The sequence below is a fragment of the Sinohyriopsis cumingii genome, chromosome 5 (assembly GCF_028554795.1).
Source record: "Sinohyriopsis cumingii isolate HCF-2022 chromosome 5, ASM2855479v2, whole genome shotgun sequence".
Lineage (NCBI taxonomy): Eukaryota > Metazoa > Mollusca > Bivalvia > Unionida > Unionidae > Sinohyriopsis > Sinohyriopsis cumingii.
Genome location: NC_142965.1, coordinates 80,646,279 through 80,718,367, shown reverse-complemented (window position 1 = coordinate 80,718,367; position 72,089 = coordinate 80,646,279). Strand labels below are relative to the sequence as shown.

Sequence of the window (72,089 nt, the reverse complement as noted above, 5' to 3'; positions counted from 1 at the left end):
GACCAATCCTTAATTGCCTTGGTTATTTCATTTCTTTGCTGCTCAATAGATTCTAAATTAAGCGACCTATTTTCGCGAAATGTGATAAACAGCTTTTTAAGTCCATCTAAATTGTCTGATAATTTTTTAATGTCTTGGCTCTCTTTGGTATTTGTAGATGACTCTTTTATAGTTAGCAATTCATCGCATTTTCTGTGATCTTTAATAGCACAGTCACTGCAGCAAAGTTCTTTGTGATCTGAACACAAATATTTGTATTGTTCACAATGTATAGAACAACGATACATGTCTTCCTGAATTGAATTTAGATCCTGCTGTAAAGGCATTGACTGAACGGTGATTGTATGATCCTTGCTGACCTTGAAAATCTTGTGATAACTGTAACAATTGTTACAGAGATACTCCGAACACGTGACACAATATGCCACAGAGCTATGCTGCTTGGTCAGCGTCAAACATGGTTGGCAATAAACTGGATCGTCTTTGCTGGACGGAGATGTCGCCAAAAATGAAACAATGATGGCGTTGGTAGGAAGTTTCGCGGCCCAGTCATCTGGTGTCTGCTCCTTAGTAGGTGCTGGGATGTGACTTCTACACACGGGACACAAAATCGTATCTTGCCGTGCCCCCTCCGTTCGCCGACTGCTTACATGTCTACAAATACACTTCTCACAAAATGTGTGGAAACACGTCAGTACTTTTGGTGACTCGAACGTTTCCAAACAAATCGGACAATTCGGCTGTTTATAACTAGACTCCTTTGTCTCTGCCATTGTACAGTATACATGTAGGTTTATTACCTCATACAGAACTTGTCTGACGGTACAAACTCCACTAATCAGTTATAGGTATGTAGAGATAGAAGTTGAAGTGTCGACAACTTCCTTGTTGCGGCGTTGAATATCTGCTTAGCATTTACCTTATAATGTAGATCATTAGCAGTCCCTTGACGTATATTCACAACTTCTCCTCTACCTACTTTTAGGTTTTGTCATATACACCATACTCAGTATATATTGACTAAAGTATGAATCTTTCGTCCGCACATAAATTGTTTATAAGTCTTCTATCTTGATAGGCTACGGTAGTAGTTAAAATGAATCACACATTGCTTGTACAAAGTATAATCACGTGGTGCAAAGTCGATATCGTATAGCATGTATGTGACGCAATCGGAATAATGTTTTATACAGCATATTGAACACAAGCAACATTTTAAATTCGAACGTAACAGTAACAATATTTTAGAGAATACATTTTATATATGTCTTTACGCGGAGGGCGACAAATAGCAAAATAAAAAAAGAAACTTCTCTTAATGGCATTGATTGGCTGGACGTTCGATTCAGTCATCAAGTTGTTGACATATGTTGAAATACTAAGAGATTATTTTGTACCAATAAAGACACAAAAAGTCAGTGTGTAGAAAGAAATTTGCAAATTTGAATTGTTCCTAAATGTTCAATTTCCTAATACAATATGTTAGGTTTCTTTTGAAAGTACTAGGTCCTTTTGTCCAGTTTTCTGACATTAGGTATGATGTTTCTACTCATGTTCGGGAAGAGTAAGTCCCTTGACCTCCAACCGCTAATGTGATGATTTATTAATTACTAATTGGGCACGGTCAGGACATTCGATGCTAAACTTGAAGGGGAAACGCCCATGAATATGTGTGACCGCGGTAGCTCAGTGGCCAGCGGGCAGAACATGACTGGCGACCGAAAGAGTGTGAGTTCCAATCCTACCGTCATTTGTCCCTGCGCAAGCTACCTTACTTTATAATCTCCCCGTGTATGCGGTGCGGTACAACACCAAACCAAGGCAAACATCGTACGTGAGTGCATCTTGCCCAGGTTGTACTCTGGCATGTTTATCCGATAGTGTGATATGCAGTATTGGAATTACTGAATGCAATCTACAAACTACAAAAAAAAAATTCTTATACAGCAGATGGACAAACATCTTTTATTTGTATTCAAATTATATACTTAAATTCTTCCATAAATAAAAAGAAAACAGATAAACGTTAGTATTGAGAAGTCTATTTAAAATAATGTTTATATTTGATGATAAATGTATAGCATCAAAATACCAGACTGTCTAGGTTAGACTAGGTTATACTCACCTTCCATATGGTTAACAACAAAGTGTCACATGCTACAGTCTAGCTAGGTCAACATGGGGTACATGTATCAGGGATGCTCTCACCATGCTCATTAATTAATGACCAAGCTCTGTCGGATATGCCACTTGTCATCGCTTTTAGAGTCTAGATGTAATATTCCTACATACAATGTGAAAGAAATTTACTGTAATTGAAAATAAAAGCCAATACCGACAGAAAACTCATTAGAAGACTAAAAACGTTTCGAAACAAGCCTTAGAGTTCGTATCAGCATGCTGAAAATGTGTGCATAAAAAAAATACTACAAACAGTGCTATCACCATTCATATTATTACCTTTATTTCTAATACTATAATAATAATAATAATAATAATAATAATAATAATCATTGTATGAATTTGACAAAAAGGACGACAAAAACAGGTCATGTTACTGATGCTACTATTATTACTACTTCTATTAGAAGTCGATGAGAATTGAATATATATATATATATATATATATATATATATATATATATATATATATATATATATATATATATATATATATATCAAAGCATCATTGTATATGTGTGTTTGAAATCACATATACAAGGTGCTTTGATATATATATATATATATATATATATATATATATATATATATATATATATATATACAAGGTGCTGTATGGAGTCATCGACATGGCAGTTAATTAAAATATATTTATCCCACTTGTATATTAGCAGTCTACATTTTTGTAAATAATGTGCTCGAAAAGGTAGAATTGTAGGCTAATATTAAAAGTGTTGATCTCTAATATTAATCCACAACCCAAACGTAAATGGAACACCATAAAGGCACTGGCGATTTTCCATCAAACAATGAAGCTTTTATCTTGTTAGTATTGGGGGGGGGGCAGTTGGGGGGGATGTTGTTGTTTGCTTTTTCAGTAGGAAGAAATATTTTATATACTAGAGTCTTGAACTGAGATTTTGCGGAAATTGGCTGCTAGACAGATATATTCCTAAATACAAACTTTGCTACGATTTATTCACCGACACATGGTCTAAGGATGGCGGAGTTGTCTCCCTAAATATGCATTTTCACTCCCGGTGGTCTCCGCGACTGTTTGAGAGCCAGCCTAGCATAGCTGCTCTGACGCGATACGAAGCAGCAATTATATTTATATAATCAAAAATACTCTATTGAAAACAGTAAAAAGGAATGATTTTGTTACCTTTTTCTCTCTATGGGGAACCGGGTGGCCGAATGGCGAATGGTCTAAAGCGATCGCCTGTCCCGATCATTTCCATTTCACCCCTCTGTCCGCAAGGGTCTGAGTCTCGGGCTCGTCCAATGTTGGTATGCGAGACAGCTTGCCAATAGCTTCCCGTGGGTCGGTGGGTCTCTCTCAGACAGATAGTAGATAATGAACAACGAACAGATAGAATAATACAAGATAGACATTTCGATAAATAAAAAAATAAGCTAATAGTTATGATGAAGATACTGCATTCATTATATTTACTGTTAGATAGACAGACATATGGATCGGTACTATGAGCAGGCGACATTTTAATTTGTATGTGTACATAGTCGACATATGGTGAAATGTATTATTATGTAGGCCTATTGGTGGCATTTGTATAGTGCAAGCCTTTAAAGAGTTTATCATTGATATCTCTGATCTGTGAGGTACAAAATATAGCATAAATGGCGATTATATATTATACTGTCTGTATTAGGCTATGCTGTTTGTGAGGGGACAATAAACAAATAAATCGTAACCTCCCTCGTTCTCATCATCGTCTCGTCATCATCATCATCATCATCATCGAATTTACCTAAACCTTGTACATGAAGTTATGACCTTTAAAATAAAATTTTATTTCAAAATGATCATAAAATCCAAAAACATTCATTATATATTCAAATCGCCCAAAAACAGATAGATATATAAATAGATAGACCCCATTTATTTTGGGTTGGAAATTACAGTGAGCTTTTGTAAGACACATTTCTGTCAAAATAATAAAGTTCTCTTCATTTATAAAAAATAATTCCATGCAATTATGTCAGGAAACGACTAAAGACCTTTTAGACTCATCAGTAGAGTCGGTACGTTGTGCAGTTCAGAGATCATTTTATAGGTTTAACAAAGTGAATTTCATGACTTTATAATGGTTCAGTTGCACCTGCTACTCCACTCCTGGTTATCAATATTTTACTCATTCAAGCTTGAGCAGTTCGTGAGCAGGAGCTCACAAGGCTCCACGACTTCTATCGTATGAGTCAGTATCTTTTTGATGGTGACCAATTAACCAATGGATCTCGGTCACAGCAACCTATATTTTGTGTGTAACATATATATAATTTCAGTATGCATGCTCGTTTAGTGGTAGTTGGTTAAAATGTTTTATAATTTGAGCAATATAGTGTTTGAAATTCTCGAAAACATGTGAAAGGAAATCTATGAAATGTCTTCATTCTGAGATGCACCATTACTGCAATTTGTGAAGCAATAGATGAAATGGAGTTTGAATTAGAGCCAAAAAATAGTAACAACTTTTTATCAAGTACTTAAAAGTAGGTCACAATGACCTTACTTTTGTGTGCAACAAATGATTATCTCAAAATTCACACACATGTTAAGCTTAATGTCAATATATGCAGTGGTCTAAAGATGCAGCAAGGGTAGGGATGATCTCAGATTATTTTGAGCAATAACAGTGGCCAATTTTGATTTGCATCACAAGGTCATCTTATGTTGCGTTGGCGGCATTATAACCTGGGCACATTTTAAGCAAAATACGTCAGTTCTGGAAAGTATGTAACAGTGACCAAATTTTCATGCTTGCAGCATACGTTTACTCCAATATGCAAACACAGTGTAAGTGTCATGCTAATAGGATTTAAACTATAAAAGTTAAGCTCAGAGAGAAAGGAGGGCCACAAGTCTTACAACAATTGTGAGTAAACCCAGGAAATTTCTTAAGGGCAATCCAAGCAACATAGATCTATGATAGGATGCAACTTTAATGTAATTGTGATAGCAATATGTGTCAAAATAATGGAATTTAAATTGACAATATTTTAATCATTTATTGTCAATAAATCATAGAAAGTGTGGCACGGAATGCTAATTTGGTTCACACATGTTGATCCCAAAATTTATGTTTATAAGCGAAGAATTTTATGAATTATGGAATGAACAAAGAAGACAAAGAGGTGAACAAAGTAAATCATATATATCGCTTGCTTATTGATGTGATGGGTTAAAAAATATTTTGAAACGATGGGTCAGTTGTTTGTTTAAAGGAACTTTTACATTTATGGCAAATCATGCCGAAGAAAGGGTTCAAGTGCTTTTCCCAATGACACGCAAACGCAGCCACACCTGCTTTAGCTAATAAAGTCATGATATATAATTTAAACAAAGTTTGATTCGAAAAATATCTTTTCTACTTGGTTGCTATGGAAGCTTAGTGGTTTCCATGGAAGACACCAAAGACATAACGTGTACTCTGGTGTCACGTTGAATTATGATATGGGTCTTTATTCATTTTAAGACCAAGCTTTAAGCTTGTATGATGTCTCACTTTATGCGGTACAAACATGGACGCCCGCACATAGGAGCAAGGATGAGTCGGGGCCAATTTCTCCCCTCCCAAGATTTCACTTCTAAATATATTTTGGTCTACATCCGTGACCACTACATGTTTGCCCCCACCTCCTTCCCTGGAAAAATTTCATTTCGGCAGGCACCCTTGGGTACCAACTTTAAAATCAAAATTGCATACTTTTTCAAGTGGCCTTAACTTACTGGCACATACATGTATTATTTTGGGTGCTTTGATTATGTACGCTTTGTTCTTGGAATTTTCATAAACCCCCTCTGTGAAACTTTAACGGTATGGTATTGTAGATGCACATACGAAAAGGAAATGCAGACATACTGCTGTTCTGAAGATTTCTGTTTCATAACTTCAGTATGATACTAATTTGGTACTTAAAAACTTTTCATATGAAAAATGTTATTGAAATGGGCTACGAATGTTCATAGAAAGTGAAAAAGGCACATACAACAACATACGTTATTCATTTATAATATGCCTTTCATGAACTAATGATTCAAAGAAGACATCTCTGTCAAATAGCTGAAAACCACACGAAGAACGAAGAGATGTGACAATATCTTAATCTGCAACGCAGCCAGATCAAATATGTGAGAAAAATCAGTCATATTGGTCCACGTTTGTAAAAATAATTATCAACATTTTATAACGAATAGTTCTTTTTTGGCTTCCATAACACTCTTTAGCTTCTATAATAATCACGCAGAAAATATATTTTTTTTGTTTCCACAATAACATTTCAAAATTCCTGTCCAATTTTAATCAGACTTCAAATGAAATATTCATCATGAGATATATCTTTTAAAATTATTGTCTAAAATAACTTAATTTCTTGGTATAGAAATCTGAGCAAATCTCCATTATATGCTGTGGTTCGTTTTAATAGCAACTAGAGTAACTATTTTGTATTATACAACAACCCGATGGATATATTTTGACATTTGTTAACACCAGTATGGAATGGTAATTACACTTTAAATCCACTTTTTCCCTCTTTATTAGATTACCTACAATAGTTGTATCTTTGCAGGCATATCAACTGTTCTATAAGTTTAATGAAACAGGATGAAAATACAACCAGAATGAAAATGACTTGCAATCTAATTTAACCCAGCCGATTTCAAATATATTTCCAATATTTTGTCTCTGTTAAACGTAGTAAGCAATATTACTGCCTAGGTTGTTTGTTGTGATATTGTTTGGGTGTATGTTTCCATAACTCTTAATATAATTCAGATCATATTTTGAAAAGCAGGTAACCCATATATAATGGTCATTTACAAAAGACACCATTCTTTTTTAAATGGCAGCCGCAGTAGGTAATTTGGTATAGTTTCTGATACGTAATCCAGGGATGGTGGGTTCAAAATATAATAAAGCTGGATTACTTTGACATACTTTTTAGTACTTAATTATTATTATTATTATCGCGTGCAGTGGATGCTCAGCCATTTAACCGCGTCATCATCAGCAACCTGCAGAGTAAGCAGTCCACCGGGGAACTTTGTCAGTTGACAGTTGTTCACAATGTGCGACATAGTCTGAAGAGCTCCACAGCAACAGGAAGAGTTAGTGGCCTGGCCCCATCGGACAAGGTTGACGGTACAACGCCCCTGTCCTGTCCGAAAGCGGTTAAGTGTGGTCCACAGATGACGTGGAAGGTTGAAGCTCGGAGGGAAGACAGATGGTTCAGCTACGAGGGAGTACTTAATAAACAGGCTCTACAAGTATTTCTTCGTTCTAATTCCAATATTGTTTCCACCTTCAGGTAATTTTTATACGTTTGTAAGCTTACTTTACTGTTGGCGTGCAATGCTAAATTTGTATGATACAGATAGGTGCAGATTTTTCCAGTTTTTCAATGACTTATACTCATTTGGCAGCATATGTCCCCCACTCTCCAACCGACTTTACTTCCGCATAATTGGTCACAGAGATTTCATTTCCATCTGAGATTCTATTCTAGAGTTATTTTCTGCAGACGAAAAAAAAATATTACTACTGAGTCTATTTTCCCCGCAGAAGCGTCGCCCTAGAATAATGGTCTCCCTTAGAGCATAACTTCTCCTCCTGGATAAATTTTACTGATGGGACAATTGACCTCTAGATATTCACTCAAGAGCATATCATCCCTTGAAAGGATCGCTGGGGATTTTTTGAGTATTTTTCCTTAGTGAAAATTCGCTCTAAACTTATTTCCCCAATCTCAGCCCCACGCCCTTTACAATATTTCTCGCGGAGAAGTTCTACTTTGTGTCATTTAACCCCACTCCAGCAACCATCCTAATTTTATCTTGAAACTTATCGATGGAATGTCATGCATCTTCTCTAGTCAAGGTTCTCATACCCTATCTACACCTTGGCTGATCGAGCAGATATTTTAGTGTTTTGTCCTTGCGACATCTACTGGATTTCATGCGTTGCTTCCCTTAGTATGTAATGCCAACCAACCAATAGCGTGTAACAGCGGTTCATTGTACATCGGCCGAAAAACAATTGGCGGCAATTGACTTCAAAAGGATATTTTGTAAGTTTAATATAGAAAGTATGACTACGTACCAGAGAGAAGCCATTACAGATGTATTTGAGTGAAAGGTATTTGTGCAACACAGAACGACAGTGGAAAATTGCTTCTTTATGAGTCCATTCGGGTTGTGTATCCACTTGTCTCAATCATTTAGGAATAGTGTTGAATTTTGAACAAGTTAAGTAAGTTTGATTTGATGTGGTGGCTTGCCGCCTCATCCAATAAAATTCACAGACCCGAACCACATAACTATTTTCTCGATCCGTCAAGGTGTAGATAGGGTTAACATATCGGAACCTTGGCTAGCGAAAATAAATGTCATCAAACTATGACCAAAGTTAATGCTTGTGGATTTGCGTGTATACATTGATTATTATAGTGTTGGACAATATCTCTCGGAAGCTGCACAGCACATATTTCTCTACCTTGGCTTGAGAATATCTCAATAACATGTCTCTGGTTTTACGTCATAACATTATGTTACGATTCACAATAGTACATGCCTATATTGTAACGTACAGAAGAAAACTGGCTCTCGACACCTTTTCCCCTGGAGAAAAAGGTTCGAGGTTTGTTTTGCTTTGCTTTTTTTTCTTTTCCCCGTAACAACTCTCTGAGAAGGCGGCAATGTTTATCTAGGAGAATTTTTCCCGCGAGTAAAATTAAAATGGTTCCAGAGCCATTTTCAGTGGGATTAGGGTGAGAAAATGATAGTGCCTGACCATAATTAAGTGTATGTGCACCTTCATGTCGAAGACATCGTCCGTAGATCTATCGCGGAAAAGAAAAAAGAAAAGAAAAAAAGATCTCAAAGTTATGTGTACGACCGCAAACGATCTTTTGTTGAGGAAGGGGATACACATTAATGTTGTTCTCGGTAGTTTGATCGAGACATAAAAATGGGAGTAGTAAATGGGGATACCCTAGCCTCAATGGGAATTAGCATTACAGCACCCCCCTGGGACAATCTAGCCTCAATGGAAATTTAACATGGAGAAAAATCGTGGGACAATCTAGCCTCAAGGGGAATTTAACATGGGAAAAAGTCTTGGGTCACTCTAGCCTCAAGGGGAATTGAACATGGGAAAAAGTCTTGGGTCACTCTAGCCTCAAGGGGAATTGAACATGGGATTTTTTTTAAAAATGTTTTATTAAATTTAAATTTAAATTTAAAAAAGGGGTAGCCAATTGAAAAGTCATTCTCTTTTCGGGAAATATGGCTGGCCCTGAAAAGGGCCTTTTGGTTTATGTTAATGTATCCATTAACATAAAGGGCACCGCATTGGTCTTCTTCTTGTCCTTAGGCTGCGTCTCACTGTTGGTCCTTAAATCAGCACTCTTTTCAGGCATCCTTGTCTTTCAACGTAGATCCTACGTATCCACAGACTGGTGTTTGTCCTGTGGACAACGGTCCACTTGGATCGGACATACATGAGCATGTCCGTCCTAAACATCATGGAAGACACAAGCGTAGAAGATTGCACATCGGTCCACATCTTGAAGCGACGAGAACAGGTGAATCAATGCAGTGAACTGCGCTTATTTATAGGTAGAGGTAGGATTGAAACGGATTGAGTTCATTCACCAATCCGAACACGCGTTACAAAATTCAGTCAGCCCGCATCCAATTCGAAGAGAGCAGTCTGTGACGTCACGTAGTCTATATAGATTCGCTAGCGCTTGTGTGCAGTCAATCTATGCGACAGTGTTTCAACATGACGGAAACTCAGAAAACGATCCATTGGGGTGCACCAACAGGGGAGACTGCCCAAGGGAACCCGGACTTACTTTCAGAAGACGTAAATTGGGATTTTGTGGATTTTCTCTCCTCGCAAGAATTTGTTCCGGAACCTTCGTTACCTTCTTCATTACCGCAAGTGGAGAATTTTAGACAGAGACAGAAAGAAGAATTGGAGAAATTTATACAACGACAAAAGGAAGCGGAACAAGCTTTTCTCCTACAGCAACAGCAGCAAGAAGAAGAGGTAAGAAAAAAACAACAGCATGAAGAAGTAGCGGCAAAGAAACAAGAGGGTGAAAATCAAACGGTCACGGTACTGTTGGACATTTTAGCGGAGTTAAGAAGTCTGAAACAAATGTATCAGACTTCTTTATTACGACCGAAGAGAATACGACCTTCCCGAGCTAAACACATCAACCCTGTGACTAAGCCTACCGTACCACCCTTAGTGATTTCAACCCAATCATCATCAACATTACGCAGTCCAGAAGTAGGCCTTGGCCGTGGCAAAGGCTTAAGGCAGTTAAAGTTGATTGCTTAAACTCACCCCTACACCGAAATGAAAAGGCCCTTTTCAGGGCCACCCACATTTCTCGAAAAGAGATAGCCCTTCAATTTTGCCAATAACTCAAAAAAATAACCCACCCATTTTACACTTATAGTACGTGTCTTTTTGCATGAGTGCGTGACTGTACGTTCTTATTTTAAAATCAAAACTCAAAGACACTTACCTTATATCATTAATTTATTCTTTTCTCCATTGTTACAATCCAATTCACAATTCACAACAGAACACTTTAATAAAATATTCATTGACTTCTTCTTTCTCCTTGTTTAGTCTCTCTGTTTTTTAAATTTCTTCACCGTCTTTTCCTCATTTTCTTCCCTTCTTCTTTTCTTCTCCTGTTTCTTTGCCTCTTGTAAATAGAATTGTCTTCTTTCTTCCTCTTCTTCCTCTGAAGAATCCCTCTCTTCTTCCTCTGAAGAATCCCTCTCTTCTTCTGAAGAATCCTTCTTTTCTTCTGACTCCTCTTGTTTCTTTTTTGGGCAATCTGGAGACCAATGTCCTTTTTCTTTACAATAATAACAGGTATCTTGACTTTTGTCTTTTTTAGCCCCTGTTTTTTTTTCTTTTTTGACGGTCTGGACACTCTGAAGACCAATGCCCTTTCTTCTGACAGATATAGCAAGTATCCTGACTTTTATCTCGAAAGGAAGGAGAGTAGTCCGTAGGCTGGTCTGAAGAGAATTTTCTAATGACCCCTCGCAAAGCTCTGACGAAACGTTCGATTTGGTTAGCCTCTTCCATCGTTGTGCTCGGCTTGAGAGTGAAATGAATAGTGAAAGGACAAGACACACACTCTTTTATATACGCTGGTCTGCCATGACTATAAATTAGTCTATGGTGTTTAAACTTGAGTCATTTGACGTTTTCACTCAAGATGAAACGATCCTATTCATTCGAGAAGAAAGAAGAAGAAGAAGAAAGTAAGAGGCAGAAACGTGATCTATCGCCTCGAACCAGGGCTGAAATCTTGGCACAAATTCATGCCAGTGATTTTGAAGAGGACATGAGTGAACCAGAATTTGAAACCTCTAAACCAAGTTCACCACCCTTAGTCAACCCTGAAAAGTACTATTCCATTCGAGAGACGGAAAAGCGCTCCTCTAGAAAATTTAGAACCACGGCTTACACCTACACGGTGAAGTTTAAAGATTTCAAGACCGACGTACCATTGGAGAAAGCAGAAGGGTTTATCACCGAGATGTGGGATTCTTTGCTCACCGCACTCAAGCGACAATGTCAACCCAAAGAAGACGATCGCTTGACACTATCCATAGATCACGACGGTTTGAAATCCCCTGTTTGGATCGAGTTTAGCAGACCCGCAGAACTAACCCCTTCCAAAGTCATGGACAAGATTCAACACGTACAACAATCTAATGACCAGTTTGACATCACCGATGGTAAAGCCACACTGAAAATGGCCCACGTCTCTCCTCCTCAAGGGACTGGACGCAAAAAGATGTTATTGGTGGACGACCTTCGCAACACCAAAACAAGTCTCGTCCGAATTAACAACCCTCAAGACCAGATGTGTTTAGCTCGAGCCATCGTGGTGGGACGAACCTATGCCAACAAGAACGACACGACAGAATGGAAAAGAGCCTGGAAAACTATTCGACAATCGGACCGAGCCAAACAACGAAACGAAGCAGAACTCCTGTTGCAACAAGCTGGTCTGTCCAAAGACACACCCTGTGGCATTCCTGAGATGCAAAAATTGCAAGATGCCCTAGCTCCACGCTACACCTTGAAAGTGCACCCTCAAGAAATGCGTGGGTCTCTGTTGTTTCGAGGCCAAGATTTTAAGGACGGAAAATACATTCATGTCTATTATCACGATGAACATTTCGATACCATTACCAGTATCACTGGATTCCTGGGATACGGTTATTATTGTGAGAAATGTGATTATGGTTATAACAATCGAGAGCAACACAAGTCTTGTGGATCGAAATGCCCAGGATGTTTGGCCTCTCCACCCTGTCTGAGCGAAGAACCAGTGCCTTGTTCAACTTGTCTGCGCACGTTTGTCAGCCCTACCTGTTACCAGCAACATTTGAAAACACAAGGTTCACATAAGAAATGTGCTTGTCAACTCCTGAGATTGTGCTCTACGTGTGGACAAGGCATACGTACCAATAGTACCAAGGCACACGTATGTCGAGGAAAGAAAAAATGTCACATTTGTCACCACATCGTGGACTTGGAACACGAATGTTACGTGCAAAAATACCAACCCCCACCAGAGGAAGAGGACGGTCACAAGAAGAAAGGCAATTTCATCTTTTTCGATTTCGAATGCATGCAAGAGACCGGCATTCACATTCCTAATTTCTGCGTGGCTCATCGAGCGTGCGACAAGTGCATTCAAGAACCTATCTCCAGTCATTGCCCTCACTGCAGCAAGATTCCCGGAGGGCGTGAAAAAATCTTTCGGGGACCAAACACGTTAGCCGATTTTGCCCAATGGGTCTTAGATCCCATCGACAAGACGTGGAGCCAAGAGGACATCGAACGTTACGGAGATTGTCATCGTCATGCCACGGTGATGGCTCACAATTTTTCCGGATACGATGGACAGTTTCTTCTCAGATACTATACGGAACAAGGTACCGAGCGTCCTAAAGTCACTTTGAACGGAGCCAAAATCATTTTCATGCAAGTGGGACAAGTGCAGTTTAAAGATTCGATGAGTTACTTGGCCATGCCTTTGAGTCGAATGCCTAAAACGTTTGGAATGACAGAAATGGCTAAAGGGTACTTTCCACACTTTTTCAATACGGAAGCCAATCAACATGCCGTTCTACCCCATTTGCCTGAGGCTCACTATTACGACCCCGACAATATGCATACCGAACAACGAGAAGATTTCTACGCTTGGTACCTGGCTCACGCCTCTGACCCCTTCGACTTTCAGGAAGAAATACTAAAGTATTGTCGTTCCGACGTGGACATTTTACGGCGTTGCTGTGGAAAATTTCGAGAACTGTTCATGGAACATGGAGGGGTCGATCCTTTGAAAGAAGCTTGCACCATTGCCAAAGCGTGTTCCTTAGTGTATCGACAACGATTCATGCCTGAAAACACCGTGGCTGTCATCAGTCCTCAAACGACCAACTATGTCAAGCGTCAATACTCGGTCAAAGCCCTACGTTGGTTACATTACTTGTGCGACAAGGAAGACAAGTGGATTCAGCATGCCCGCAACGGAGGAGGCGAAAAGACCATCGGAACGTATTCGGTCGATGGCTGGGACTTAGAAAACCCCAAGATCGTGTACGAGTTTAACGGTTGCTTATTTCACGGATGTCCCGTCTGTTACCCTGACCGTGGCACTAAAAATCAGTTTTTACAACGAACCATGGAAGACTTGTACCAGGACACTTGTCAGCGACGCCTAAAGTTGGAACAGCAAGGATACCAAGTGGTGGAAATGTGGGAACACGAGTACGATCACCGTATGAAAACCGATCCCGAGTTTAAACGCCTCGTGGAAAGTTACCAGTTCATGGACCCGCTGAACCCGAGGGATAGTTTGTACGGAGGAAGGACCAATGCCACCTGTTTGCTGTACCAAGCCGACGAAGAGAAAGGAGAAGAAATCAAATACTTGGACGTGTGTTCGCTGTATCCCTACGTGTGCAAATATTGTCGCTTTCTTGTAGGGCACCCACAATTGCTGACGAAACACATCGACCTGAAAAACATTCGACAATACGAAGGCTTGATCAAGTGTAAAGTTTTGCCTCCCACGAACCTATACCATCACGTCTTACCTCACCATTGTCAAGGCAAACTGATGTTTCCCTTGTGTCGTACTTGTGCCGAAACGTGCAACCAAGAGCAACCTTGTCAGCACAGCCAGGAAGAACGGGCCTTGACGGGAACCTGGGTCAGCGTAGAATTGTTCAAAGCTCTGGACATGGGATACGAACTGTTAGAAGTGTACGAAATTTGCCACTTTCCCAAGACACAACAGTACCACAAGGGTGACCCTACTCAGAAAGGCATTTTCGCCGACTACGTGGATGCCTTTTTGAAACTGAAACAAGAAGCCAGCGGCTATCCGTCCTGGTGTCATACTCCCGAAGACCAAATACAATTCAAAGAGAAATACTATGAACAAGAAGGCATCTCTTTAGACCACATCGAGAAAAACGAAGGCAGGCGATCGTTTGCCAAAGTGATGTTAAATTGTCTGTGGGGAAAAATGGCACAACGCCCGTGTTTACCCAAGACGGAATATTTGACAGAACCTTCCCGCTACTTCCAGATGATTCACGACAAAACCAAATACATGAAACACGTGGACGTCGTTCGAGAGGATTTGATCTTGGTCAATTACGAAGAAGATCTGGACTTTGTACAAGACGACCCTTTTGGAAATGTCATCATTGCGGCTTACGTGACAGCCCATGCTCGCTTAAAATTGTACGAAGCTTTAGAACTGTTAGGGGAACGCGTCCTGTACTTTGACAAGGACAGTTGCATTTACATCCATCACCCGATTCAACATCACCCTGACATCGTAGGAGACCGTTTAGGAGCCTGGACAGACGAGCATCCCGACGACAAGATTCTAAGTTTCGTCAGTGGTGGTCCCAAAAATTACGGCTACGAATACCGTGACAAACAAGGAGAAGTGCACACGACGTGCAAAGTGAAAGGACTGACTCTGAATCATCGTACCAGTCGAGTGGTCAACTTTGGGGTATTGTAAGAAGCCTTGCAATCGGGAGAGGATGGAAACTTTAAAGTGACCACCTATCAACCGAACAAGATTGTACGTTTACCCACTCACCACATCGTCAGTCGACCCTTGGAAAAAGTCTATCAAATCGTGTACCAGAAGCGAGTGAGACTTCCCAATCACTTTACGTTGCCGTACGGTCACGTCGGTATTGGTCTGTATATAAAAAGGAACCCTAGGCAAGATCGATAGTTCATTGTGACTACCAAGACCGAGCGAACAAGATGAATACTTTCAGAGAAACACAGAACAAGTTGTTTAGAAAGGCACAATTCAAGTGTGAGGCTTCGGAAGTGGAATGCGATTGTGAGCCTTGCGATGGGTACGATGCTGTACGCTGTGACCTTAGCGATGCCGTAAAGCATCATGGGAACTTTAGTGTCCCTACCCCTATCATGGAAAGGGATGCTGTGCAGGTCAAACATGAGGGATGCGAAAGTGATGCCGCTGGTCCTCTTGGACATTTTACTGGGTTTCGTTTTAAAGGGGAATGTTCACCTTCACGTCTACCCCCCTACGGATGTCATCCAGCCCTGAGCAAACTCCTACCCATGTCACTCAACCCTCATCGAAACGAACCTGTGAAAGACGAATATTCGTTCCCTGTGCGTTTGTCGGAATACTGCGACTTTGAAAATCGTCTTCAATCGTTCAAAGGAAAATGGCCTAAGTATCTGGGAGGACCGACCCCCGAAGAATTAGCCAGAGCCGGATTTTTCTACTTGGGCGAAGGAGATAAAGTCAAGTGCTTCAGTTGCGGTGTGTCACTTCACCACTGGGAACCGCAAGATTCGGCCTACGTAGAACATGCTCGATGGTCACCGAATTGTCATTACTTACCCTTAGTAGGACCGAGACATTGAAGTAACTTACTATGTCGTTGACGAAGAAGAAACCAGATTGGTTAGGAGTCAAATGTTGGACATCACCGAGACCAGTATTTAAACTTCATTTCAAAAACGATATTGAATCATTACCTAAAGAACTGCAAGAGAAGATTTACAAAGAAGTTTGGCAGGGGTTTGCCAGAGTGAAATCTCAATGGGTCACTGTGGAACTTTTGTGTCGAGAAATTCATAAGAGGAAAGTGAAAAAAGTCAACCAGTGTGTTAGATTTCTTTGGGTCAAGGGTGCATTCATCCTATTATATCGCTTTAGACCGTTTACATCAAAAGAGTTCAGTGACATTCTTGGACGTTACCCTGAATGGCAGTGGTCAGAAGTTACTCACTATGTGGATTACTTTTGCTCTCTATGAGAAGATTGTGAATTGTACGGACTGACCTATTCATGGATACTTTGCTAGAGAACATTCGTGCTTTGCCTGTGGAGTCGAGAGAACGCATTTACCGAGAACTGATCAATATACAAGTGAAACGCAAACTCAAAGTGATTCATCGGTTTTTAAATTATGCTCTGTTCCAAAGTACAAGAAGACTGATTATGAGTGGATATTACATTAGGCACAAAGTTAAACGAGGCTATTGGACACCACCCAACGATTCCAAAAACAGTGTATATACTTATGGATACTTTACAAGAGAACATTTTGGGCTTGCCTGAGGAGTTGAGAGAAAGGATTTACCGAGAGCTGGTGAAAATACAAGTGAAACGTAAAGAACAATTGCATCCGTTACGTCACCAGATCTTTAACCACTGGTACCTGAATGGTATAAGAGGACTGATTCGTCAGAAATTTTTTCAGTGGTCAGACCTTGTTGAACATTTTCAGTTTGGGGATGATGATGGACCAGACGTTCGTAATTTTGGTTACTTCGAGATTCACTTACTGCAACGTATTGAGGAAGACGAGTTAAAGGATTACCAACATTTGTTACATGGAATCTGCTTAGAAAAAGACGAAACATCTAGACAAACTCTGACGTTTCAGTTACAGTATGTAACATTTAAATTCCCTACTGGAGAACGAACATGTTTGGTTAGAAATTACCTTTATTGCTTCCGAAACAAAGACACTATAAAATCAAGTTGCCATGCCACGGATTATGTCACATATCATTGAACAGATTCCGTGGAAGGAACTCAATGACCATATTCAAACCGTGGATCATTACCATCGATTATTACAAGAACTGTATCCATTCAATTTGGGACGACAAGTGGTGTGTGTCTTAGTGACTTGTTTTCTGGGATTTCGTTTACCAGCCGATTCTTTGTGGACTCTTTACGATCAGTACTTACCACCTCAATGGCCTTAAATGGTCACGAGAAGCTCCTTTTGCTCAAAGCCTTGCGTTTTCATCTGGATACTTCTCGACCTCAACAGGAAAAAAAGATTCGTCAACTTTTAGCTACCCAAGACGTGTATGACGATGTGTGTGTAGCTTGTGACTTACATCCCCATTGGACAGATGTCCGTGCCTGGAAAGAATGGGGTTTTGAGGCTTGGACACAAGAAGTGGCCCAGTATGCACGAGAGTTGTTCAAGGAAAAAAGTTACTTTTCAACACGTGGTAGTGACGGTGCCAGAAGAACCCGTCACCCAGGACAGGACTGTCGTGGACAGACCTGAAAGACCCTTTCGGGAGGACACTTGTGTGACCTTACCCCCTACTATAGAACTGGTTATAACATTACCCAAAACATGTTGTACAGACACTTGTTTTTACTCCACGTTAATGGTTATCATGTGCCTTTTATCCTTGTACTTAAGCCTTTGGCTTTTATGTATTTTTGTCTTTCGTATTCATGTTTGAAAAAAAACAAACATTCAATAAACGTGTTCTGAAAAAGTATATAAACTCTTGTCTTGTTTGTTTTCGTGTCACAAATGACATTTCTCACACAATGGCTACCTCTGCTGTCTCTGCTCCCTCTTCCTTTACTGTCAAAGTCATCGACGAACACTTAGATCGTGCCAGTTGGGAGGCTTTGTATCTTCGCCATCCCTTTAACATGCTCATTGCTGGACCTAGCGGTTCAGGCAAAACCGAATTCGTCAAACGTTTGATCGAACATAAACATCATTTGATCGATCGGCCACCTCAACGGATCGTGTGGTGTTACAAAGAGTGGCAATCGACGTACAACCTCTTGCGAGAAAGTCAAGGCGATTCCATCGTGTTTGTGGAAGGCATTCCTAAAGAAGAAGACGGCATCGTCTCTGACTCCCGTCAAACCCATTTGGTCATTTTCGACGACATGTTAGGAGAAGACGAAGAAGAAATTAAATTGTGGTTCACACGCAAAGGGCATCACCGTAATGCCAGTGTCGTTTACATCACCCAAAATTTGTTTCAACAAAGTAAAGCCCATCGCACCATCAGTCTCAATGCACATTACGTGGTCTTGTTTAAAAGCCCTCGAGATAAATCGCAAGTGCAAGTCTTAGCCAAACAGTTAGGAACGCCTTGGCTGACTCAGGCGTACGACGATGCCACTCAAACACCACACGCCTATTTACTCGTCGATTTGAAACCTACGAATCCCGAGGATTTGCGATTTCGTACCCACTTGTTTCACCACTGGTGCCAAGACGGAGGGCCTGTCCTGTACACGTCTCCGTCCTCGACTTCATTTCACTCCCCATAAAAAAAATCTATAAAAACCTCAGACCCTTTTTCGTCTGTCTCACACAGTGTGAACATGACGTCCCTTCAGTCGCATCTTCCCGTCAAATTGATTCGTGCCTTGTATGGCATCAGTCCAGAAAAAAATCCACAAACACGAGCTCGTGTCTTAGAAGCTAGTATCAAAGAAGTCTTACGATGGTTCACGGTGACGGCACGTCAAATACTCCAAGGAATCATTCAGATTCCTCATCAAACCAAACGCTTTTTCGATCGAAACAAAGTCGCTTTGGTCCAACTGGCCGATCCCCGCATCGACACTCAAACCAAAAAACAAATCATTTTGAAACCTGGAGGGAGCGGTACGCTAGGAGGGGTCATCATTCGCTCTCTCTTAAGATGGGATCCTAATGCCCTCAAAGTTATACCCAAGAAAAAAGTCCAACGAAGCCCCAAGAAGAAGAAAAAGACCAGGTCCCCAAGGAGAACTTCTCCAGTGGCAGGACCCTCCTCTTACCAGACACCACCCCGGAAAAAGAAAAGAAGCCCTCAGAAAAAGAAACAGAAAAAAGTCCCCAGAAAAAGAAAAGTCCACAGAAGAAAACTAGTCGCAAGAGAGGCACTTCGGCCAGGACGCAACCTTACACTCGCAAACCACGACCTGCCACAGCGGTGACTGCGTCTCCGGCAGCCTCACGTTTATCCACTTCTCTGTTGATGACACCAAGAACTGAAGAGTACTTGGAGACGTTGATCACACCAAGAACTTCTCCGTTGATGACCCCAAAAAGAACTTCCCCAGTGGCAGGACCCTCCAATTTAGCGGCAGTGGCTGCTGCTCACAAAGTACCTTCTCCCAAAATCAAAGTCCATGAAAGATCGGGCATGTTACAAAGTTTACTGGATTTGTCCAAGCAAGAACTGGCTCGATTTAGTCCGTTAAGTACCCCTGCACGACGTGCCATGCCTGTCCTCAAACTAATACGACGTAAAGACAATCAGTGGCGACGCGTTCCAGTATAAAAAAGGTGTGTGACCAAGTAGGGTATCAGTGTTTTTTTGGTGTTCCTGAAGACTCAAAGATGTCACCCTCCAGAAAACGCCAAGGAAAGAAAAGGAAAGGACTACCACCACGTTTAGTCAAACATGGGGACATGTTATCTGTCCTGTCCAAAGCTTCTCCACCTCTACGAAAAAAACTCATTCAATCGGCCTCCAAAGAGGTCATCGATACCGTGTGCGAATGTTGTTTGAACGTCTTGAAAGGCACGATCCCTTTGTCCAAACACCAGAAACAATGCTTAGGCAAACATCGTCACGTTCTTCGCCAAATGGTTCAAAAGAAAATTCCCATTCGTGAAAAAAAGAAGATGTTGGTCCAACGTTTAGGCATTTTACCCCTCTTGTTAGGTCCCATACTGAAAGGAGTCTTGGGAACCATGTTGGGAAGACTAGTGGGAGCAAGATAAAAAGGCCCTCGGAAGTCCCAAGATCTCAGAATCGACCCCTGACAACCACATGGAAGGACGAAAACTAGCTTTAGTGCCTTACAAACGATGGATGGAATACCATCGGTGGCAAGAACAACGCACCCCGCATTTACCTCCCAATCCCAATTTGAGCGAGATGTCCCAGTTACAACACGAATTGCAGTCCTTGATGGATCGCCAAGATTTGTCCGAAACAGAAAAATCGCAAAAGTACGGTCAACTCTTGCAACGACTGCAACTCTTTCACCAGAAAGCTTTAGACGAAACAGCTCTACCCACTCTGAAAGATTTTAAAACCTTGATGAAAAGTCCAGCACCATCACCAGTACCAGTACCAGTACCACCACTACCCGTGACCAAGACAGAAAAAGAAGAAGAAGCAGAAGGGTTTCAAACTCCACCAGAAAAAGTACGCAAGTTAACAACACCACCTACCTCCAGAATTGGATGGATTAAAAAGATGATGGCCACCCCTTCTTCATCACAAGAGAAAAAGAAAGTGAAGACAGAAGTGAAGACACAAGTGAAACAAGAACCGATATCCCCCGCTCAGACATCCTCCTCTTCAACACCTATTGCCGGTCACACACGCAAAGCATTGCAATCCAAGAAAATACCCCAAGAGAAAAAGAGTAGCATCCTCCAAGAGTGGGTGCCTTATTAACACAGCAACCAACACCAAAAAATGGAAAAAAGTCTTAGCCAGCATTTACTACGGTCCCTCGCATCCTGCAGGTTACGCAGGAGTTCAAAAATTCTATCGTGCTGAAAAGTCTCCGTTTACCTCAAGTGCAACGATGGTTACAAGAACAAGCTACCTACACTTTACACAAACCCATTCGACGCAAGTTTGCCAGAAGTCGCACCCGAGTGGAAGGCATCGATCATCAATGGCAAGCCGATTTAGCCGATGTCTCTCATTTGGCCAGCTACAATCGTGGCTACAAATATTTGTTTTGTGTCATCGACGTCTTTTCCAAATTTGCCTGGGTCGTGCCCTTGACTTCCAAATCGAACAGCGAGTTAGTGCGAGCCCTGCAACGGGTGTTGAAACAAAGCGGTCGTCACCCTCTTCGATGGCAAACGGACAAAGGCACCGAATTTCTGAACCAAGCGTTCCAAAAAGAATTAAAGAAACGTGACATTCATTTTTTTACCACCGAGAATCCCGAAACCAAAGCCAGCATCGTGGAACGTTTTCAACGCACTTTGAAAGAACGCATGTGGAAATATTTTACGCATCACCACACTCTGAAGTACATCGACATCTTACCGCACCTGGTGCAAGCGTACAACCAATCTTACCATCGAAGCATCGGACGTGCCCCGCAAGACATGACTCCCGACAACGAAGTGTTGGTGTTTGAGCGTCTGTTTGGTACGTCCCCGACCAGGGCTGTCCCCAAGAAAAGTGGAATGTTGGCCGTAGGAGATTGGGTGCGCATTGGCAAAACCAAACGCACTTTCGACTAAGGTTACTTACCTAACTGGACGACCGAATTGTTTCGTGTCACTGGACGAGTCCATGGCCGTCATCCTGCCGTCTATAAATTGGAAGACATGAACGGAGAAGTACTCAAAGGAACGTTTTATTTGTCCGAGTTACAACGTGTCACCAAAAAAGAAGACGACGTGTACGACATCGAAAGCATTCTCGAACGCAGAACCCGTAAAGTGGGCAAACGACGTGTCAAAGAAGTCAAAGTACGTTGGAAAGGATATCCACCCAGTTTTGATTCTTGGATCGACGCTTCGCAAGTCATCGACTATAAAAAGAAGTGACCATCATGCCCTTTCACACAGCAGACGCAGCTACGTCGACCACTCCTTCTTCACCCAGTTCTTCTGTGCAAGATTTACAAAAACAACCCTTGTGGGTGTGGTGTGGAGAACGTGTGCCTAAAACGCAAATCGTCTTTTTCTGCCAAATCTTCGTGGTGTATTGTGTCATCGGTGCAGCCATTGCCAATTTGAGTTTGCAACAAGGAGACAAACAATTGTGGACCATTTTATTGAGCAGTTGCATCGGTTACCTGCTTCCCAATCCCTCCCTGAAATTCTCTTCCAACGGGAACCTTGTGTCCAGTGCCAGTGCCAGTCACCACTCCAACCACAATCAGAACCCCATTTTGGGCGGAGACACGCCTCTGACATCCACTAACCCCTCGGACAGCCACAGAACTCTGGAATTATGAGTCACCGAAACCAATTTTACTTAACCTTACCCAGTGACAGTTCCATGGAGGTGTTTCCCCACAACACGTTGTGCTGTTACACGGCCAAATTACCTCAGGCCATCCCCTTAGATCACGAAGCCCATTGGGAAGTGGCTTTAGTAGAAATCATTCACCCGACCCAAGTCCTCAATGTCCTTCCCAATCAAAATTTTTTTGATGTGGAAGTTCATGACGAGCAAATGCAACAGTGGATGGATAGCAATGTCAAATATGACAAGAAAACCCGTACACAAAAGTACACCACCTATCACTTGTTCATTCCCCCAGGCTATTATTTTAGTGGTCAACATTTGGTCAGCACCATAGCCACCAGGTTTAATGGCGTGTTTCTGAAAGCTTTGGAGCATGTCAACAAAAGTGTCACCATAGAGTGCCACAAAGCAGCTCGTCGCTTCTCGATGAAATTTGAACGAAGTAAAATCATGTCCATTTTATTTTGTCCTGAATTGTTTGACATGTTGGGCGGAGACATGAACATGAGAATGGCCATGCTCAAGAAAAACGAATTACCCATCGTTTACGACAACGAGTCGTTTAGCAAGTTATTTCGTACCCCGGTAGAACTGAATCAAGGACTGAATTTGATGCTCGTGTATTCCGATGTGGTGGAGTACAACGTGGTGGGACACACCTCCGTACCGTTACTACGTGTCATTCCTTTCAAAGTGGATTCTGCTACGAACGCTGACGAGGAAGGTGGAAACACTTACCACGTCCACCGCGAATTTGTACATCCTCACTATTTGTCTGTCAGCAAGTCGTATTTGGACACGGTCAACATTACTATAAAAGGAGATTTGGGACAAAATATTCCATTCACCAAAGGGAAAGTCACGGTGAAACTCCATTTTCGAAAACGGTTTTCTCACGACTCTTAAGTCACGTATCCAGTGTACCGAGGGGTTGCGCGACAGCGAGGACACGGTTTAGGAGATATGTTAAAATCGGCCTTTCGTTCGGTGGCCCCGGTGTTGAAACCGATGGTGACACGCGGATTGCACGCCTTGAAAGATGCGACACTGATGCAAGGCAAAGAATTTCTCCAAAATGTCATCATCGACAAACAAAACCCTAAAGAAGCCTTCATGAGGGCAGGCAAAAATGTTTTGCTGCAAACGGGCAAAGACATTTTAAGCCGACGAGACACACCTATAAATGCCCTGCACGCTACCGAGTCAGGCATTCAGCAAGGACAAGGCAGAAAGAGACGACGAAGAAAACACCCTTTCACCAGACTTCAAGCGAGAAAGGCCAAGAAAAGAAGAACCGTTCGAGACTTAGACGTTTTCGATTATTGAGAAAAGAGACAAAATATGATGCACCGAGAATCTGGCGCTTGTTCCAAGACGGAACTGGACCTGTTTGCCATGCCCCCCACGATGATGACGATGCAAGAATCCCAGTGGGTGGAATTTCACCCCGTCTCCTCACTGACCGATTCCGCTCCCATCGAGTTTGAAATCAAAGGACAGCCCGAAGATTACATCGATCTGAATAGCAGTTACTTGTACCTGAAAGTCAAAATTCTAGATAAGACTGGAGGTCCTATAGACGATGAAGCAGTAGCTCCCGTCAACAATTTCATGCATTCCTTGTTCAGTGGAGTGGACTTGTACTTGAATAACAAACTGGTCAGTAGCAGCATGGATACTTACCCTTATCGTGCCTACCTGGAAAATCTCTTGACATACGGAATAGATGCCAAGAACACTCATCTCAATGCCTGTGTGGTATGGGAAGCTGACGAACCTACCAAGTTTGAAATATTGGAAACTGATGAAAAGAAAGACAACAATGATGGATTTCTAGAACGAAGAAAGAGAATCACGGGAGTCGACACAAGTTTAGAACTGATGGATCGTTTGCATTTGGACATGTGGTTGCAAGAAAAGTATTTGCTGAACGGAGTGGATGTCCGCCTGAGACTGAATCGTAGCAGTACCGCTTTCCATTTATTGGCTGATAGTGACGGTTACAAAACCAAAATCCAAGAAGCCAGACTCTACGTACGCCGTGTGGAAGTGTTACCTAAAGTGGGAAACGACATCAGTCAGACGTTGAGCAGAACGACCGCCAAGTATCCCATACGACGCGTGGAAGTGAAAACCTTCACCATTCCCAAGGGACAGCGATCCATGATCGAAGATCATCTGTTCCAAGGACAGTTATCCAAACGTTTGATCGTTGGTATCGTCGAGAATACAGCCTTCAACGGAGCTGCCGAAAAAAATCCTTTCTACTTTCAACACTTTGGCGTGTCCAAAATCGAAGTCAGTCGCGATGGCAAAACCTTGTGTACCCGACCTTTTGAACCTGACTTTACCAAGAAGAATTACTTGAGATCGTACTTGTCCTTGTACGAAGCCACCGGACAGTTAGGAACCAATACCAGTCACGGTATTACGTACGAGGATTATGCAGGAGGCTACGCTTTGTGGGCTTTTGATTTCACTCCAGACCAAGGCAGCGACGAGGGACATTTCCACCCTATAAAATCCGGCCAGATTCGTGTGGAAATTCAGTTTAAAGACCGAGACCCTGATGAAACGGTGAACGTCATCCTGTATGCAGAATTCGATAATACCATAGAAATCAACAGTTTGAGAGAAGTTATTCTAGATTACTAGAAGCCATGGAAGACTGTTATCCCTCTTTACCTAGTGGAGAAACTTTGGACATGAAATGTGAGGAGACCGTGGAAAAAGAAGAAGTGTTCATGATGAAGTCAAGATGGCCAGAACAAGAAGCCCATTTAGTCTCCTGTTTTGCCAAAAACTTGGTGGAAAAAATGACGGAATTGATCAAGAAAAATTATTATGGATGTCAAAACGATCATCCCAGTCAAATTCAACACGATAAATGCCTGATGCTGAGTCAAGAAGAAAAATTGGACGAGTATCTTGACGAAGCTTGGAGTCTCATCTCGGACAAAGACGTGTTGCACCAGTGGTATAAAGACTTGCGTGAACATTCTTGTCCACCATTAACCACTCAAGAGATCCATCGTATCGAAGCTCTCCTGAATCAGAGTGAGGAAACAGAACGAATAACCGTTTATTCGTCAGACATTTTCAAGCAAAAAGTCAGGATCGAATTGACGACTTATTATTATCTGTGAAGAAGAAGAAAAAAAACACACACACACAAATCAATGGATACCTGGGAACTTTATTACCTTTTGAACCACAGTTCGTATACGTCTTCTTGGAATCCTGTCGTCTGTGCTAAAGATGAACTCCCTCATCGCAAACCTAAAGACCATCAAGCTTACTTGATCAACACGGACGAAAGTCATCTCCCAGGAACCCACTGGGTAGCCGTCTACTTTCCTCAAGAAGGATGTGTGGAATATTTTGATTCGTACGGATTGCCCCCTTTGGAAGACGATATCATCGACTTTATGAGAAGAAATGCTCAGACTACCCGATTCAATAATGTGAAATTACAAGGCACAGATTCCTTGGTGTGTTGACAATACTGTGTGTATTTTCTGCATCATCGCAGCCTGGGCTATTCCTTAGAACATTTAGTGACTCATTTTGATCCTCGTTCTTCTTCTAGAAACGATGTGAAAGTAGATCGATGGTTTTGTGACCATTATGCTTATCTTTTGTCTCAAGCTAGGAAACGTAGTGTCCATCAATGGCCTAATGATTTCCAACAGTGGAAATCACAATTTCATTCACAACGTTGTCAGCCCTGTTTAAAGTAGATTGTCAATTGAGAAAAAAAATGTTTGTGATTTGAAAAGATTGTTTGATGTTATATTGTTGGATTATTGTTAAAAATGTTAGAGTTGTTGTTTAGTGTTAAGTGATTTTTGAATAAAAAATGTTGTGTTTTGAAAAAAATGCCTTTGTCTTTTGTTTAGCTATAAGAATGTTGGATTGATGCTCTTTGATTTCTTACTATCCCTCTCATGACACTCAGTGAACGTTGCGGCTCGAAAACCGTGTGGGGGATGTTTTCCTTCACGTCCGCGCTTTGACTTTAAGAACCGGGGTTGTTTCCAGTCTAACCATCCATTGTCGACTCATCCTCCTAAGAAGATGTGCTCCAAACTAGCTAAGCTCAACGAAGCCTACGTGAATTTGCATAGGGTCAGACACAGTCTGATACCGAAGCCAGAAGAAATAGACAATGTGAGAATGTTAAAAGTCACTGAAGACCTGATAGAAGAGCTCTTCAGAGAAGAAATGAACAGGGAGAAAGAAGAATGGACAGAGAAGTACAGACTTCAGAGACAGCAGCAACAGCAGCAGCAACCTGAAGCTGACACAGGCTTTGTCGATTGTCGTATCGACACTAAAGAGTTCTTCTTCTCTTTCCGAAGAAGCAGACCTATCGCCAGAAAGTCTATCCTCAGAGGACATCGCATTCTTAGAAACTAAAAAAAGATTGCCATAGCAAACAAAAAAAAACAGCCCTTTTCAGGGCTACCCAATACTCTAGAAAAGAAATAACCATCAATTTGCCAATGTGTGTAGGTAGAGTAGTGTGAATATAAACACTAACTCTTTTTTAAAAAATGTGAGGGTATGTGTTTGTGTGTTTGTGTGTTTGTGTTTGTAAGTGCTCACGTAAGTTGGTGTGGATAGTAGATTAAAATGATGTTTTTTTGGTGTTTGAGGTGTACATTTGGGGTTAGATTGGATTGCTTTGCGTATGTGGATAGTCTATTGAAGTGGTTAATAAAAAATTTTAAAATAGTGATGGGCAGCATAAAAAAGTGAGTGAGTGTTTCTTTTAGGTCCGCGCGTTGTTGTTTTAGGTCATGATCTAGGTAAGATCAATTTTATGTTTTTAGGGGATGTTTTTCATCACGTCCGCGCTTTCACTATAAATTGAAACTCGCTGGGCAGTCTAGCTACCCTTGTTGATTGATCAACACAAGAATGAATAGCAGAATAAGCAAACTTCTTGAACTCCAGATACATCTGGAATATGTCAGGCGCCTGTTAAATGAACTGGCCGCGGAGGCTATAGTAGAAGAGGAAAGAATGAAGAACGAAGAGGAGGAGAGAAGACAGAGGGAAGAGGAGGAAAAGAAAATAGGAGAGAGGATGTCGTACAATATTCCCGAGACAGAGGATTGGGGTGCTGAAGCGAATCATCCCCCCCCCCCTCTGCGCTCCCCAGAAGAAAGGTGAAAGGAGACTGGGGAAGAAGATGCGTGTGTGGCGCCAGGCCAGGAAGGTGCCATCATTAGATAGGTGCATCTGGAGTTCAAAAAAACAGCCCTTTTAAGGGCTACCCAATACTCTAGAAAAGAAATAACCATCAATTTGCCAATGTGTGTAGGTAGAGTTGTGTGAATATAAACACTAACTCTTTTTTAATAGTGTGAGTGTATGTGTGTTTGTGTGTTTGTAAATGCTCACGTAAGTTTGTGTGAATAGTAGATTATGGGTTTGTTTATTGTTTCTTAGCGTATGTGAAGAGTATAGTTTGGGTTTTATTATAAGAAATGAGAAAGTAGGGGGATGTTTTCCTTCACGTCCGCGCGTTGTTTTTGGTCATGATCTAGGTAAGATCAATTTTATGTCTTAGGGGGGATGTTTTCAATCACGTCCGCACTTTAACTATAAAGCTAACAGTTTAGCCATACAAACCCATTCCACGGAATAAAGACAAAGAAAATGGTGGTAGCAACAGCGTTACTAAATCATTTGATAGGCATTTATTATTGGATAGTAGATGTTACGTTTGTCATGGAAAAGATAGAGAAAGAATTCAAATTAGAAAAGTGTCTCGACTGTTTCAATAATTTGAAGGAAGCAAAGGAGATAGTAACAGGAATGATGGAAGAAGAGGAAAAGAGACTTAGAGGATTGATTGACCCGCCTTATGTAAGAGTGGGAAGTTTAAAGGAAGCACTTGAAAATGTCATCGAAGTCAGGTGCTTCTTAGAAAAGATATTGAATTGGACGGAGTGGCGATATGTAAAATGGGGGTTGGACCAGCTGACAGAAACGGAAGAAGTAATGAGGAAAGTGATGACGGAAGAGGTAAAGAACATCAAAGAAAAGTGGACTAAGGAAAGAAAAGAAGAAGAAAATAGAAAGAGAAAAGAAAGCTTTGAGAAACTCAACAATAACTGGATACGAATACAGGAGAAATTCCGAGCTATGGGTCACCGGACTGGATGCCTGAATCAGAAATAAAGAAGAAAGGAATGATGGACAAAATAAGAGGATGGTGGAAGAAGTTAAGAAGTTAGAAGAAGAAGAAAAACCCAAAGGCCCTTTTCAGGGCCAGCCATATTTCTCGAAAAGAGAATGACTTTTCAATTGCCTACCCCTTTTTTAAATTTAAATTTAAATTTAAATTTTAAAAAAAATTATTAAAAAAAATCCCATGTTCAATTCCCCTTGAGGCTAGAGTGACCCAAGACTTTTTCCCATGTTCAATTCCCCTTGAGGCTAGAGTGACCCAAGACCTTTTCCCATGTTAAATTCCCCTTGAGGCTAGATTGTCCCACGATTTTTCTCCATGTTAAATTTCCATTGAGGCTAGATTGTCCCAGGGGGGTCCTGTAATGCTAATTCCCATTGAGGCTAGGGTATCCCCATTTACTACTAATGGGCTTCCTTGCATTTTCAAATACAGTCATAGGGATGGATATAGCATGACAAAGGCGGATGATAGACGGGACATCCTGCAAATGATAACCTCTATAAATGTTAATCACCCAAAAGCTGATGGTAGATGAGACATATAAAACTGCATAAAATGATCTTGTTTTACAGCTTTAGGAAATGTAACATTCGAAATAGTCCAACGATGGTATATGGCGTATCAAAACAGGCCATATTCTACCACGAAAGGAAGAGATCACATGTGAAATAATCTTGCGCAAAGGATGACCTCTCCCAACTGGCCCTATTGTGCATTGATGAATGCATATGATACTGAAAATAGTCACCTGGTTTAACCGGAATCCACTATTAAAATAGGGTATATCTTAATTATGTCACGTCCCTTTTACGATTTATCGGCAGAGGTCAGGACCCTGTAGTGAATCGATTAAATCATCCAAATCGAAACTTGTCAAGCAGAATGCGTGATCTATAAAGAAAGTGAAATAATTTGTTTCAAATTATTGATCTTATCTGCTCCATGTCCATCTCAAGTCAGACACGGATTTTATAGTACATGAACATATTCATCCATCAGAGTAAACGTTTAACACGAAAAGAAATTGCTGTAGGGCTGGTCCACTCAAAAACCGATTTGTGGATATTTGAATTCATAATCCCAGCAGCTAAATTTTGGAGCAATACAAGTGGAAAACAGTTTTAAAACGTACTGTAACAACCTTTATCCAGCGATAATAATTACCATGACAAATTACTCAAGAAAGTTTTAGGTCCTCAGCTGCATCGGACTTCATGGTATCGTATTTATGATTTTCAATGTGCCGGTGACCAGTCCTATCAAGTTAGTGCTAAATGGTATATTAGCTTTGGATGATACTACTCATTGTTGTAAAAAGTACGCTATAGGAATCCAGGACACTTTTGTATATACATGCATGAAATCGGACTGGTGTTTACTTTTCTAGATCGAGTTTCCTCTGACCGTTCCAACCCCGTTTTATTGAAAAGTAGATCTTTAATTTTATCACATTTTTCCCGAGCGCGGACTTTTTTTTAAAGGGAAGAAATAAAATATTTTTGAAAGAGAAGATAAAAGTTCTCCTTATCGATATCAGGCAGGCAAATTCAATTCAATGTCTCTTCAGATCTTACCCACGCCTTAAGGTGTTTGGTTATTACTATCTAAGAAATTATTGACCAAGTTGTTAGTACCCGTATCGAGTAATTAATAACATAATATATGAAATTAAGCGATCAAATAACAGAAGACTGTGCATAGATATAAGGTAGAATAGTACGACCTCCCGTAAGTAAGATCGAACAATTTAATCAATTACATTAGCCAAATGACATGTGAATAACTCGCTTTCTCTAAAAAATATAGCGTTACAAAATTAATGCAAAACTTATTTAGCCGTTCTGTTACTGATAGAACAAATTTCATCATATGATTGAGTGACTGATCGAACTGAGATTACCGGCATGCCAGCATCAGCTGGAGCTTCCGGTCTTTCGCAAATCACTGCTGGTGATATGTCTACGTTTCCGTATCTCTTTTCCGTCCGCCTCCCGTCTACTGACCTGCTCAGGTCATCATATCTTACTTGCCGATTGGGCTCTGTTCCCCACTGTGCAGTCAGGTGTAGAACTATTTCGGTTTAACCTTCAAATAAAAAATATTTTATCCAACCTAAATATATGTTAATATTTCCTACTTCTGAGATCAACAAATATTTCTACTTTATTTCTTCAGATATCGCGTATCGAAATTCAACAGAACTAGCTAATATCATTCGCCTAATACACAAACAACTTACTATCATAAATCAATGCCAAGTTAGCGGTTGCCATAGTCTTAAATGACTACATTGACATAATTAGTCCTCTATAACACTATAATAGTCCCGCTGGGCTATACATTTACCAGCTGGCCTATCAGTGGGCACACGTTCTATACCATCGATTCATTTTTGAAGAATTCTCAACTTAATTACACACGAATAAATGGACTTTTCTCCTTACCTAGTTATATTACTTTGGTGATTAGCGTTTCCATACATAGGAAAATCAATCCTCACCATAAAAGATACAAATTATTTAAGAGATAATTTACATATTCTCACAGTTTACGTCAGAAGAAATGCATAAAATCTTAATACATGATTTCTTTTACATAGAAAGACCTAAATCTGAATTCAGTCATATTAAGATTTTATTACATCCTTAAAAGATGAATCATAAAACGTGCGCTCATTATTTAGGAACGAAAGGAAAATTTAAGTATGAATTTAAAACGAATGAATTCAACAAAAATTAGAGACTTACATCAACTAATCTACATTGCATGCAACTGAGACTAACATTGTGCTTTATCCGAGCCCTCGCTCGCTCATCATCAGATAATTATCTGTCCTTCTCTGCATACGGGTCTCTAAAATTTCCAGACCGCCTTGTGTCATGGACAATTTAATAACGATAAATACTTGCTATTCCCAGAGTCAGATTTCTTGGACTGATTACTTCCATGAGGTGAGCTATCTTAAAAGCCCTTTAATTCTGTCTGGGAACGTACACCCCTCGTTTAGTTTATCCAACCAGGTTTACTACTTGACCAGTTATAAACTTGATCAGTCCCATCGAAGTCAGAATAGTTATATAGTCTGCCTTTAATGGTAACTATTATGAAAAACATCATTTTGTAACACATGTTTAAAATGTGCTACAACTTCCTAAAATCTTCTCTGGTTGGTCTCCGTTCTCGTCACTTAACTCTATGACCTCTGGTTACTATTACACTCTCCTCTGGATCGAACTGTTAAAGAATGGATCACCCAATTAAAACTTAGTTCATGCATCACACAGAACAGATTACTTATTATAAGCTGTCAACGTGTCATGAAATCTCTACAAAAGTTTGCACCATTAGAACAATGTAGATTTATTTGGTTAGGTACAGCTTAAAGCGACTATCATATGCCAATATCATGTAGTTTTATCCGGTTTCATATTTTCGATAGGGAATGGTCTCTGAAATCGCACCCCAGTATAAGTCTAAATATCTAAATATAGGCGGGGAAGGTTAGAGGAAATTTTGACTTGTACTTTTCTTAATCAGTGCATTTTTGTTTCTCTTTCCATTTACATATAAGACATATTCTAGACACTGTTGCATATATGGTCATGAAACTTAATGTGTCCATTTAAGTTACTTGAGCTCCCTAATAAAATAAATAATGGTCGCAACGGCCGTCTTTTTTTTTTTTTTTTTTTTTTTTGTTGTTGTTGTTGAAGTAACTATGCTAAATCGTGATAGTGAGATGGGAGTGATCAGTAGAAGCGATCCAATTAGACCACTCAACTACCTTGTGCGTCCTTTTTAGTGTAAGGTATCCTTTATCCATCCTGACAGATAGACTGTGTAATAACTTCGCACTTTGTCATATAGGATAGTCCTATTGATAATTTTTTCTTACAGTTCATAGCAATAAGTGAGCGATGATCATGTGTTTCCAGGGCCATATATGTCAACAGTAATGTTATTCTGGTAGGACGCTGTTCCATAACAATGTACTCCAACAGATATCCGCCTCAGCGGTGTCATACAATTAATCACAGTCACAATATAGGAAATAATCGAGCAAGCTGTTATTGTAGGATTGAGTAGTTATTAAAATAAAATATAAAATTAAGGGATTGAATAACAGAACACTCAGCAGAGATGCAGAATAAAAAAACACGAGCCTCCGTATGTATCTATTCTGGAAAACATCATTTCATGACACCTGTATCAAATGGACCACAACTTCTTAAAATCTTCTCTGGTTTTCATCCGCTCTTGTCACGTTACCACTATGACCTCGGTTTACAATGACATTCTTGTCTAGCTCGAACCGTTAAACAAGCGAGCCCCTAATTAAACTCTATTCAAGCCCCAAAACAGAAAAAAAATAATTATTACAAGTTGCCAAGCAATAGTTATCCTAACCAATACATTAATCTTGATGCTTACGTGTCACGCTGGCCCCAACAAAATACGCTACGAAATATCTACAAAAGTTTGCACCATTACAACAATGTAGCTTCATTTGATTAGGTTCAGTTTAAAACGGCTACCATATGCGATATCTTGTGGTTTTACCCTTTTCCATAATTTCGATAGGGAATGCTCTCTGGAATCCCACCCCAGTATATGTCTTCATATCTAACTATAGGTGGGAAAGGTCAGAGGGAACTTTGACTTGTACTTTTTGCGCTAAGTGGATTATCGTTTTTCTTTTCATTTACATGTAACACATATTTTAGACACTGTGGTCATAAAACTTGATGTGTGCATTTACGTTACTTTAGCACCCTAATAAAATAAATGATGGTTGCTACTGCATTCTTTTCTTGCTAAAATAACTATCCTAAATCACATACTGGCAAAGAAGGCAAAACATACAAAGCCTTCTCCCCTCCCCCCAAAAAATAAAATCATATTGGTTCATTTCTAGCACATATCTTAAGATTTGTATCAATAATACAGATATACATATGCGGCAGTGGCAGGACACCAACAAAATAAAACTGCGTTGACATGTATTATGTACTTGATGAATCTGGCTTTCTCCAAGTTTGCTATGACAGCGACTGGTTTCTGATTGTTGATCTCTAAATAAATTTGTTGAGAATTATGTGTCATTTCGTTTTATTATAAACATTACATGACTTTCATTTCCTATTTTCGAATTCTTTTGTATAACAAGACTGAAAAGGGTTTTATATATTGTTATTATCATTAGGACCTCTGATGTTATGGAAATGTGGGCTGCGATATATGAGTAATCATGTGACTAGAAAAGCATATGGCGAGTACTAGGTCAAATCTCTTCATCGCTCTAGTTTCGTTTCGTCTGTCAACAAATTAAAGATAACACGTATTATACTCCAAATTTATGATAAAATAAATTAGCTTCCTATCTATTTCGTGCAGGTATGGCTTGAGCTTTAAGTCTGCTGGGTCCGGTAGTAAGCGACTACCCAATGAGAACTCCACCTTTTTGATACGCTCTGACCGCACACTCCATCATAAATGTCCAAATATCTAAAAATTATAGAAAGGGTCAGAGGAAACCCGAACTTAGTAACAACTTGGTTTCATGCATTTGGATTCACTTTCACTGGTTACTATTCTAAAATACCAATATTATTATCGTTTGTTTACATTTAGAATTACACGTTTCAAACTAGCGCTGAAACAGTTAGTAAGTTACTTAATCGGTTACCCATAATATATTAACCGAACCGTAACCGGTTAGTCGTAGTTTGAATCACCTCATGTACACAGTGCGCACTGGAAAGAATTACACCGCAAAACCAAAACTTATAGTCTATAAAAGGTACTGAAACGTACGTGTCACAGAAAGATATTTCTTGCTAACGTTTCCACTTGAACTACGTATCCGTTCCAACTGTTAATTCTTTTGTCATATTTTCAGTCATTTCATGCAATAATCAGTGTCAAACATGCCGATTCTGATGTTTGGATCACTTAAGTGCCTAGCGTAAAACTGGTTATATGTTTCAAAGGTTAAATGATGTAGTACGGACTCAGAAAAACGTAAAGGTCCGACGAATTAATGGTTTGCGTAGGCGACCTGACATTTAAAATTTCTTGCCCCTATAATACTTTTTTTTAAAAATGTTCTCGCCCTGCTTTGCAGAGGAAAATAAGTTATTACATTAATTATAATCGATGAATTAGGACATTTCTTGATGTCAAAGAAAAACTTATGCTGGGTCGAAGAAAATCCTAGACCCTCCCCACGGACCCAAACAAATTAAATAATTTATTCCTAAGTAACTAAAAGAGAATGAAGAAAAAAGGTGTGTGTGTGTGTGTGTGTGTGTGTGAACTCGTGTGTATGTATGTTGTTTTAGAGTCTCAGTAAAGAAGATTTAAGTAAATCGGGTTTTAATTTAAAATCATCTGTGTAAGCCCTGGAATGTTGAAACTAACTGATAAATTTTAAATAGACTAACTACCTGGTGATCAGGTTACAACTTAAATGATTGCACATGCTATTTGTGGCTAACGTCTGTTCCGAACTTCCCAATACAGTATAACTCATTATAATGAAAGTGATTAAATGTTGCCTGAAAATTGAATTAATTAATTTGCCATTATGATGCTCTTTTATTGTTTTACGTGAAACGGACATTGTTATAACGAGCTGTCTTAGATTATCGACCAATTTAAGAAATAATTGACCTCGTGACTGCACTCGGTGAGTTTGAATATGCCGTTGGAGGTTCAAACACAAAGTAAATTTCAACAGCAAAACAAACTCAGTTATCTTCGCCAGTGTGTGTGTGTGTGTGTGTGTGTTTCTGAATTACAAGGTCACAACTTCATGCACAAGGTTAAGGTAAATTCGACGACGACGATGATGATGATGACGAGAAGGTGGGAAGTTAGGATCTATTTGTTTTCCCCTCATAAGTAGCGTAGTCTATTATAGATAGTCTAATATAGATAATCGCCATTTGAGCTACATTTTGCACCCCAAAGATAAGAGATTATTGTTTTTGCAACGTTTGCCATTCAACCACTAGGGGCCCCAGAGAGAGAGAGAGAGAGAGAGAGAGAAAATCATTATTTTTTTATTGTTTTCTATAAAACTGAGTACATTTTTATGTTATACAAATACTTCATGATCTCCCAAAATAGGTGCTTCATGCTAGACTGGATGCCAAACAGTCGCTGTGACCACCGAGAGTGTAAATGCATTTCTAGGGAGATAACTCCGTCATCCTTCGAGCATTTATCGGGGAATAATCGTCCGTTGCGAATATACCGTTCAATATTAATTAGCCCACAATTACTCCTGTTCTAGGACACTGTTTACAAACATTTAGGGAATGCTAATAGCCAAGTGAGATTTATAAATTCTAATCAACCTGCTTTGGGCTATATAGTGAGCCCCTGACAGCTTTGCGAATGATAACTCATTTAGTCAATATTGTAATTTTGTTCTCATTTTTAAAAATTTATCTTTTGCCTTTATTAGTCCTTTTCTTCTACAGAAAGTACCTCTGTTTTAGTATTAAGCTGTTTAGAACAAGTAGATGCAACTCAGTAGTAGTTGTTTATAGAAAGAAGGAAAAAGACGTATTTGCAGTACTATTAGAGGGAGGAATCACTGAATAAGTTGTAGAGGCAAATTGTTGAACTCACCGAAGACGGAGTGAAACACTTGAAAAGCAAAGTATAAATAAAGAGAGAAATGGATATTCTGTTGTTTTTTTTAAAAAAATAATTTTTTTAAATTTGAAACTAACTGACTTCAAAGACACAAATGATGATCATATGTATTCAATTCTCAGCGACGTCTACTAACGAAAGTGGTAATTATATTAGTACCAGTAACATAAACTCCATTTGTCTTCATTGTTGTCATCTTCATGCAAGTAGTAATATCAGTAGTTGAAATAAAGGTATTAATATGAATGAATGATGACGCTGAATGTAGTATATTATGTGTGCACACATTTTCAGCATGCTAATACGAACTATCAGGCTTGTTTCGAAACGTTCTAAGTATTTTGATTAATTTTCTGCCGGTATTGGCCTTACATTTAAACTACGGTAATCTTATTTGACGTTGTCAGTAGGAATATTACATCTAGACTCCAAACGCGATGACAAGTGGCATTTTCGACAGAGTTTGGTCATTAATTATTAAGCATGGTGGGAGCTTCCCTGATACATGTACCCCATGCTGACCTGGCTGGACTGTAGTATGTAACGCGTTGTTATTGACCGATATGGAAGAAGCGTTATTATATCTATCCATGACTGGGTTTTTATGCATTTATCATCAAAATTAAGCATAATTTAAAATAGCAAAAGACTTCTCAATATTAACGTTTGTCAGTTTTCATTTTCTCTATTGAGGAATTTGAGTACATGCTTTGAATAAAAATGGCAGATGTTTGTCCATCTGCTTGATAAGCACCATTCAGTAATTCCAATATTGCATACCTACACTATCTGTACGGCCAGGACAAACATGCAGCACATGTAAGATTTTTGCCTTGGTTTGGTGCTGTACCGTACCGGAACACGGGGAGATTATTGTAGGAAAGTAGCTTGCCCTGGGAGCCGGCCCTTGCCAATCAGACGGTAGCATTGGATCCTGCACTCCTTTGGTCACCATTTCTGTCCTACCCGCTGATCACTAAGACACCGTGGGTCACATATATTAATGAGGGTTTCCCCATCTAAGTTTAGTATCGAATGTCCTGACCATGGCCAGTTAGTAATTAGAAACTCATAACATTAGCCGATGGAGGTCATGGCACTTACTTCTACTGAACACGAGTAGAAACAATATGCCTAATGGCCGAAAACTGGACCAAAGGACCAAGAACTTGGAAAAGAAATCTAAGATATAGTATTAGCATATTGAACATTTAGGAACATTTCAAATTTGCACGTTTCTCTCAAAGGACTGATTTTTTGTGTCTTTTCTTGTACAAAATAATCGCTCTTGTATTTCAACATCCGTCAAAAACTTGATGACTGAATGGACAGTCAGGCCAGTCTATAACATTAAGAGAAGTTTCTTTTATATTTTGTTATTTGTTGTACCCTGGGTGAAAACATATATTAAATGTATTCACCGAATTAAAAGACTTGCTTATGATCAATATGTAGTATACCACATTACACCGATTGCGTCACGTAAATGCTATACGATATCGACTTTGTATCACGTGATCATAGTATGTACAAAGAATGTGTGATTCATTTTAAACGCTACCGTAGCCTATCAACATGGAAGTGCATACACAATTCATGCACAGACCACATATTCATATTTTGTCGGCATATACTGAGTATGGTGTATGTGTGACAAAAAGGAAATGTAAGTAGAGGAGAAGCTGTGAGGACGCTGCTAATCATATTCATTATAAGGTAATGCTAAGCAGATATATAATGTGGCGACGAGGAAGTTCTTGACTTCTTAACATCGGTCTCTACGTATCTATAATTTGTTAGTGAACGTTGTCCCATCAGACAAATTCTAAAGGGGGCGGGTAATAAATCTACATGTACGCTGTACAATGGCAGAGGCAATGGAGTCCAATTGTAAACAGCTGAATTGTCCAATTTGTTTGGAAACTTTCGAGTCACCAAAAGTACTGGCGTGTTTGCACACATTTTGTGGGAAGTGTATTTGTAGACATGCAGTCAATCTGGGAGTGGAGGGAGCACGATCAGATATCATTTCGTGTCCCGTGTGTAGAAGTCCTACCCCAGCACCTACTACCCAGCAGACTCCAGACGAATGGGCCGCGAAACTTCCTACCAACGCCATCGTTGTATCGTTATCGGCGTCATTTCAGTCCAACACGGATGACCCTGTGTATTGCCAGCCATGTTTGACGCTGAACAAACAGCATATCTCTGTGGCATACTGTGTCACGTGTTCTGAGTACCTATGTAATAACTGTTACAGTTGTCACAAGATTTTCAAGGTCAGCAAGGATCATACTGTCACTATTCAGTCAATGCCTTTACAGCAGGATCTGAATTCAATTCAGGAAGACATGTATCTTTGTTCCATACATTGTGAACAGTACAAATATCTGTGTTCAGATCACAAAGAACTTTGCTGCTGTGACTGTGCTATCAAAGATCATAGAAAATGCAATGAATTGCTGACTATAAAAAATGTATCTAAAAATGCCAAAGTGGGTCAAGACTTTAAGAAATTATCGGACAATTTAGATGGACTTAAAATGCAGTTTATCACATTACTCGAAAGTAGGTCAAATAATTTAGAATCTATAGACCAGCAAAGGACTGAAATAACCAAGTCAATTAAGGAATGGAGCGTCATGATAAAACAACTTATCGAAAAGCTGGAGACAGCAGCTCTTGAAGAACTGGATCAGATGTGTAAGCAAGAAACGGTGACAATATCGGACGAAATCATAGAATGTAAGAGCACAATAGCTGCCATTGAAACATCCGAAAGAATGCTGATAAACGGTACAAAATCAGATGATGAGACAAAAATTTTCATCACAATGACCAAAGTATCACAGCAGGTCCATAAGTACAGGGAGAAATACGAAAAAAATGTAAATAAATCAGAAGTGGTTGGATTAGAATTTCACCGTGACAGCACTTGTGAAGGAATTATTGAAACCTTGAATTCACTCGGTAAAGTGTACAGAAGGGCGTGCAGAATTCCTAGAATATCATCCGACTCCTCATTTGCAACGACCGAAAAACTACAACTGAAAATTCAACCCAGTTCAATGGTACGTTTTAACGCTAATATTCCTGGTGATCGTAAAATATGTTTTTTATATTCGGGCGTTTTCCTTCCTGGTGATAGGCTTGTGCTGTCTGATCAAGCAAATGAAAAATTAAAGATGTTTGATAAGAGTTTTCAGTGCATATCCAGTCTAAAAATGAATGATTGTCCTAGGCACATCTGTCGTGTGGACCATGGTACTGTGGCTGTAACTTTGGGGGAAAATATAAACCTCGTGTCTGTGATGAATACACTGACACCGTTGAGGAGTATTCGTGTTGGTAACAGCTGCAGTGGAATAGTCTCCTGTCAACATGACATTATTGTAAACATATGTGCTGTCACGGATTCGTTGCTTACATATAATAATTCAGACAAAATCATCAGTAAGATTCAATCATATGACTGTTTGAATAGTTGGCATAATACACACTGTGCCAGTCTGGATGGACAGAAGATTTATTACACTACAAATAATGTAATTGTGACCATGGATATGAGGGGGAACAAACTGAATACGTTTGAAAGCATCGATCTTCAAAGCGCGAAAGGAATCACTTTAGGCAAGAACGGTATTATTTACTGCTGTGGTTCTAAATCTAAAACTATAATACAGGTTACTCCAGAAGGGAGACAACTCGGTGTGTTATTATCTAGTGATGATGGACTTCAGAATCCTCTTGGTATATGTTTGAATGACAGGAGCGACATGATTCTTGTGTTTGAAGGAGAGTCAAACCTCGTGAAAGTGTTCAGATTAATGTAGCGTTATATTCTGATTGCTCTGTTCCAGACACTCTACAAATTACATTAATTTAAAAGAAATAATTGTTGCAACAAAGCCAGCTTCATCTAACAATTTCATCAATAACACATAACCCTTGAATATGTGAAGACATTTACAAATTAATCCATTTGTTTTATTTCTTTGGTGGAATGTTCTTCTGACCATATCATGAGTATAGCACGCCAATTGTTAAATGCCATCAAGTTTAGTGATTCGGAAAGTTAAGTCATACTTTATATTTTTTCTTTTTTTGTTTTGATATTAAAACGGTCAACACGATTAAGTAGATAAATACGTAAATGTCACCACAAAGGACCTGTTCTATTTGAATTAGATGAAAATCTTACAATTTTTGTTCTAAATAAATATGTAGACTTTAGTAATTAGTGTGAAAGCATTTTAATCACAACTAAATTAATGTTCCGAAATATACTTGAGAAATTGTTCAAATTGTGCATGCTGATTCATATTTATGTAGCTTGCAATAAATACGCAACTTCAGATGTGAAATAAAAAATATTTCAGTATCATTTTCGAGTTAAAATTTTGTTTTTCTTCAGTATTTGCAATGTTTTGCGAAAAGAGAGTCGGTCCTCATAATTACAAATTTTGCCTTATTCATCATCATCATCATTGACGGCCCAGTCACTAGAGACATGCGAGTAGCGCCCTTGGAGTGTCGTCTGTCTCTGGGGTTTTGGCAACGTCTGCTGTGGCTGTGCAGGTTTATGCTCGAGTGACAGTCCCTATTGCAGTTGGTGCAGCCGTATTGGGAAGTCTGAGTTGCTGTGGTTGCTGCCGTGATCTTCTTTCTCTCACGTTTCTCTTCCGCCAGCTGCCTCTCCTCACATCACAGACTGATACGTCCTTACCGACCGTCTGTCCCCTGGTGCCTCGAATCTCGGGCTGCACTTCCCAGTCGTCGGTTGAAATGTCCCATGCTTTCATGTCCCTCTTGCAAACATACTTGAAACGGAGTGAGGGGCGGCTGACTCTTTCGGTGCCAGGGTCCAGTTGTCCATATAGGATGTTCACTATCAGCCTCCCATCCTCCATGTGTCAAACGTGTCCCAGCCATCGAAGGCGGTGTTTGATCAGCCGGGAGTACTTGCTGGGGATACATGCACATTGAAGGATCTCGTTTTGTAGGATGCGGTCTTGGCAGCTGATTTTCAGGATGAGTTTTAGGCACCGTATATATGGAAGGAGTTGAGCCGACGTTCTTGCCTCATATAGATGATCCAGATGTCACTTCCATATAGGAGGGTGCTGTGAAAGCAGGCCTGGTAGACTTGGATCTTGGTGTGCTCTTAACTGATTATAAATTTCTTTGTACCACTTCAAACCGTCTCCTGGTCATGCTTTGCTCAAGTGAACAGAGTTGGGATATTAAAAGAACAAACTCCTTTAATGAAGTACCGTTTAGCTAATCTTTGTTTAGACCTACACTTTTCTTATTAAATTTACATGTTGAATTCTGTATATATTATCTTCAGGATTGTCGTTGTATCAAAGAATAATTTTATTTCGTGCCTGGCTATACGAATCTAATCGTTTAAAATTGATAACATTTTGCTTATTTTCGAACTATCAACAATCAAGTATTTGATGAATTAAAACTATTATCAGTGTTTTGGAAGAATAGTCATATCATTGTAAGAGGCTAAAAGCACCAGAATCATGATGTACAGGCCTTCATTTTCAAAGTCTTAACGCACCAGCTCCTTAATGAACAGTCTGTCATGTTTAAGGTCTTAACGCGCCAACTCCTTGATGAACAAGCTTATCTTTTCTGGGTCTTAACTCATTGATGAACAGGCTTACCTTTTCTGGGTCTTGACGCACCAACTCCTTCATGAACAGGCTTACCTTTCCCCAGTCTTAACGCACCAACTGTTTGATGAACAGGCTTTCATTTTCTGGGTCTTGACGCACCAACTCCTTGATGAACAGGCTTACGTTTCCTCGGTCTTAACGCACCAACTGTTTGATGAACAGGCTTTCATTTTCTGGGTCTTGACGCACCAACTTCTTGATGAAAAGGTTTACATATTTAGGGTCTTGACGCACCAATTTCTTCATTAAGAAATTTAAATTATACTCTCAGAGACTGTGTATGAATATAGGTATTGCTTTAACGTATCTGTAGTCTAGATTGTCATTATGTGCTAGACCTGTAAATTGTTCAGCCAAGTGGTCGTGGTCACGAACCACGTTTTGTATTATTTGTTACCTCACAGATATCTCTTGAATCAAAAGGCTTTTTGTAGTTATCATTGAAGACTACTGGTTGTACATTATTTGATTTGAATTCGTTGTATTTCTTTTTTGAAACTTCATTTACGATATCATATTTTTTTTAACACAATTGGATCCTTTGCAAATGATTGAACTGGGTTATTTGTTTAGTGCTTTTATGTACATATAGACTCGTGAAAGAATGTACTTTGTACTTTTCATTGCCCAGGATTGTTGAAATTGTTAAAAAGATCATTTAGAATATTCACATGGATTGATCTTTTTCTTTATAATCTTGACAATAATATCAGGTCAAATCTGATTAAAGAATATATATTTATATGTATGAATTAGCTTGTTTTGACAAAGTAGTTTCCATTCTATCGTGTAATACCTGTTTCAGTGGTTTTATGCGTTCTTTGTTCGTCATTTAATATGTACGACGATAATGACGGTTCGTCTCTCTCTCTCTCTCTCACATACACACACAATTTCAGTATTTCGTCTTGTTTCACTTCTTTAGTTCATTATCAGAGATTCTACATAATTCTCATTAAGAGATGCAATGCAGTTCTTTGAGATGTAGAGATTCAACAGTCTCAACTAATGTAGACTTTTTAGGATCTTGAATAGTATAATAGTGATCCTGCTAGATTTCGTTAGACATCATTGAACATACTGATTATTGATAGTGATCCTACTGGATTTCGTTAGACATCATTGAACGTAAATCCATATCTTCCATCGGTATAGATCCTTGATATTTTTATAGTGAAAATTCACGTTAGAAATCCTTGAACATTACTATATTTTTCTATGATCAGTAGAAATCTTGTTCAGACTTCCAAGACTTGTCATATGAATACAGAAATCCAACTTGATTCATTGCGAAAATATGCTTGATTTTGTTCTGCTTTTCGAGCACTAGTCAATAATATATTTTTTATTGTATATGTTCTCGCATTGACCAACTGTTTGCTAATCTACCACATTCGCATGGAACAGTTGTTTACTTTGCCAGCTTAAATTTGTTCCATCATTCTAACTTTTATTTGTTCACCCTCCATCATACACACATCACCTAAATATATGTTACAAATTCGATGGCTTATTCATTCGTACGTAGCAGACACACCTGCATATCGACCCACACATTTATTATTATTTAAGTACATAATCACTCCGGATTCCTTCTAGATAATTCACGGTTTATAGAGTTTATTAGAGAGCATTACTGATAAACGCCAAACTTAGCGGAAGGTGCGAACACGAGATTCTACTGGAGAATGCATGTTAACATTCAATGAATTTTTAAATATGAAGAAATTTTAAATCTTACTCTCCGGAAATACGAAACCGGGTCCTCTTGTTACGGCACCCATCGCCTTTATTAAAAATTACATTTTATTTCAAATATTTACCTACATTTTGGAAACTTTAACATGAAATGCAATAAAATAAATAGGAAATGTTTATCAATGTTTTGCAAACTTAAAGATAAAAAACAATAAAATAAATAGGAAATGTTTAAACAGTGCTTATATTGCTCTCATTATATATATATATATATATATATATATATATATATATATATATATATATATATATATATATATACTGACACGTTGTCTTTAACATCTTTAAAATGTTGTATAAGTGTTTTTCTCTTGCCTGTGTTATCTCTGTACACCCTCTCTTTGCTCAGTACTGTGACGTCACCTCCCCCTAGTTGAAACAGTTACCAATCTGCTGAGAGAGAGAAAGAGAGAGTCTCATAATTATGAGAATATATCTGTTTTTCTGTATTTAAGAGTGTTAAACATTTTTTTTTAAATGTGTTTTTTTAAATATTTAATGGATAGTTAGTTGAGCTACGTCCTTTCGTTTCGAACTGGTCATTAAATCCCGGGTATTTAATTAAACAGATCTCTTGAATACATTTGTTTCTCTGTGTGCAAGTGTCAAAACCTTAGAAAGCTGTCTGATTATCATAATATTTACTGATAAATTAGCTGAATAATGTATAATTCATCTAAATACTGTTTGAAAGGGTTCAAAATTCTGTAGAGTAGGAATTAAAAGTTATCTAACATGACTACAAGATATTTCCTATCCATAGCTTCCGACAAATGGTTAAGAACGACCTCGTGTGTTCCTCTCCTCCAAACCTGTGGAACTATCACCCAAGATCGTCAATATCCCACAGACCCAATGGTTCAGAATCTTTGGCCCCACACACTGAGTAAACCAGAATTTCCCTCGAACCACCGACACCAATAACCGCAGTATCAGGGTTACATAACCACAAAGCTCGAGGACTCCTCCTAATTCTAAAGATACGACTGAATCGTGTAATATGCGAGACACGTTTAGGTGCGACCACAATATATATATATTACGCATGCGTGCACGTTAACTGACTTCGCTAGCCATCACATTTCAGTATGCAAATACGAACTCAAAAGCTTGGTTCAAAACGTTCAGTTATTCTAATAACAATTCTGCCTGACTTGGCTTTAACTTTAAAATTACAGTAAATATTTTCACATTATTTGTAGGAATGTTAGATCTAACATCCAAAAACGATGTCAAGTGGTGGATTGTCAAATGTTAGATAATTAAATATTATGTATAATGGGAGCATCACATATTCACGTGTTCCTTGTTGTTTTGACTGTATCCTGTAGAAGGCGTTTTTGTGAACCGGTATGGCAGGAGCGTTACGATATTTAACTTTTACTAATGTTATTGTATGTATTTTAAATAAAAATATTCACCCAACTGCTGATAAGCAAATTTTGATGGTTTTGCAATTTTGTTGGTTGCATTTATTAATTTATGTACCGCACGTCTAGACTATATGATACATGTGTCAGTGTACAACCAGGTTAATAGGTAGCATATTTCCGATTTTTGCCTTAGTTTGGTGTTGTAAGGCACATCAACACGTGGAGGTTTTCTAGTGCCGCGGCAAATGAAGTAGAGTAGCTTGACCAGAGACAAACCATATTTGGCGCTCTTGGCCGATCTGACGGTAGGATTCGAACAGGCACTTAAGTCGCGAGTCTTGCCCGTTAACGTACGTTTAGGATAGTTTCCCATATTAACTTAGCATCAAATGTCTTGATCTGGCCAATTAAGAAACAGCAAGTAATAACACTGACCGTTTGAAGTTGGGTGGGGTGGGGTGGCTACTCTCCCTGAACGTGTAGAAAAAAACAGGTCTAGTATCCGAAAACTGGACCAAAGGACCAAATATTTTCAAAAGAAGACTTGCATGCAATTCATGCACGGACCATATATTCATATTTTAGTCGATGTATATTGAGCATGGTATATATGACAAAAGGTGAAAATTAAGCAGAGGAAAATACTATGAGGACAAGTAAAGGACAATGCGAAAGATCTTATTATAAGGCAATGCTAAGAGACTATTCAATGACCCCTAAAAGGTCGTTATTGAAGTTTCAACGCCTGTCTCTACGTACCTATAATGTATTAGAGGACTTTGTCTTGTCATAAAAGCTGTAGTGTGTAAGAATCTTGCACATACACTTACAACTTCAGAGACAAAAGGCATCAGCAATAAAAAGCTGAATTGTCCAAGCTGTATGGAAACTTTCGAGTCATCGAAAGTATTGGCATGTTTCTATACATTTTGTAAGAACTGTAATTGTAGACATGCACGCAGTCTGAGAGTGGAGGGGACACGGTCGGATTTTGTGGCCGGTGTGTAGATGTCCCACCACAGTACCTACTACCGAGCAGGTTCCAGATGATTGGGACACTGAACTTCACACTAACGCCATCTTTGGATCGTTTTTGGCATCACCTCAGTCTAACAAGGGATGACACTGTCTATTACCAGCCATGTTTAACGCTGAACATACATCATAGTACTTTCAAAAATGATCGAAAAACATGTCAGCAAGCATATTTTTAGATATCCTGACAAATACCAACTCCTCCATAATCAGAATCGGGTTTTCGACAAAATCGTTCATGTCAAACTGCATTGACAAAACTTATAGACCAATGGCTACAAGCAGTAGAATCAAGCGAACTTACTGGCGCAATCTTCATTGATTTTAAAAAAAAAAAAAAAACATTCGATTTGGTTGACCATTTGGTTCTTATTAATATACTTTCAGCCTTCAAGTTTTCTCCAAACTTATGTGCCTGATTCACTTCGTATATCACTAACAAACACCAGGTTGTTTGCACGGATAAATATACTTCCGAACCATGTCATATCGTAAGTGGTGTTTCTCAAGGATCTATATTATGACCTCTTCGTTTTCTACTATTTGGCAATTAATTAGCCTTGTATCCAGCGTACTCTATCACAGATCTTTTCGCTGACGACTCTAGACTGCATTTATCTGGTAAATCTCTAGACTCCATTAACAATAAACTTCAAATCGACCTCAACAATATATCGGTTTGGTGTCATCAAAACAAAATGCATATTAATATTTCTAAAACGAACTGTATGACAATCGGAACAAGGCAGCGTCCATCTACTAACATGGATTTACTTTTAACTCAAAATGGCTTAGACGTATCTATTGTCAAAAATCAAAGACTGCTTTGTACCTGCATTGATCAGCATATTTGCTGGAATGCACATATCGATTACCCATGTGCAATGGTAGTCAAAAGAATAACTCTGTTAACATTGGTTTCCAAATTTCTACCTCCCCAATCGCTTGAACTTTATTTTCGGGTTATATACTACCACTGATAGATTACGGTTGTACCATATGGGGAAACACATCCAATTATAATCTGTCCAGAATCGATACACTCCAGAAAAGGGCAGCCCGAATAATACTGAAACTTCCTGTTATGGCTCCCTCGAATGTTTTGTTTTCACGTCTGCAGTGGCTACCTGTACAAAAACGCATTCTTTATTTTAAAGGAATCATGACATATACGTCTTTATACGGTCCTTCTCCAGAATATATCTCTAACCTAACTGAACTAAGATCGTCAAACACTAAGCGTAATCTCCGATCGACGAATAACAACGATCTCCAGATTCCTTGGTCGAAAACCAATCATTACAAAAGCTCACTTACTATATCATCACCTACTGTATGGAATTCCTTACCACTGAGGATACGAAATTCAAATTCTCTTGCTTCGTATCAATTATCATTAAAGAACTCTGAATAGAAAACGTTATCATTATATTCATAAATGATATGTCCAGATCTTATTCAATACATATATAATACGTACGACTTATGTTCAAATGTATGTACCTGTGTATTGAATATTGTTCATATATGTATGTTTCTCAGTATAGTCACACAAAGTCATTCATGCTAAATATGTATAATGAGTGTGCGACGATACCTGAGTATGTGCATGGTCTTGTATTTTTTTCTTCCTTTTTTTTTCTTTGTTTCTTTTTTATGGTTTCTTTTTTTTTCTTCTATTTTTATTTTTTATTAACATAGCCAATTAAAAAAATTGAGGACCACATGGCGGACGGGTCAGTCATGACCAAATGTGATATCCACGTTAAAGAAAGTTTATCACTATTATTATTATTATTATTGTTATTATTATTATTATTATTATTATTATTATATCATTATCCCATTTTGTGTCACGTATTCGAAGTATCTCTGTAAAAATTGCTACAGTTGCCACAAGATTGTTAAGGTCATCAAACGTTTTCATCACAATGATCAAAGTATCGCAGCAGGTTCTTAAATATAGAGAGAAACGTGACACAATGGAAACTAAATCAGAGGTGATTGAATTAAAACTTCATCGTGACAGCTCTTGTGAAGGAATCATTAAAACCTTGAATTCAATTTGGGAAAATGTTTAGAAGGGCGTGCAATATTCCCGAAATATCATCCAACTCGTCATTTACAACAGCTGTAAATCTTAATAGAAAATTCAACGGAAATTAATGGTAAATTTAGTGATATGATTACCATTGAAGATAACGTGTTTTTTTAATCTGTGGGTGTTATCTTTCCGGATGATAGGCTTGCTGATAAGGCATATTATAAATTAATGTTCCTTGATAAGTATATTCAGTTTATGTCCAGTCTAAAAGACGGATTGTTTTCCTAAGGACGTTTGTCGTGTGAATAAATAATAACACTGTGACGACAAATATAAAAATCGAGTCGCTGGGTAATGCCTGAAACCGCTGAGGAGCACTTGTGTTGGCCATCTGTATTATGGAATAGCTTCCTATCAACGGAACATTGTTATAAATGTAAATGGTGACAGAGATTCTTGGTTTAGATATAATACTTCGTACAAATCATCGACTGAATTTTGTTATTTGACCATTGATTAGTTGGCATAATATACACTGCGTTCGTCAGGATGAACAGAACATTTATTACATAGTACATGGAATGTAATTGTAATGGATATTAAGGAGAACAAACTAAACATGTTTAAAAGATATGATCTTAAATGCGCTCTAGGAATCACAGTAAACAAGAACGGTATTATTTACTGCTTTCGTTCTTACCCTAAAACTGTAAAACAGGTTACTACGAAAAGGGAGACAACTAGGTGCCTTACTATTTCGCTATGATGGACGTGACGAAGGAAACTCATACGACACGAAAGTGTTCAAATTAATTTAACATCACATTTTGATTGCTCTATTTCAGAGAATCTGCAAATTACTATTTATAAAAGAAATAATGTTTGGAGCAAAGCTAGCTTCGTGTTTAAAACGATTAACACGATTAATTGGATAAATATGTGAATCTCACTATACATGTCTTGACCTATTGGAAATTAAATCGAAATCTACACAATTTGTTTCTAAATGGTTAGGTGTGGTTTAATATTTACTCTTCAAACATCGTATACACCAATTAGTCAAAGTCTCTTCAAACTTCCAAAAACAAACATAACTCATCATTATGATAGTGTTTAATTATACCTTGCAAATTAAATTAACTCCTCAATATGATACGCCTTTTCTTTGACGAATCAGGTATAACAATCTGTCTCAGATTTCGCCCAATTTAAGGAATACTTGACCTCATGCCTTGCACTCTGGTGAGTTAGAACACGACTGAGATTATAATCGTCAGAGAAAACGAATATATACGTTAGAGGTTAAAATAATGACCAATTTCAACAATAATACAAATTAGAGTATATTAGGAAATTTAATTCAAAATAACAATTCTGAAATTAAACACATCGACAACTCTGTACAGCTAAATTTGCTAAATGAAAATACACGCTACTCAAACTTGAATAAATTTCGCTTTAAAATTTAAAATTGTTACAACAAATTTAAGCGAAGCTCTGTCATCAGTGTCAACATAATATTGAATGAACAGCAACGTGTAACGAATACACGATACAGGCTCTATTTTCAAAGTTTCATAGCTAAATGCCCAGAAAAATCGATTAGCAGAAGCCTTTTATCTTCAAAATAAAATAAGGAGTTTAAAATAGTATGCAAATAAAACGAAAATATAAAGAGATGAACACGCGAATTGAAAGCTATTATGTTACGGCAAATTTGGCCACGGAATATGGCCTGCACTCAGACTTAGCCTGTTGCATAACGACTGCTTCCAGATGGACATAGTACACAATTAATTTTACTATATGTTCTCTACATTTATTTCTCAGTACTGACCTTTCCACTGTGTGACAATCAATGCAAATCATATGTTAGTCTAAAATACCTTCAAAGATGACTTCACGGTGAAGTTCTTGTCAAAGGTTGACCTGCTCTTTTTTAGATGATTGACTGTCAACATAACAGCATGTAAACAGAACACATATTTCACTTCCGGATCATCACCAAGGCCTTATTACTCACTGTGCACTGTCGCCAAAATACATACAGACAACAACACCCTGAGCTCATATTATCAAGAATAAACAGTTACCTTTAAATCCCTACCAAAAATGCATAAATAAAACTCTTCTATCACCACCAAAATGAGAGAAGAAAAAATGTTCTAAAAATAGACTAGAACTACATTCGTGGGTACTGAACTGGAAGTATTAATTGTGATGTAATTCCAGATGGCTTGAGGTCGATGGTTGTTGATCAACCGTTAGACACATCTCCGGCCAATCGGAGGATTTAGCGTTTTTCGTATGATGAGTAAGAAAAAGCAGAATGTCAAAATTTGCAGGAACGAGACAAGCTCTGTCTTAGAGTTTGGAAAAGAGGCGGAACTGGGAGGGTACTGCTCTTTCTTTCTCTCTCTCTCTCTCTCATTGCTGGAGAAGTATTAGTACATAGATAGCGTCGGACTAGCTATATAAGAGTCGAGGGACTGATATCTGCCACGCGTGCCACGCCGTTCAAACCAAAACAACCAACAACAAAAAAGACTAGATGGTATCTGCTGTCTGAAGTGGGTCTCATCGGTTAATATGTCAGTTTCATTTTTTACAATCCAAACTCAGTCCTTGCGATAACCTGGTCCAGGACGTCATTCGAGGAATACAATAAGGTGTATTTCTTCACAATGAAAGTAAACAACGATTTCGCTTATATATCACGAGGCAGTGTAAAAACTTTGATCGAGACATGGAAGCATGTACTTATCTGACATGCTAGTGTCGATGTGAACTGGTCGGTCATTTTTTATTATTTATGTAATGAGGCAAATGTTAACTAACGTAACGAAAAAATCGATTAAATGCATATATATATATATATATATATATATATATATATATATATATATATATATATATATATATATATATATATAGATAGATAGATAGATAGATAGATAGATCACAGAGTCGAAATATGCAGTTATGGAGACCTACTTGCCCCTTACATATTTTTGTATATACTATTGTGACGAAAAACATAATTTTAACTCGAAAACGATACATAAATATTTTCTATTTTATGTCCAAGTTTTCAAGTTTATTAAAAACTACATATATATGTAAACCAGCATGTAAAATTTGAAACATTTCTTTAATTGGTTGTGATTAAACTGTTTGCACACTAAACATTCAAGGTTACCTACTCGTTTAGGAACAAACTGTCCCGATTTTCATCTAATTTCAAATAGGGCACGTCCTTTATCGTGACATTTCCATATTTATCCATTTAATCGTGTTAATATCACAATAGCCAAAATTTTCCAACGAAGAATGCCTTTAACTTTCATAATTACTAAAATCGATGACATCATTCAATTAGCTTGCGATACTCATAATAAGATTAGAATAATATTCTCCTTAGGAAACTCAATAAATGGATTACTTTCTTAATGTCTTTACATATTCAAGCGTGATGTCTTGTTCTTGAAATGGCTAGATGAAGCTAACTTTTCTTCACAAAGGATTTGTTTCAAAAAGTAATTTGGAGAGCGTATGTTATATTAATTTGAAAACTTTCAAGTTTGAGTTTCCTTCAAACACAAGAATCACATCGTTCCTGTCATTCAAACATATCCCAAGAGGATTCCGAAGTCCATCATCGTTAGATAGTAAAACACCGAGTTGTCTCCCTTCTGAAGTAACCTGTATTATAGTCTTAGATTCAGAACCACAGCAATAGATAATACCATTCTTGTCTACAGTGATCCCTGACGCGCCCTTAAGATCATTACTTTGAAATGTATTCCGTTTGTTCCCCTTCATATCCATGGTTACAATTACATTCTTTGTAGTGTAAAAAATGTTTTGTCCATCCTGACTGACACAGTGCATATTGTGCTCATTACTCAAATCGTCATATGACTCAATCTTACTGATGACTTTGTATGAAGTATCATATGTAAGCAAAGAATCTCCAATTATGTCTACAATAATGTTATGTTGGTAGGAAGCTATACCATAGCATGAGATGCCAACAGGAATGTTCCTCAGTGGTGTCAGTGTATTGCCCGCAAACACGAGGTTTATATTTGCCCACAAAGTTACAGCCACAGTACTATCGTCCAAACGACAAACGTGCTTAGGAGCACTATCCATCTTTAGACTGGATATACACCGAAAGATCTTATCCAGCATCTTTAATTTCATATTTCCCATATCAGACAGTACAATTCTATCATCAGGAAGGAAAACACCCGAAAATATACGACATTGTTTATAATCACCAGGAATCTTAGCGCTAAAATGTACCATTGAATTGGGTTGAATTTTAAGTTGTAGTTTTTTGGAAGTTGAAAATGACATGTCAGGTGATATTTTTGAAATTTTGCGAGCTCTTCTGAACATTTTACCGAGGGAATTCAAACTTTTACTGATTTCTTCACAAGTGATGTCACGATGAAATTCTAATTCAACCACTTCTGATTTAATTTTCATTGTGTCACATTTCTCTCTGTACTTATGGACCTGCTGTGATACTTTGGTCATTGTGATGAAATTTTTTGTCACATCATCTGATTTTGTATCGTCTATCAGCATTTTTTCGGATGTTTCAATGGCAGCTATTGCACTATTACATTCTATGATATCATCCGATATTGTCACCGTTTCTTGCTTACACATCTGATCCAGCTCTGCAAGAGCTGCTGTCTCCAGCCTATCCAAAAGTTGTTTTATCATGACGGACCAATCCTTAATTGCCTTGGTTATTTCATTTCTTTGCTGCTCAATAGATTCTAAATTATGCGACCTATTTTCGCGAAATGTGATAAACAGCTTTTTAAGTTCATCTAAATTGTCTGACAATTTTTTTAAATCTTGGCTCTCTTTGGTATTTGTAGATGACTCTTTTATAGTTAGCAATTCATCGCATTTTCTGTGATCTTTAATAGCACAATCACTGCAGCAAAGTTCTTTGTGATTTGAACACAAATATTTGTACTGTTCACGATGTATAGAACAACGATACATGTCTTCCTGAATTGAATTTAGATCCTGCTGTAAAGGCATTGACTGAGCGGTGATTATATGATCCTTGCTGACCTTAAAAATCTTGTGATAAGTGTAGCAATTGTTACAGAGATACTCCGAACACGTGATACAATATGCCACAGAGATATGCTTCTTGGTCAGCGTCAAACATGGTTGGCAATAAACTGGGTCGTCCTTGCTGAACGGAGATGTCGCCAAAAATGACACAATGATGGCGTTGGTAGGAAGTTTCGCGGCCCAGTCATCTGGTGTCTGCTCGATAGTAGGTGCTGGGGTGTGACGTCTACACACGGGACACAAAATCGTATCTGGGCGTACCCCCTCTGTTCGAAGACTGCGTACATGCCTACAAATACACTTCTCACAAAATGTGTGGAAACACGCCAGTACTTTTGGTGACTCGAACGTTTCCAAACAAATCGGACAATTCTGATGTTTATAACTAGACTCCTTTGTCTCTGCCATTGTACAGTGTACATGTATGTTTATTACCTCATACAGAACTTGACTGACGGTACAAAGTCCACTAATCAGTTATAGGTACGTAGAGATAAAAGAGTCAATAACTTTCTTGTTGCGGCGTTGAATATCTGCTTAGCATTTACCTTATAATATAGATCATTGGCAGTGTCCTTGACGTGTATTCACAACTTCTCCTCTACCTACATTTAGGTTTTGTCATATACACCATAAAGTATGAATCTTTCGTCCGCACATAAATTGTGTATAAGTCTTCTATCTTGATAGGCTACGGTAATAGTTAAAATGAATAACACATTGCTTGTACAAATTATGCTCACGTGGTGCGAAGTCGATATCGTATAGCATGTATATAACGCAATCAGTATAATGTTTTATACTGCATATTGAACGCAAACAACATTTTAAATTTGAACGTGACAATAACAATATTTTGGTGAATACATTTTATGTATGTCTTTCCGCGGAGGACGACAAATAGCAAAATAAAAAAAGAAACTTATCTTAATGGCATTGATTGGCTGGACGTTCGATTCAGTCATCAAGTTGTTGACATTTGTTGAAATACTAAGGGATTATTTTGTACCAATAAAGACGCAAAAAGTCAGTCTTAGGAAAGAAACGTGCAAATTTGAATTGTTCCTAAATGTTCAATATCCTACTACAATTTGTTAGGTTTCTTTTGAAAGTACTAGGTCCTTTGGTCCAGTTTTCGGCCATTAGGTATGGGGTTTCTACTCATGTTCGGGAGGAGTAAGTCCCTTGACCTACAACCGCTAATGTTTTGACTAATTGGGCACGATCAGGGTATTCGATACTATACTTGAAGGGGAAACGCTCATGAATATATGTGACCCGCAGTGGCTCAGTGGTCAGCGGGCTGAAAAGGACTGGCGATCGAAAGAGTGAGAGTTCCAATCCTACAGTCGGATCGGCAAGTGTTGGATACCGTAGTTTGTCCCAGGGTTAGCTACTTTACTTCTATAATCTCCCCGTGTTGTGGTGCGGTACAATGCCAAACCAAGGCAAAAATCGTACATGTATGCATCTTGTCCAGGCTGTACTCTGGCATGTTTATCAGAAAGTGTGATATGCAGTAGTGAAATTACTGAAAGCAATCTACAAACTGCAAAACAAAGTTTCTTATGCAGCAGATGGAGAAACATCTTTTATTTGTATTCGAAATATATACCTAAATTTTTCCATAAAGAAAAAGAAAACAGATAAACGTTAATATTGAGAAGTCTTTAACTATTTTAAATTATGCTTATATTTGCTGATAAATGCATTGCATCAAAAGACCAGTCTGTCTATGTTAGACTAGGTTATACCTCACCTTCCATATGGTTAACAACAAAGCGTCACACGCTACAGTCTAGCTAGGTCAACATGGGGTACATGTATCAGGGATGCTCCCACCACGCTTAATAATTAATGACCAAAACTCTGTTAGATATGCCACTTGTCATCGCTTTTAGAGTCTAGGTGTAATATTCCTAGAGACAATGTGAAAGAAATTTACTGTAATTGAAAATAAAAGCCAATACTGACAGAAAACTAACAAGAAGACTTAAAACGTTTCGAAACAAGCCTTAGAGTTCGTATCAGCATACTGAAAATGTGTGTATTAATAAAATACTACAAACAGTGCCATCACCATTCATATTAATACTTTTATTTCTAATACTATGATGATAATAATAATAATAATAATAATAATAATCATTGTATGAATTTGACAACAATAACGACAAATACAGTTCATGTTACTGATCATACTATCAGTATTACTACCTCTATTAGTAGAAGTCGATGAGAATTGAACATATATCAAAGCATCATTGTATCTGTGTGTTTGAAATCAATTAGTTTCAAATACAGATTTTAAAAAAGCACACAGAATACCCTTTTCTCTCTTCATGTATACTTTGAGTTTCAAGTGTACTCCGTCCTCGGGGATTTCGACAATTTGCCTGAACAGCTTATACAATGATTCCTATCTCTAATAATAAAACAAATCGTTCTTTTCCCCTCCTCATTCAACAACTACTACTAATTGTGTGGTATCTAATTTTCTAAACAGTTTAACACTACAAACACAAGTACTTTTGTAGAAATAAATGATTAAGAAGGACAAACGACACATTTAAAAACAAAAATGAGAAGAAAAAATGTCAATATTGAGTAAGTGAGTTGTGGTGTGGAATGCTGTCATACTAGCACGACCTGTGCAGCACACACTTTTAGCCCACAGCAGGTTTGGAAAGTATCTGACTTTACAAGGATGGAGTCATCGACATGGCAGTTGATTAAAATTTCTTTATCCCACTTGTATATTAGCAGTCTACATTTTTGTAAATAATATGCTCGAAAAGGTAGAATTGTAGGCTAATATTACAAGTGTGGATCTCTACTATTAATCCACAACCCAAACGTAAATGGAACTCCATGAAGGCACTGGAGATTTTCCAACAAAGAATGAAGCTTTTATCTTGTTAGTATTATGGGGGGGGGGTGCAGTTGGAGGGGGTGTTGTTGTTTGCTTTTTTCAGTAGGAAGAAATATTTTATATACTAGAGTCTTGAATTTAGATTTTTCGGAAATCGGCTGCTTGACAGATATATTGTTAAGTAAAAACTTTGCTTCGATTTATTTACCGACACATGCTCAAAGGATGGCGAAGTTGTCTCCCTAAACATGCATTTTCACTCCCGGTGGTCGCAGCGACTGTTTGAGAGCCAGCCTAGCATAACTGCTCTGACGTAATATGAAACACCATTCTATGGAGGGCAGAAATTATATTTACATAACCAAAAATACTCCATTCTATTGAAAACAGTAAAAAGGAATGATTTTTTACCTTTTCTCTCTATGGGGAACCGTGTGGCCGAGTGGTGAATGGTCGAAAGCACTCCCCTTTCCCGATCATTTCCATTTCACCCCTCTGTCCGCGAGGGCTTGAGTCTCGGGCTTGTCCAATGTTGATATGCGAGAAAGCTTGCCAATAGCTTCCCGTGGTCGGTGGGTCTTACTGGTTCTCTATCTCTCTCTCTCTCTCTCTCTCTCTCTCTCTTGGTGAGCGTTGTGGGTCAGAGTCAAAACGCTCTAGAAAAGGGGATCCCAATCTGATGATAAAAACTGACAGATAGTAGATAATGAACAACGAACATATATAATAATACAAGATAGACATTTCGATAAAAAGAAATAAGCTACCAATTATTATGCAGATACTGCATTCATTCTATTTTCTGTTAGGCAGACAGATGGATCAGTACTATGAGCAGGCGATATTTTAATTTGTATGTGTACATAGTCGACGTATGGTGAAATGTATTAATATGTATTGGTGGCATTTTTACAGTGCAAGCCTTTAAAGAGCTTATCAACGATATCTCTGATCTGTGGGGTACAAAATATAACACAAATGACGATTATATATTAGACTATCTGTATTAGACTATGCTGTTTGTGAGGGGACATTAAACAAATAAATCGTAACCTCCCTCGTTTTCATCATCGTCGTCATCATCATCAGCAGCAGAGGGGGCGAATCGGACATTTTGTCCAATCGTTATTTTGCTTAATTATTACTTTCTGCAACTCAACGATCTAGTGTCGTCAGCGCCTGGTAAAAAAAAAACGACGACGTCGTTGGGGGATCGTCGCGTCGTCATTTGGTTTAATTAACACCTTCTGCGCGTCGATCCCCAGCGTCGTCAGCGTCCGGTAAGCACATCGACGACCGCGTCGATGTCATTGCCCCCTCTGCTGCTTACAATGAAAATTATTTACAACTAACCGAATATTTGGTCAAGTCCGATACGATATCGTGTCCGAGGATCATGTAAATTTATCGTTACGAATCCATGTGGGGTCGACTGAGCATGACTAAAAAAGTTTCGAAAAACATTAAAGTCCATGTCACCGCCGCACCATGTCTGCCAAATATTTCGTAGCGTGTGTGTATCAACGCCGTTGAACACAGCAAGAATATTACAGTTGTCTCTAATTACTTTTGGAATCTGAGTGTATCGTTGAGTGACATATATCACGTCAGTGTTTTTATGCCTGCCTCTGGAAAATATCCTAGCTGGGTTTTTTTGATTGTCTAACATAACATCATCGTACACGACTAGATTGTTAACGTCGCCATCAATATCATCAATACCCGGTGCATCATTGATATCCGTAATAAACTCAATAACATTTTTTTTAGCGATCGCTGATGCATTCTCGTTGAAATCTTTCAACACCTCGTAGCATCGTTGATCATCTACGCTAGGAGCAACCAAATACAACTTATCCCACTTCATCCATCTCATTATTAAATTGAGTAACAATTGCGTCTTGCCGGATCCAGATGGTCCGATGATAATCATTCGGATCGAGTTTGGTAACGCTGCAACATGCTTAACTGGTTCTCTTGTTTTAGTCGCCGAAAAATCAATTATATTCATATCTCTATACATAAATTATGGATCTATATTGTGTGAAGTGTAGAGTGCGTACTGGCACAAATGATATGACAACCGTTACGACAAGAAATAACAGATCGGCCCTTACTGGCAAGTGTGTACAATGCGGTACAAAGAAATTTAGATTTATTTCTATTAGACCCGGAGATGTTTTAAAAAAAAGCGAGGAGGTGACATCGCAGCCAAATTGGCAAAACTCCCCGGAACACCGTGGGCAAAGTATCCAGGAGAAAAACACCTCCCAGGATATAACTACTGTGGCCCCGGAACACGATTAGATATTAGACTCGATGATCAAAATCAGCCCAAACCCGGTGAGTATCCAATAAACGCTATCGATAAGGCGTGTCATGCTCATGATGTTGCTTACAAAAGTAGCGATCTGCAACAGCGTCATATCGCGGACGTAAAATTAATTCACGCGTTAAATGCTATTCCTGATAAATCCGTCAAAGAAAAATTGGCTTCATGGTTGGTAAAATCGGCTATGAAAGGTAAATTAATGATTGGAAGCGGAGCTTCTCGCGCTGGTAATTGAAAACGCTAGCGTTTATAATAACAACATGGATTCCATCTATTATTCCCCGAGAGGATACTGGAAGGGGAAGGCCGCAATTGGTAAACTCGCAAGCGCTGCAAAGGTAACAAAGGCCACTGCGGTTAATTGGTTATCCAAACAGGCTATATGGCAAATTTATCTACCACCGCCTAAACAAATCAACTTCTCGCGCTTTGATGTCAGCGTACCCAATGAAGTTCATCAGGCTGATATACTATTTTTGCCGCATGACAACGGTTACAAATACGCGCTAACCGTAGTTGATGTTGCGAGTCGATACAAACAAGCGGAACCGTTAAAAACAAAGTCAGCAACTGAAGTAGCCGATGCGTTTGAGCGGATTTATCGAAGAGGTCCTCTGCGCTGGCCAAATCTATTACAAGTTGATCCTGGTAGTGAATTTCGCGGCGCTGTTTTATCAACGCTGAAACATCATAGCGTCGCGATACGACGAGGTCATACTGCGCTACATCGTGATCAGGCAATTGTTGAACGATTCAATCGGACTCTCGCTGAACGGTTATTTGGATATCAATACGCGAAGGAATTCATCCAAGAAAAACGATCTCGAGAATGGGTCAAAAGGTTGCCAGGTGTAATTGCAGCGTTAAATAACGAGATTACCCGAGCAATCAACATGAAGCCCAGCGACGCGATTAAATACGAGTATATACCCGGAAAATCAAAGATAAATAGCGTTTCCAAGTCGATTCTTGGCGATGTCACTGTTAGATATCTATATGAACCAGGAGAGCTTGAAGGCGGTAAAAAAAGAGCTACTGATCCTATTTGGAGTGTTACCACACATAACATATCAACGATAACACGATCAACTGGTAGACCACCGATCTATAGACTGGATTCAACTGCTCCTCAGCGCGGATTTACACGCGAGCAACTACAAGTGATACCTAACGATACTCAATTACCCCCGCGTGGTCTTAACTAGCGCCGTTGCGTCTATTGCACTCAAGACAGGTCAACCTCACATTGTTTTTGACATGACCGAGACTGTTATCGATCCTATCCACGGTAAATTGGCGAGTGTCTTTATCCGAATAACGCCAACTCATTATACAATTGCAACTCGCGCAGTGATTATTCTGTTGTTGTCGTAGCGAGATTATTAATTCGGCATCAATATCAAAACGCCGCTGTTTTTTTTTATCCTGTTGGCGGTAACCCGAGAGTTTTCTATCAATGACGCTTGCATCGATGGTGACTTTGTCGCCGGCTTCGTCAGTGACTCCGTCACCGGCTCCGTCAATAACAATTCTTCGAAGCTGATTTATCCTTCGTACTCTGGACACTGCAAGATAGACTAGATTCGACCATTCGATGCGATTATCAACCATCCAAACAATTGTGTCCGTGATGGTCAGTCCCTGCGAGGAATGTATTGTTGTTGCGTATCCTAGCGTCCACGGGGATTTATCAGCACGTAGCGCGTCCTCGACGAAACCGATATCAACGAGCACGATATCATTCAGCACGAGAATTTGTTTTTTTGTCCCTGACGCTGTCGGGCCCGGGATTTCAACTTCAATGTTCTGCCGCCGTGTGTCGGCGGGTCTATAACATAACGGCACTGGACGCGTTGGAAACTTTTCCTTATGCAACGCAAACAACCTCCGCTGAAGTGTGTCTCTGACTATCTTTCTGCTCGCTACAATTAAATCGTTTGGTCTCCATGTTTCCCAGAATTCATTCAACGGCGTTTCCGGAATAACCTCGCGGATTATTTCACACTGAACTCTATCCGGCTGTAATCTGATTAGTTTTTTAACCTCGCGCAGTTGTTCATCAAGTGCTCGGTAATCAGTATCGGTTTCTTCATAATAGTCCACGAACCCGCTCAACCAATCATGTGGACCCTCGCCGACAAATGGTGGTGGTTGGCCATGGTCCCCACACATGATTACCGCTGTATTCGCGCGCAGCAACCACTCAAGAAACATTTGTAAAGTATCTAACGAAACAGTACATATCTCATCCCAGATGATAATGTCGGGAATAAATTTTTCACCCATTCGATCAGGAGTCCACTCACCGCCGCTGTATCGAAAAAAGCTGTGATAAGTAACGGCGTCAACATTTCGTTGTTTTATCTCTCGCGCTAGTCTATGGGTCGGTGTAAGCACGATTATACTTGCCCGCGTTCGAAATAATTCAATTGCCCGAGTCGTCTTTCCCGACCCGCCACAGCCGCTTAAATAAACCGTCTTGTGTCTACAAATTGGATCAGAACACGATGGTGCATTAGACCATTCTGATAAATTATTACCGCGTAGGTAATTGTTCTCAACGATGACATTTGCTGACGGGGAATAATCGCGTCGTATTTCATTTTTAATTCTCCATGTACCCCAACTCTCGTCCGGACTAGTAAACTCGGCTACGTTTCCCTTATACGCTACGTCAATATAAAATGAATCAACGGCTACTCTAACCGCGGTGTCAGGAAATCTATTTATCATCGAGAATAAATTAATAGCGGCATAACCCAGCATAGACGCCCTCAAATGCGGGTATGCCGGGCTGTCTCCATCGCTGTAGGTAACAACTGTACCCAACCTTGTTCCATTGGACAAGAAAGCTGTTTTGCAGTTCACGTATCTATTTTTCGCCACTGCGTCCTTGATTACGAAATCATATTCTGCGTCATCTATAATCAGCCGTGAGCAATATCGTTTGTAATCGCAGTTTTTTCCACCTTGTGTAAACTTACCAATTATTCTTCTACCGAGATCTTTTGCCTCGTGGTTTCGTTGGTTGAATATCCTCCTGGACCATTCGATGATATATTCCTCGTCGGCATCAATGTTTTTTCTGGACTCGTCAATTATGCTGTCTAGACGCTCCGGTTCTGGTAACCAGACTTCAGTCTGCGCCCGGTATGATATAATTGCGTCACTGACAATCAACGAAACTAGCATGCTACAATCAATCATATACCGTAGCAGCGCTATTGGCAACCACTTCTTTTCAGCCATGTGTCTACCGATCCAAATATAGCAACAGCGATGAAGTCCTGCCGCAAACTCAAATGATACTACGCGAGCGAATCCGGTTAAATCAAAATCAGGCAGTGGTCCATTAATAGCAACACGAGTCATTTCATGACTGGGGTGTCCAAATCGTTTGAAATACTCGGCGGCGGATCCATACCCGAGAAAACTCGCTGGATAGCAGGCAACCATATCAACCGAGATCATAGCGTCGCGGTTGTATTCAGTGTTCCATAGTCCACCGTGATAGTATTCCAAACAACTGGATTGTACATCCGGTAAAAATTCCTTGCGCGTTGGTCTCCACGCATTTTTCCTTGCTGCAACATGAGCTACAACCGATGGAATCGTAAAACAATTTGTTAGCAGTTGTTCATCATGCTCTTCAAATTCCATGGCGGTTTTTTTCATCCTGTTGTGAAATGCTTCAGTACGATATAATTCGCCGTTTGGTCTTACAAACTGATCAAAGGTATCCGCATCGTTTTCAGCGCTGCGAAGTAACCACACTGATACAGGGTCGTTTTTACACAAGTAGGCAATAGCATCAAATAGTTTCCTCTCCGCGAGAAAACCATCCCGGGAGAATTCTTCTCCTAAAAATTCCCCGGGGATATACTTTACTGTTCTATCCCGTGGAAATATTGTGATCGCGGGCGTCCATGCGTGTTCGTTATGATCAATAATTTTGATTGGGGTTCCCTTCGATTTATACTTCGATTCGTATAATACTTCACCGGTTATCGTTGTAACGGTTATTGGAAATCTCAGCGATGTTTCTAATCTCGCTATGTCGCTGATGGTCGCTCCACGCTCTTTTACGGTTAGTTCCCACTGGTTGATTTTGCTACGTCGTAAATCAGTCAATTTGTTTCCTCGACACGCATTTGTAAAATGCTCTATTATTCGTTCTGCTACACAATTTATCCCGGTTGACTGTTTCATCGGTTTCAGTTTTCCGATATCAGGTTTCTTATTTAACGGGTATATTCCATAAACAACTGCTGTTTCAGGATACGCTCGTTCATAGTATGGTCTGTCAATTCCGGTTAACAACCCCGGCTTGGAGTCGCGGCTGACAATGACTGTTTTCTTGTCGCTGAGAACCGGTTCAAATTTATCACGTATGATCCAATCGCCTGATTTCACCCGGACAATGAATTTTACTCTGAAGAAATATCTTTTACCGTCAAGTTGTGATATTATCGTTGCTGCGCGGTTGTCGTTCATGATAGCATCAACAACACCATCAATTCGAAATGTTGACCAACTGTGAGATGCGCCATCACGCTTGAATTCATTGATACAATCGCGTATTTTATTCAACAGGGTTTTATCGTTTATTAACGCTTTTGGTGTGTCCTTGAGGACTCTATCGAGATTGAATTTAATATTTTTCCGGGGCTTAATTGCTGCCAATCTCTTAAACTCATCCATATAATTAAAACAAGTATTTAAATGAAAGAATATAGTATAATGAATCACTGCAAATGGTTGATGATTGGGTCGACAACCCCGTGCAATAAATCATGTAGAGGTGAATTCTGCGGATACCATTTACAAAGCGTTCGTAATGGTTCTCTTGGCCCTCTCCCGTGCTTGGTTTGCCACGTCGGTGTAAGAGGAAAATCACAGTTATGTATTAATTGTGGCGGAAAGCGATACAGGGAACTAAAACGCTATTATGACAAGCGAATTAAAAACGCCGTCATTGACCCTACCGCAGACTTCGTCATCAAAACCCCCCAAGACTACGTTGAAAGATTTATAATTAAACCAAATAATAAATTAGACAAATAGTATTATTATACAAATGGACCAAGAATTTCAGCCGCATCCTGTGCTCGTCAGTTACGAGGCATCTCGCGACGGCATTGTTAGAAACCGCAAACTGAAGAAGCCGGTTGGTACCGTGAATAATCGGGGGTATTTGCAATTTAGTGCTGGAAAGAAGACGTATTTTGTTCACAGGGTGGTATATGAAGCGTTTAACGGATTGATCAAAGATGGCCTCGTTATTGATCACATTAATTCTAATTGTCAAGATAACAGACTGTGTAATCTGCAAGCTATCTCTCAGAGCGAAAATATTAAAAAAGGCCAAACTGGTAAGTGTTCAAATCAAGCAAGAGGTGTCAAATCGTTTAATACATCAACGCATGAGGAAAAAACATTTCACTCCATGCATGCGGCAGGAAAATATTTCGACATTTGTAGGGCCTCAGTACGATTTGTTGCAGAACGAGTATATCAAACAGCGATCTCAAAAAGGACCGGACACAGAATTCGATTTTCATATGTAAATATCAGCGAGTGACGAAGTCACCGGCGCCTATGGCGCTGACAAGGCCACCGGCGCTGACAATAAATTGTCCGTTCCGGAAGAAAACAAAGTATGAACACCTCGGAATTGATACACGGGGGTTTCATTTTTTTTTTTATTTAAAAACAAGATGTTTTATAAGAATAATGAATATCGAAGACATCAATAATATATTAGCCGAGATTTCAAAATTAAAAAATCAAGGAATTGAATTATCTGATGGTCTCGACAGTGAAAAAATATTATCCGATTATGAAATTATTAACGAACAATCGAAACGGGGGCGTTTTACCCTGGCCCGCGAGTATTTTTTTATAAAACGATTACAACATACGATTAATGAAAACTTGTACCACAATGACGCAAATGCATTCATTGGACTATTTACTGCCGTTGAAATAATACGAAAAAAACTCGGACGTGTTTATGAACGACGCCGGGAGATTTCTAGTAAGATCAAAAACATTAGAAGGATTATAGACGAAAACTCCGGCGAGAAATTAGAAATTGCTTCGCAATTGCAATAATGGTAGGCGAATCACTTACTACTCGGCTAGCCAGAGAGCGGCTAGCAGCGCTTAAAAAGTTTATACCGTTACGAGATAGGGTCCGAGAACAACTTCAAACGCGGCAGCAACTACAAACCGATTTTACTGTTGGAAGCGAACAACTCTTTGCCCCGGTAACTAAAGCGACCAAAGATGTTACGGCGGCAACTGTACCCGTTCTTGGTGCGCTTGAAAAGATAGCGGCTCAGACCGAACAAACAAAAAGGTCTTTAGAAACACTTCCTGCAAAAATAGCGGCTGCTACAACACGGAGGCCGCCACCACTCGCTATAACCGAACCACAAGAACCCTATGTTACAATGGCCGATGAAGAAGAACTAGGTGCTACTGCGAAAGAACCGGAAGAAGAAATACCAGAAGAGGAAATACCAGAAGAAGAAATACCGGAAGAAAAAGAGGGGAATATACCCCGTATTGTACTCAAGAAGAGCACAATAGATGAAATTAGAGGCTTCAGCAGCAGGGAAGAATTAATTAATTTTGCTGCCAACAATTTTGCTAAGAGCATACGAGATAAGAAGCATATCAATAGCGGTTACGAGAAAAATATAAAGTCGTTAAAGGACTGGGCAAGAATAGTGTATTTAGCGAGTAAACATAAAGAAGCATTACCACATCGTGGTGATCCCGATTACGATGAATTCCACAAGGAAGTTAAGAGTATAACACCAAAAAAAGGAAAAGGATACCCTGTTGGTAAAGAATCCTACGGCGTTACCTGTCCTGGTAGTGTTCTCAGTGATATATCACGGCTAGAGGTACTAATTGGAGGAAAACGAGCCGGAAATAACTCTCCGGAAATAATCAATGAAGCCGCTGATATTTGCAAGCGGTTATTTGCAGGCGGTATTATGGACATTAATGCATATCGAACGCTCATAGACGAACTCGTGGATGATTAATTGGAAAACTGGTGTTTTTAATAAGGATGATCATACACTACAACCATGATAAACCAGTACTCGTCTACGTGGTAAACTCGCGATTGCCTGTTTACCACGCGTACTATGGAGACGGTCTCGGTAGCACCATTGCGGGGTTATTTACAAGAATGGCTCCAAAAGTAGCGCCGTTAGCCAAACAATTAGGAATGAAGGCTATTGATGTTATTCGTGATAAGGGAATTAGTGCTATTGGAGATGTTGCCGGAAAGGCGCTTTCAGCCGCGCGGGACAAACTAATGTCATTGGTGAAATCCAAGAGAAAAAAACAGAAACCACCGGTAATGCCATCAACGACAGTGATGCCTGCAAATGTCAGTAAAGTAATAAATAACGCCGTGGAAGAAAAATTAGAGTCGTTGGCGACGAAGCCATCAATGGCTGAGCCATCCGCCGATGCGGCAACCAACGCGCTCATGAACGCGATAGCGGGAAGTGGTTTAAATTCAAAGAATTTACGACGAAAAAATCGCAATTGAAAACATCAACATGATAAATAATAAAATGTTTGCGCGTACCGCTGATCCCGCGTTTGATATGGACGCCCCAGTGCACAGGGATGATTCTGTCCGTGATTATCAATATTATTCTTATCATGCAGCGCAACCTGACCTACGATCGCGAATTGAACTTCAAGTCCAAGATACCAGTAAATATTTTTTGCCGTGTGAAGCGTTTATCGAAATCGAGGGAGAACTCGTGACAAATGCTGCCGATAATGCACCATACGCAGATGACAATCGTGTTCGAGTTGGCTTTGTCAACAACGGTATCATGGCGTTATTTGAGAGCGCCAGATATCTTATTGACGGGCGAGAAATTGAATCAATAGAACGCGAGGTTGATGTTGCAACAACGATAATTGGGTTAGCGAGATACTCGGATGATTATACAAGATCGGCGGGCCCATCTATGATGTTCGCAAAGGATATCACTAATAACGCTGACCATCTTCAGTACATCAACGTGCTGGTGGAAAGAGATACCGCAACTGACCCACAGGCTGAAGCAAATAACCCAGACCGCAGAGCAAGACCAGGCGCTAATTTCAATATTATAAAAAGCACCAACAATGATTACAATCTAGGATTCGCAACACGAGTAGGGATGTTGCAAGGAATACGCCGAAAGTTTTCATGCGCGATTCCACTCCATCACATATTTGGATTCTGCAGAAATGTCAGAAAAGTTGTCTATGGGGCTAAGCATACAATCGCGCTGACGCGAAGGGGCGATGATAACAATGCAATATGGCATGCTGCTGGCGTCGCTGCCGGTAAAGTCATTTTAACTAAAATGGCATTGTGGATGCCGGTGCTGACTCCATCAGTTACCACGGAAGCACGATTGTTAGCATTTATGGAACAGGGAGGGAAATCGCTGTTGAGTTGGCTAGCGGTAACAACTGATGCTAAAGAGGATAACGTCGCCGATACGTTTACATGGCACCTAGCATCAAAACAAGGTGTTTCAGCCCCGCGTCATATATTCATAGCGCTGCAGAATAGGGAACGATTGGGCAGTCAAGAACGCAGCCATATGATATTTGATCAATTAGGAGTCAGGGATGTTTCGCTGAGAATAAACGGACAACAGGAACCATCCGAGGATATACAGTTTAATTACGACAACAACCATATCGCACGTGTGTATCATCGATTGCTGTCATATATGGGTCGTGATCAAAACGTCGACACTGGTTTGCAAATATCACAACTTGATTTTAAAAACCTGTATCCGATTTATTACTTTTCGTTGGAACATCTTGATTTAACGAGACAATCCGTCGTTGATATACACTTCAGAGCTCGTATAGCCCCGGGTGGTGTTAATTATAGAGCGGTTGCTGTCATTCTCAGCGATAAATCAATGCTGCTAGAAGGCGTTGGTGGACGAATGAGAATCGTTGATGCGCCAGTGGAAAACATGTAATTGAAAGCACAAAACGCGTTTACAATAAAATGTCGTATAGTGTCGTCAGTGTAGAGTTGACTGATGGTCAAGTCAAGAAATTACGATCAAAGTCGGCTAAACAATGCGGGACCACAATAACGCTGAAGCCGTCACAGATGGCGGGTGGTAATCATAAGATATCGTTGACGGCGCGTCAAATAAAACATTTCAATGATGCGATGAAGAATAAAAAGGGTGTTCAAATAGATTTTTCAGCCGCAGCAATTAAAAACATGGAAAAGACCGGTGGGATATTTCCGCTGTTAGCTGCGATTCCGGCATTGATTGCCGCGGCCGCACCAGCAGTGGCTAAGGCGGCGGCGTTAGGAGCCGTTGGTACCGCGGCGGGGATGGCATTGAAGAAGGCAACCGGGAAAGGCTACAAAAAAAAACGACCCGTTGCCGGAAAGGGTCTAAGACTACCGGGAACCCCGTATTCATGGTACTCGGGAAAGGGTCTAAGACTACCGGGAACCGTTTAATGACTCCAATGTCTAATTTTGATTTAATAGGCGCCGCAAACGCGCTAGCGATAAAAAACTTCAGAGGTGTTTTTATGAGGGATCAATTACCGGCGGCACCAAGGAATATTGAAACAGGCATAATTAACCTCGATGGGTCCTCCGGAGCGGGAACTCATTGGGTTGCATACGCGATTGATCCGCGTGCGATCGTCTATTTTGATTCATACGGGTTAGCCCCGCCGAAAGAGTTCATGCGGTATATCCGGGCGTGTTCGGCCCGGGCGTGTTCGGCCCGGGTTTTTTATTCCACGCTGCCAACACAGCAGTTAAGTGACCCACCGATATGTGGCCGTGAAGTATTAAACGTACTTGCGGCGATTTCATCATCGCGAAAACCACCTCATGTGGTTGTAAACGAATACACTAGTGAGGTTGTAGAAGCTCAACGGATTTTAGAGAATAACATTTACAATAATAATGATTGATATCTGGGGGCGACCGGTTTCGGCGCTGAAACAATCCGCGGAAACGACCGCCACCGATGACATAAAAAAACTAATTGAGGATGAAATCGCTGATACGTTGAATTTAACCAGTGTTGACCCAGATGAAATAGTTGTATTTCAAGACCGCCAGGGTAAATTGAAATCCAGTAATGTGTCACTGAATGATGTTTTAATACGACAGCGCGATGCCGCCGAGGACACTATCGCGCTGTATACCAGCGACGGACGAATCAAACCGGGTGAATCCATCTTGACGATAAATGGAAAAATAAGTACACTTGGCGACAATTATATAACCATGTCAAATTCGTTAAAGGGTTTACGTAGTGAAATTAAATTATATGAAGAACGGATCGTGTTGACGCTAACGCATTTCGACGATGTGCGACACATTGTCGAAAGATTTTTTCGGGGATCCACGACGGCAGACGAACCAAATCTTGTAAAAATAAAAAATGCTATTTCGGATCTTATGGAGATGTCGGCCAATTTACCCCCGTTGCGAAAAAATGTTAACAGGATCGATGACAACTTTGATAAATTCTTTGGTAAAAAAAATACCAAGCCGGATGAGATTACAATAACTATAAATGATATCACTGCGTATGGACAGGAAATAAAAACAATCAAAACTGATGTTGCAACAAACAAAAAGAGTGTAGACGCGCATGAACGGGAAATAGAAATAATCGGCGCTAATGTTGCAACGATCATAAATAATGTAGACTCGCATGGACGGAAAATAGAAACAATCAAAACTGATGTTACAACGATCATAAATAATATGGACACGCATACACAGGAAATAGGAACAATCAAAACTGATATTGAAGCGAACAAAAAAAATATAGACGCGTATTGGCGGGGAATAGGATTAATCAAAACTGATGTTGCAGCGAACAAAAAAGGTATAGACGTGCATACATATGAAATAGAAACAATCAAACTTGATGTTGCAGCGAACAAAAAAAGTATGACCGAGAATACACGGGAAATAGAAACAATCAAAACTAATGTTGCAGCGAACAAGAATAATATAGACGCGAGTTGGCGGGGAGTAGGAATAGTTATAACTGATGTTGAAGCGATTAAAGACAGACTACCGAGAATGGCAGAGCAACTCGAAAAAATAAAAACCCCTCATGAGAACATCATCAACACAGTATACACAATTCGGCATGGATCATTCGATTGGACTCCTACACAGAATACAGTAAATATCACCGCAACTGTTAAGGGTATTTATCGACTGACACTGGTTTCAATGATGCAGTTTAATATATTATCGTCGAGTTCATCCGGGTTTAACAATACAATATCAACAATTATAGACAAGAACGCAACTGAACAGTTTACAATTTATGCTGTTGATGGAAATTTAACCCGGGCAAACATTACATGGTATGTGGAATTTGCAGCGAATCTAAGTAATTAAAAACACTAGCTCTTTTAAAATAAAAATGACCACCAAGGAAATTGAATCAGAGGTATCACCGACGTCACATCAATATCGATTCGATACCGCAAAAGAATTCTCCGCGAACTTAAAAACGCTTTCCGAACAATACCGTGCAAAAATAAAAAAATACCGCAGAAAAATAACCGCCATCGACGCGGTCGTGTACTCGGTGTCGGGTATAGTAGCTGGCGCCGGTGTTATTTTATCCACGGTGACCACGATAACCCCGATCGCTGTTCCAATCGCTATCTCCGCGATGACAACAGTTGCTGGAGTTGCCAACGCAATCACTAGGAAGATATCATCGTGTTTTCAGAAAAAACTCAACGAGTATACAGTAAAACATCAAATAGTATCCGACGCGTACTCGAAATTATCCGGGTTGATCTCGTTATCGATTGATAATTTGTTCATATCCGATGTTGAATTCTCCACGATGGTCCAGTTGTATAGCTCCGCGATGTCAAAAATCGAGGATTTTCAACTGGAAGCCGGAACCACCTGGTTGTTGAAATTAGACACTAAAAACAACGAATAATAATAATGTCGCTGAACCCCGAAGGGTCTCAATTACTTCAGCGGATCGCGGAGAATACCACTCCGGTACAAACAAATATGATATCGATAACATCAACGAAACCCGAATTCAGTGTGAACTTCCCATCACCGGTTCCAGTGAAGGAAATAGCGCTGGCAAAATTGCGAGTATATCACAGTTGGCCTAATATCCGAGCGGACGCATTTAACGGACAACAACCTAATAACTCGCTGGTTTTTGCATGGACGAATAAACCCGATGGGACCCCAGACTGGAAGGAGGTTACAATACCAACTGGGTCATACCAAATAGAACAAATCAATAAGGAATTTCAACGCAGGATAAAATCGATCACAGGAAAAGAATCAAAAATCGCTATTACGGTTCATGAACCGACGTTATCGTCGACGATTGAAATAAGCACACCGGGGTATATGGTTGATATTTATAACAGTTCAATAAGAACCATACTAGGATGGCCTAAGAATCCACCCGCGGACACCCCCCCATCAACTATCCTCAGACACGATAACGGAGATGGTGGTAGGCATATTGCTCCATACAACGTAAATATCGCATCAGTGATAGCGATCAATCTAGTGTGTGATGTTATCGAAGGGAGTTATCAGGTGGATACCAAGCAATCAAATCAAGCTCAACAGGGATATATCCTTTATTCGTTTTCACCAACAGCCCCTCCGGGATTTTTAATCGTTGAGAGTCCGATTAATCCGGTCTATATGCGATGCCATGATCGGTTTTTAACGAGAATTAATTTTAGAATTACCGATCAGTCAAATAACCTAATTGATCTGCAAGAGGAGGAGTTAGTGATCACTCTGTTTGTAAGATCATAGCAGCAGAGGGGGTAATGACATTGACGCGGTCGTCGATGTGCTTACCGGACGCTGACGACGCTGGGGATCGGCGCGCAGAAGGTGTTAATTAAACCAAATGACGACGCGACGATCCCCCAACGACGACGTCGTTTTTTTTTTACCAGGCGCTGACGACACTAGATCGTTGAGTGCAGAAAGTAATAATTAAGCAAAATAACGATTGGACAAAATGTCCGATTCGCCCCCTCTGCTGCTTCATCATCATCATCTAATTTACCTAAACCTTGTACATGAAGTTATGACCTTTCAAATAAAATATTATTTAAAAATGATTATAAAATCCAAAAACATTCATTATATATTCAAATCCCCCAAGAGCAGATAGATATATAAATATATAGACCCCATTTATTTTGGGTTGGAAATTACAGTGAGTTTTTATAAGATACATTTCTGTCAGAATAATAAAGTTGTCTTCATTTATAAAAATATTCCATGCAATTATGTCAGGAAACGACTAAAGACCTTTTAGACTCACCAGTAGAGTCAGTACGTTGTGCAGTTCAGAGATTATTTTATAGGTTTAACAAATTG

At 39.5% G+C, this 72,089-nt stretch overlaps 3 protein-coding genes across 3 annotated transcripts in view; 1 reads left to right on the top strand and 2 right to left on the bottom strand.

Moving 5' to 3' along the window:
- Window positions 1–1,074, bottom strand: part of LOC149799590 (uncharacterized) — a 15,880-nt gene extending 14,806 nt beyond the window's left edge. Inside the window, exon 1 of the mRNA XM_089958216.1 lies at window positions 1–1,074. This exon is cut by the window's left edge and continues 1,185 nt beyond it. Within this exon, the coding sequence (XP_089814342.1) occupies window positions 1–773 (773 nt within the window). The 5' untranslated portion in view covers window positions 774–1,074.
- Window positions 1,075–37,997: 36,923 nt separating this feature from the next.
- LOC149799589 (uncharacterized) lies at window positions 37,998–40,813 on the top strand. The gene has a single exon (XM_089958932.1). The coding sequence runs from the start codon at window positions 38,295–38,297 to the stop codon at window positions 40,260–40,262; it is 1,968 nt and encodes a 655-aa protein (XP_089815058.1). The 5' UTR covers window positions 37,998–38,294; the 3' UTR covers window positions 40,263–40,813.
- A 10,607-nt stretch (window positions 40,814–51,420) lies between these two features.
- On the bottom strand, window positions 51,421–54,103 carry LOC149799588 (uncharacterized). The gene has a single exon (XM_089957096.1). It carries the CDS (start codon window positions 53,841–53,843, stop codon window positions 51,885–51,887), a length of 1,959 nt encoding a protein of 652 aa, XP_089813222.1. The 5' UTR covers window positions 53,844–54,103; the 3' UTR covers window positions 51,421–51,884.
- Between the last annotated feature and the right edge of the window lie 17,986 nt (window positions 54,104–72,089).

Excerpts from the sequence above, each read along its gene's own strand:
- LOC149799589 (XM_089958932.1), top strand. The coding sequence starts at position 38,295 with ATGGCAGAGGCAATGGAGTCCAATTGTAAACAGCTGAATTGTCCAATT.
- LOC149799588 (XM_089957096.1), bottom strand. The coding sequence starts at position 53,843 with ATGGCAGAGACAAAGGAGTCTAGTTATAAACATCAGAATTGTCCGATT.